The sequence below is a fragment of the Nicotiana tabacum genome, chromosome 13 (genome assembly GCF_000715075.1).
Source record: "Nicotiana tabacum cultivar K326 chromosome 13, ASM71507v2, whole genome shotgun sequence".
Classification (NCBI taxonomy): Eukaryota; Viridiplantae; Streptophyta; class Magnoliopsida; order Solanales; family Solanaceae; genus Nicotiana; species Nicotiana tabacum.
In genome coordinates, this window is record NC_134092.1 from 110,980,992 (window position 1) to 111,053,080 (window position 72,089).

General features: G+C 38.2%; 2 protein-coding genes across 4 annotated transcripts; both read left to right on the forward strand.

The window, feature by feature from the left end:
• The first annotated feature begins 19,924 nt into the window (after nucleotides 1–19,924).
• LOC107827897 (uncharacterized) lies at nucleotides 19,925–31,191 on the forward strand. 3 transcript variants are annotated; one of them, XM_075228321.1, is made up of 14 exons: nucleotides 20,675–20,707; nucleotides 21,244–21,341; nucleotides 22,407–22,485; nucleotides 22,605–22,661; nucleotides 23,111–23,166; nucleotides 24,350–24,578; nucleotides 24,894–24,980; nucleotides 25,087–25,161; nucleotides 25,247–25,330; nucleotides 29,068–29,132; nucleotides 29,257–29,446; nucleotides 29,568–29,656; nucleotides 30,083–30,197; nucleotides 30,871–31,191. In XM_075228321.1, the coding sequence occupies exons 2-14, from the start codon at nucleotides 21,334–21,336 to the stop codon at nucleotides 30,910–30,912; spliced, it is 1,176 nt and encodes a 391-aa protein (XP_075084422.1). In that variant the 5' UTR covers nucleotides 20,675–20,707; nucleotides 21,244–21,333; the 3' UTR covers nucleotides 30,913–31,191. The 3 variants fall into 3 exon arrangements, with proteins under 3 accessions (XP_075084420.1, XP_075084422.1, XP_075084421.1); XM_075228319.1 differs by lacking the exon at nucleotides 21,244–21,341 and having other exon boundaries at nucleotides 19,925–20,707; XM_075228320.1 differs by lacking the exons at nucleotides 20,675–20,707; nucleotides 21,244–21,341 and adding an exon at nucleotides 21,494–22,064.
• A 1,700-nt stretch (nucleotides 31,192–32,891) lies between these two features.
• Nucleotides 32,892–41,448, forward strand: LOC142167895 (uncharacterized). The gene is made up of 2 exons (XM_075228322.1): nucleotides 32,892–33,025; nucleotides 33,212–41,448. The coding sequence occupies exon 2, from the start codon at nucleotides 39,966–39,968 to the stop codon at nucleotides 40,548–40,550; it is 585 nt and encodes a 194-aa protein (XP_075084423.1). The 5' UTR covers nucleotides 32,892–33,025; nucleotides 33,212–39,965; the 3' UTR covers nucleotides 40,551–41,448.
• The last annotated feature ends 30,641 nt before the right edge of the window (nucleotides 41,449–72,089 follow it).

The window sequence follows — 72,089 nt, forward strand, 5'->3', positions numbered from 1 at the left end:
CCCAAGCCCTAACCCCCAATTTCACTCCAAAACCCCACTAATTAGGTGAGAAATCAACGAAAAACACCATAGCTAAGGATAATTAGGCTCAAGGAATTTAACTCAGTGAATAACCTTGAATTTCATTCAAAAATTACCTCAAAAGCTCCAAAGTCCGAGTTCAAAATTGTGGAAATGAGGAAAAATCTCGAAGTCCTCTATTTATACATTCTGCCCATTGAAACCGTACTTGCGGTCCCTTTTGTCGCTTCTATGATGCCGCACCTACGGACCAAGTTCCGCTTCTGCGGAAAGTCACTTAAAACCTCTGGACCGCTTCTACGACTCTCGACCACATCTGCGATCATTGCAGGTGCGGAGACTACCTCGCACCTGCGATTCCTATCCATGTCCTCCATGGCTGCATCTGCGTCTCCTCAGTCGCTCCTGCGGGCTCGCACCTGCGGTTCCCATTCCGCAGGTGCGGAAACACCACAACCAGTAGCTTCAGCTGCATTTTCCAAGTTCCAAACCTTCCGTTAACCACCTGGAATCACCCCGAGGCACTCGGGACCTCGACCAAACATACCAACACTTCCCAAAACATCATACGAACTTAGTCGAACCTTCGAATCACTCAAAACAACATCAAAACACCAAATTACCCTCGGATTCAAGCATAAGAACTTCTAAACTTTCAAATTCCGCAAACGACGTCAAAACCTATCAAACCACGTCAAATTTTACACACACATCACAAATGACACCACGAACCTACTCCAATTTTCGAATATCCATTCCCACCCCGATATCAAATTTTCACTGCCGACCAAAATTGCCAAATTTTTAACTTTTGCCAATTCAAGCCTAATTCTCCTACGGACCTCCAAATCATATTTCGGACGTGCTCCTAAGTCCACAATCACCTAACGGAGCTAACAGAATGATCAAAATTTAAATCCGACATCGTTTACATATAAGTCAATATCTGATTGACTTTTCCGACTTAAGCTTCTAATAAAAAGTCTAAGTATCTCAATTCACACCGATACCACTCCGGACCCGAACCAACTAACCCGGTATATTACAATATAGCTGAAGAACACAAAAAGAAATAGAAATGGGGCAAACAGGGCTATAACTCACGAAAAGATCGGTCGGGTCGTTACATCCTCCCCCTCGTAAACAAACGTTCGTCCTCGAACGAGTCTAGAAACATACCTGGAGCCTCAAATAGGTGTGGATATCTGCTCTGCATCTCCCGCTCGGTCTCCCAGGTGGCCTCCTCCACAGGCTGACCTCTCCACTGCACCTTCACTGAAGCTATATCCTTTGACCTCAACTTCCGAACTTGCCGCTCCAAAATGGCCACCGGCTCCACATCATAAGTCATATCACTATCCAACTGAACCGTGCTGTAGTCCAAAACATGGGACAGATCTCCAATATACTTCAGGAGCATAGAAACGTGAAACACTGGATGCACACTCGACAAGCTGGGTGGCAAGGCAAGCTTGTAAGCCACCTCCCCTATCCTCTGAAGCACCTCAAAAGGCCCAATGAACCGGGGGCTCAACTTTCCCCTCTTCCCGAACCTCATAACACCCTTCATGGTTGATACCTTCAGCAAAACCTTCTCTACGACCATGAAAGACACATCACGGACCTTCATGTCCGCATAGATCTTCTGCCTATACTGCGCCGTGTGAAGCCGCTCATGAATCAATTTTACCTTGTCTAATGCATCTTGGACCAAGTCTGTACCCAAGAGCCTAGCCTCACCATGCTCAAACCATCATACTGGAGATCTACACCTCCTTCCATATAAAACCTCGTACGGAGCCATCTGAATGCTCGACTGATAACTATTGTTATATACAAACTCCGCGAGCGACAACAACTGGTCCCATGAACCCCCAAAATCGATGACACAAGCACGTAACATGTCCTCCAATATCTGAATAGTGCGCTCGGATTGTCCGTTCGTCTGAGGGTGAAAAGTTATGCTCAACTCAACCTGAGTATCCAACTCTCGCTGCACAGCCCTCCAAAACTGCGATGTAAACTGAGTGCCCCTATCTGAAATGATGGAAACTGGGACACCATGCAGGCGAACAATCTCTCGGATATAAATCTCAGCCAACCGCTCTGAAGATTAAGTAGTACCAACTGGAACGAAGTGCGCGGACTTGGTCAGCCGATCCACAATAACCCAAATAGCATCGAACTTCCTCGAAATTCGTGGGAGCCTAACAACGAAGTCCATGGTGATCCGCTCCTACTTCCACTCTGGGATCTCTAACCTCTGAAGCAAACCACCTGGTCTCTGATGTTCATACTTAACCTGCTGACAGTTGAGACATCGAGCCACAAACCCAACTATATCTTTCTTCATCTGCCTCCACCAATAGTGTTGTCTCAAATCCGGGTACATCTTCGCAGCACCTGGATAGATGGAATACCGCGAGCTGTGGGCCTCCTCAAGAATCAACTCCCGAAGCACATCCACATTGAGTACACATATTCGGCCCTGCATCCTCAACACGCCATCATCACCAATAGTCACATCTCTAGCATCACCTCGTTGAACCCTGTCCTGAAGAACGAGCAGGTGGGGGTCATCATACTGACGCTCCCTGATACGGTGATAAAGAGAAGACATGGAGACCACACAAGCCAATACCCAACCCGGCTCCGAATGATCCAATCTGACAAGCTGGCTAACTAAGGCCTGAACATCCAATGCCAAAGGTCTCTCTGTTGTTGGAAGATATGCTAAACTCCCCAAACTCTCCGCCCGGCGACTCAAAGCATCAGCCACCACATTGGCCTTCCCCGGATTGTACAAAATAGTGATATCATAGTCCTTGAGAAGCTCCAACCATCTCTGCTGGCGCAAATTAAGATCCTTCTGCTTGAACAGGTGCTGCAAACTCCAGTGATCAGTATAGATCTCACAATGAACCCCGTACAAATAGTGTCGCCAAATCTTTAAGGCATGCACAATAGCTGCTAACTCAAGATCATGGACATGATAGTTCTTCTCATGAGTTTTCAACTGGCGCGAGGCATAGGCAATCACCCTACCCTCCTGCATCAGAACACATCCAATACTTATCCTCGAAGCATCACAATACACGGTGTAAGAACCTGAAGCTGATGGCAAAACTGGAACTGGAGCTGTGGTCAAAGTAGTCTTGAGCTTCTGGAAGCTCTCCTCACACTCATCCGACCACCAGAATGGAGCATCCTTTTGTGTCAATTTGGTCAAGGGCGATGCAATAGATGAAAATCCCTCCACAAAGCGATGGTAATACTCCGCCAAACCAAGAAAGCTCTTAATCTCCATGGCTGAGGACGGTCTAGGCTAACTCTGCACCGCTTTTATCTTTTTCGGATCCACCTGAATACCCTCACTGGACACCACGTGCCCCAAGAATGCAACTAAACCTAGCCAAAACTCACACTTGGAGAACTTTGCATAAAGTTTCTCCTCCCTCAATCTCTGTAATACAATCCTTAGATGATGAGCATGCTCCTCCTGGCTACGAGAGTATACCATGATGTCATCAACGAATATAATAATGAATGAGTCCAAATAGGGCTGGAATACACTGTTCATCAAATACATGAATGCTGCTGGGGTATTGGTCAGCCCAAAAGACATCACTAAGAACTCATAATGGCCATATCGGGTCCTGAAAGCTGTCTTAAGAATATCTGAATCCCGAATCTTCAGCTGATGATACCCATACCTCAAATCAATCTTGGAGAACACCCTCGCTCCCTGAAGCTTGTCAAATAGATCATCAATACGAGGAAAAGGATACTTGTTCTTGACCGTGACCTTGTTCAACTGCCTGTAATCAATGCACATCTTCATGGAATCATCCTTCTTCTTCACAAATAGCACCGGTGCACCCCAAGGTGGCACACTAGACCGAATAAACCCCTTATCAAGAAGTTCCTGAAGTTGTTCTTTCAATTCCTTCAACTCCGTCGGTGCCATACAATACGGTGGGATAAAAATGGGCTGAGTGCCCAGCACCAAATAAATACCGAAGTCAATATCCCTGTCAGGCGGCATGCCTGGCAGGTCTGCAGGAAACACATCTTGAAAATCACATATCACCAAAATAGAATCAATGGTAGGTTTCTCTGCACTAACATCCCTTACAAAAGCCAAATAGGATAGACAACCCTTCGCAACCATACGCTGAGCCTTCAAATATGAAATCACCCTACTAGGTACATAGTCTATAGAACCGCTCCACTCAACCTATGGCAACCCCGGCATCGCCAATGTCACGGTCTTAACGTGACAATCTAGAATAGCATGACATGGAGACAGCCAATCCATACCCAATATCACATCAAAATCAACCATACTGATCAGCAAAAGGTCCACTCGGGTCTCCAAACCCCCAATAGTCACCACACAGGACCAATATACGCGGTCCACAACAACAGTATCGCCAACAGGAGTAGATACATGAACAGATGAGACTAAGGACTCATGGGGCATATCCAGAAAATGAGCGAAATACGAGAAAACATATGAATAAGTGGACCCAGGGTCAAATAATACTGAGGCATCTCGGTGGCAATCTGAAACAATACCTGTAATCATAGCATCTGAAGCAATGGCATCTGGTCTGGCTGGGAGGGCATAGAAATGGGCCTGGCCGCCCCCTGATCGGCCTCCCCCTCTGGGACGACCTCTAGCTGACTGAGCTCCACCCCTAGCTAGCTGGGCGGGTGGTGGAGGAATTGGTGCTGAAGTCGAAGGCTGACTCCTCTGCTGAGACGAACCTCCCATTAGGCGGGGACAATACCTCTTGATATGACCCAAATCCCCACACTCAAAGCAACCTCTACCGGCCACCGGGGACTGAAGGGGACCCCGAGCACTGGAATAACCGCTAGAAGGTCCTGACACAAATAAACCCTGAGCTGATGGTGCATGAGACAATCTCTGAGCTGGTAGCGCACCGAATGATATCTGGCCCTGCTGATAACCGTAGGGCCCATAACCGGATGATGCACCTCGGTGCGCGGGGCAAGCCGTTTGAGCATGCCTGAAAGGACAACCTCTACCGTGGTGTAACTGACCCCCAGAAGGAGAACCACTAAATCCCCCCTGTCCACGAGGCCTTTTGGCCTCCCTATCGACCCGCTCCTAACTGCGAACCATCTCAATTTGCCGAGCAACATCAACAACCTCATCAAAAGTAGCACCAGACACTCTCTCTGGTCATAAGCAATCGTAGTCGATAAGTGAGGCCATCAATAAACCTACTGATCCTCTCCCTGTCTGTGGAAACCAACCAGATAGCATGACGGGCCAACTCCGAGAATCGCATCTCATACTGCATCACATACATATCTCCCTGATGAAGCTGCTCGAACTGCCCGCATAATTCCTCTCTACGGGACTGAGGCACGAACTTCTCTAGAAAGATAATGGAGAATTGTTGCCAAGTAAGGGGTGATGCGCCGACCGGCCTACGCCTCTCGTAAGCCTCCCACCAACTGAAGGCATCCCCAGAGAACTGGAAAGTAGTGAATGAGACCCCACTGGTCTCCAAAATTCCTGTTGTACGGAGTATCCTCTGACACCTATCCAAGAAACATTGTGCATCCTCACCCTCTACACCACTGAAAGATGGAGGCTGGAGTTTCCCAAACCTCTCCAATCTATGCTGCTCATCCTCAGGCATAGCAGGAACCACATAGTCCTGAGCAGCTGTAACCGGCTGGGCTGGTGGTGCCCCCGGTGTCTAGAATCCCCATACCACCTGCTCTGGTATGCGGGCAACGGGAGTCTGAGCACCTCCCCCGGCCTGAGAAGTGGCTGCTACGGCCGGAACAGAGACTGCCTGAGCAAGACTGGTAAACGCAGTCAGAATCTGAGCTGAGGCCTCCTGAAGGCATGGAATCACAATAGGCACAGGTAGTGCCTAAGCTGGTGCATCAACAACTGGAATCTGGTCCTGATATGGGGCAACTGGTGGATCTGCAGGTACTGCCCCAGCCGTTGTGCAGGCTGCACCTCTACCCCTACCATGGCCTCTATCGCGCCCTCGGCCTCTCGTGGCCCTGGCTGGTGGTACTGGTGGTTGTCCATCCTGCTCGGTAGTATGAGTCCTCACCATCTGTGAGAGAATGAAACAACAGATGTTTAGTCACTAGAATCAATAGATTCGCACGACAAGAATTCATGAATGTGGAGTTTTCTAAGTGTTCTGCAGCCTCCCAAAGATAAGTACAGATGTCTCTGTACCGATCCACAAGACTCTACTAAACTTGCTCATGACTCGTGAGACCTATGTAATCTAGAATCTAATACCAACTTGTCACAACCCAAAATCAACCGTCATGATGGCACCTATCGTGGAACTAGGCCAGCCTTAACTCAACAACCCACACCAACAACAATAAGTTTGAAAACGTTAATGGGAGAATTTTACATTAAAGAAAAACTGTTCGAAACATAAGAAAATCCCAAAGTGATACAATCCAAATCAAAACCAGGGTGTCACTGAGTACATGAGCGTCTAGATCAGAAATACAGTCTACTACAGTGCTAGAGATATAAACTGAAAATACGACAAAGATAAAGAAGGAGAGTCAAGGCCCGCGAATGCAGTGTAGCTACCTTAATAGTCTCCAAAACTCTAGGATCCTCAATCAGCAACCGCCGCTACGACCGGTATCGCCTGCATCTGCACACGAGGTGCAAGGAGAAACGTGAGTACACCAACTCAGTAAGTAACAAGTCCAAACTTTGGACTGAAAGGTAGTGACGAACTCAACCTCAACAGGTATAACATAAATAAATGTGCAGAAATGTAGGCATGCTTTCAAGTCAAATATGCAGCTCAAACAGTAAAGGAAAATATAGATCTGAACAGTGTAAGGTATACAACTCAGCTATCTCTACATGCCAATGCACAGACTGTATGAAATGCACCATATGCTCCACTCTCAAGTATTCGACCACTCGGTACTGTATATATGGCCATCCGGCCCAGGGAAATCCATCCCGGAACATATAGAACACTGACTATAAGTCACCAGTACCGAGGAAAAAGGGCAATCCAACCCTGTAGAGAAATCCATCTCCAGGTATCAAGTACTTCAGACAAATCCATGTCCAGGGAAATCCATCCCTCAATAATATCATCTGCGCTCACTCAGGAGGGGCTCCTACAGCCCAAGCGCTATCAGAATCATCAATATAACCACTGTGGCGTACAGCCCGATCCCATAAATGTCACTCATAACCAGGCACTCGGCCTCACTCAGTCATCAACCTCTCCAGTCTCACCACGGGCTCACAATGTTATGAAAACAACCCGAAACAATGATACGATAAATCAATAAATAACTGAGACCGAGATGTGATATAAAAATGCATGATCATGACTGAGTATGGAATAGTAACTGAAACTAGTGAGATGACAGCAAGAAACGACCGCTAAGGGTCCAAACAATATCGGCACAAAGCCTAAACATGTTATCTACCATGATTTACAGCTCAACTATTTTATCACATGATGATAACATGGATATCAACAGGATAGAGTCACTAAACGGTGCCATGGAATCACCCAGGTCACAATTCTCGCGGTGCATGCCCGCACGCCCGTCACTTGGCATATGCGTCACCTCAATACCAATCACATAGCACATAACTTGGGGTTTTGAACCTTCAAAACCAAGTTTGAAAATGTTACTTACCTCAAACCAAGCAAAGTCCTAGTCCGGAATGCCCTTGCCTCTCAATTCGGCCTCCGTACGTCCCGAATCTAACCACAAGTAATATAATACGATCAATATAGGCTAAAGGAATCAATTCCACAGGAAAAATACCAAATTATAGCCAAAATCAGAAATTGACTAAAACTCGGCCCCCGGGCCCACGTCTCGGAATCCAACAAAAATCACAAAACCCGAAAGCCTATTCACTCAAGAATCTAACCATACCAAATTTATCAAAATCCGACCTCATTTGGTCATTCAAATCTCCAAAAATCCACTCTCCAAAATCCCAAGCCCTAACCCCCAAATTCACTCCAAAACCCCACTAATTAGGTGAGAAATCAACGGAAAACACCATATCTAAGGATAATTAGGCTCAAGGAACTTACCTTAGTGAATAACCTTGAATTTCCTTCAAAAATCACCTCAAAAGCTCCAAAGTCCGAGTTCAAAATTGTGGAAATGAGGAAAAATCTCAAAGTCCTTTATTTATACATTCTGCCCAGTGAAACCGCACATGCGGTCCCTTTTGTCGCTTCTGCGATGCCGCATCTGCGGACCAAGCTCCGCTTCTACGGAAAGTCACTTAAAACCTCTGGACCGCTTCTGCGACTCTCGACCGCATCTGCGATCATTGCAGGTGCGGAGACTACCTTGCACCTGCGATTCCTATCCATGTCCTCCATGGCTGCATCTGCGTCTCCTCAGTCGCTCCTGCGGGCTCGCACCTGCGGTTCCCATTCCGCAGGTGCGGAAACACCAGAACCAGCAGCTTCAGCTGCATTTTCCAAGTTCCAAACCTTCCGTTAACCACCTGGAATCACCCTGAGGCCCTCGGGACCTCGACCAAACATACCAACACTTCCCAAAATATCATACGAACTTAGTCGAACCTTCGAATCACTCAAAACAATATCAAAACACCAAATTACCTCGGATTCAAGCCTAAGAACTTCTAAACTTTCAAATTCCGCAAACGACACCGAAACCTATCAAACCATGTCCGAATGACCTCAAATTTTACACACACATCACAAATGACACCAAGAACCTACTCCAATTTTTGAAAATCCATTTCGACCCGATATCAAAATTTTCAATGCCGACCAAAATCGCCAAATTTTCAACTTTCGCCAATTCAAGCCTAATTCTCCTACGGACCTCTAAATCATATTACGGACGCGCTCCTAAGTCCACAATAACCTAACGGAGCTAACAGAACCATCAAAATTTAAATTTGAGATCGTTTACACATAAGTCAATATCCGATTGACTTTTCTGACTTAAGCTTCTAATAAAGAGACTAAGTGTCTCAATTCACTCCGAAACCACTCCGGACCCGAACAAACTAACCCGATATATTACAATATTGTTGAAGAACACAAAAAGAAGTAGAAATGGGGAAAATAAAGCTATAACTCTCAAAACGACCGATCGGGTCGTTACAATACTTAATTAGTAGAGATGTACATAATAGGCAAGCCTATGGTTCTTTGTGCATACATGTGAATTCGTTGTGAGTGCAAGAGTTGTTCTTTGATGCTAAGTCCTTAAATTATATTAATTCTTTGATTTGAGTGTATGGACTATTTATTCTTATGAGAGAACTTGTTTCATGATAGATAGGTGATGTTATTAGCTTCTTTGACAGAGTAGGTGAGCGAGCTTAAATTTGGTAAGTTAGAGTCCGTCTCTGAGGTTAGGAGGTTAGAAGTTTGTTGTTTGTTTGTGACTTGTATATCTTGCACGATGATAAGGAAGTGTATATCTAATGATTTGAGTTGCTATAGAGCCTAATTGTTAGTATCAACCAAAGTGGTGGTGTTCCTAGGATTAATTTATTGAAAGTGATTTTAATGCTTACTCGAGGACGAGCAAGATTTTAAGTGTGGGGTTGTGATATTAGGCCAAAAATGCATATATTTAATTATTGTTGCCTCATATTCTAGTACTTTTAATCATTTTTTGAGTGTTAATTATATTACTTAGTGCTTAATATTATATTTTAACTGTGTAGAAATAAATCGGTGTGAATATGAAGAGATTTGGAGCAACGTTGAATAAAATGCGGAAGAAAAAAAAGAAAAAAAAGAGAATAAAAAAATTGGGGGGGGGGAGGGGGGAACCCTTTGAACCCCCCCCCTCCCCAACCCCCCCCCCCAAATTGCAAGACTACATGCAAAGTAAAGAATTAAACAAGGCAAAAAAAAACGTACCTAAAGAATTGGAGACGATAAAGCTCACTGGATTCGGCGCTGGTCTGGACGCCGGGGCGAAGACTTTTCCTATTTCGGGCGGGACAAGGTTATTTCGGCCCTACACGGTCCCTACTCGTATAAAAGGGGTCCTAAACCTAATTTGGAGGGTATCTAACATACTTTGAAGGGGAATTCACGTAGAGGAACACACACCATGCTTGGGGGAGGCTTCTAACTAGTTTTTCTTCTTTTCTATCCCTTTAATCTCATAGTTTATTAGTTTTAGAGTTTTGGGTGCTTCATGAACGTTGTAGTTTGAAGCTTGAATTGTTCTTATTATTTTATCATATTGGTTTATTTATTCAATCTTGCGCTTAATTATTTGATTGATTGATCACCAATTGAATACTCTCTACGAATCTAGGATTGAACTCGGGAGAGGGAATTCTAGATTGCATATAAGATTGAGTAGAGCAAGATCTTAACTCTGGAGGGGGGATTTGCGGTTAGGATAGGAATATACCTAATCGCCTTGCTTGGTTACTATACATGAATTATTAATGCGTTATTGTTAATTCTAATTCCATAGGAATATAGGCGTTAGATTAGCTTGAATAGGCGAGTAGTACTTCGGGAGAAGGCTACAAGAAATATTAACCCTGTCAACCAATAAATCAGATAAATTAATTAGATAATTTAAGTGAAAAACTCAATGGGATTGTTAGCTAACCCATAGCTCTAGAATATTTACTCACATTGAATTCGTCTTTAGGCTTGTCGTTGTTTTCTTTAATCTCTTAATTTGTTACTCTAGATTAGTTTTATAAAATATTCATACTTTAGAAAAGTAGTTGAATAGATTAATTATCTTAGTTTAATTTAGTGAATAGTTAATCAGAAGTCCATGTGGATACGATATCTGGACTTATAATCCTATATTACTTGTCGACCACGTATACTTGCGTATGCGTTTGGGAGCAACATCAGCCATGTCTTTTGACAGTGCATTTAGAATCCAAGATGTAACCATGTCGTTGACACAACTCCACTGCTCGTATTTAGCAGAGTTGAGATCTAGAGATTTGCAAGCTCCATTGATAAATCCAAGCTTTTTCTTGGCTGACAAAGATAGAAGAATAGATCTCTTCCATCATGGATAACCTCTTCCATCAAACACAGTGTTGACTAGAGTCATACCAGATAAATCTGAGTTATTAAGGTGATAGGGATAATTAATGTCATATCTGAGTGCCTTAGCAATGTTGTTGGTTTCTGCAGCTGTGGTTCCATCTGAATCAGCCATCTTTCGTCAGTGGAAGCTGAAGAATGAATTCGATGGTGGAAAATCACTGTTGGATCGAGCTTAAAGCTCTGATACCATGAAAGAAATTGAAGATGACAGACTGCAGAATTGGAAAATTTTTTCTGTATATTATTTAACTGTTTGTACATGTATATATACACTTGAGTTTTGAATAAAAGAATAAAGAAAAGAAAAATACTAATTACACTTGTCCTATTCTAATTTGTCTAACTATAACAGAAAATTCTTTTCTAACTGCTAATATTCTCTCACGTGCTATTCACATGAGGAAAGAAACTTCTAGCATTGAGATAAATCAATGGTGCAGATTTAATCCATCATAAGCTTGATGTGTGGCTGTGATTCATTGTAAATAATCAACTCCGCCTAATAAAATAGCCGACACATTCATCCTAGGTTATATCGAAGATAAACCTAGTATGGTCGGTCTTCATCTTTCCTTTCTCCTCTCTTCTGTTCACACACCATATCCTCATTGATGACCAACTTAAGTTGGGGTTTCGACTTTCTAGCATCTTTCTCCTTTCCAGGGAGATCTCTTTAGAAAAACGCATTGATTTCTATAAAGATTCTTTCTTTAAATATTTTTGGTATTAATGTGAGCATTTAAGTATTTATATTTAGGTAGTCTTAATACTTGCTTAATCTATTAAGAGTTTGCTTTGTGTACAGTTTGGCTACATTATCGCACATTTTGTTTTGCTTGTTCAACAGATGTAACCACGATTGAATTATACCTTTACGATGACTTTGTTGCTTTGTGAAGTTAACACTTTATCTAGACATGGCCATATATGCATCCTTATGATGGATAACTTTGACAAATGTAGATACATTTGTCTTTCTAATGGGTAATACTGACTTGTGAGGTAGGGAAGTTTTCTGAGCGATTATTTTCTTTGATATAAATACCACCAAAATGCTTAATAAGATGGATGAATATTCAATTTTGATATATATTAACCTTTATTTGGTTCCTTATTGGTAAATGGCGTACATTTATTTTGTCTTGTAAAATTAATATATCAAAATAAGTGAAAAATAACACATTCAAGATCAAACTTCAGCCCGTGCATCCACATCTAGTTACAAAAATAAGCACTTAGTGTCAAAAGTATAGCCAAGCATACGACAATGATTTGTTTGTAACTACCATGGGCGTTTATAATTATTATTTAATTAAAGTCGCCTGAGAAAAAAAGAACAATTTAGTGTAAAGGATTAATAACTTGCAATTTAGTTTTCATTAATCCCACTTAGTTTAAAATTCTGCCGGAAATCATATTTGTGGACCTCGAAGAGTGCCTAACACTTTCTCTTCGAGGTAATTTGAGCCCTTACCCGATCTTTGGTAGCGCAGACTAGTTAAATCAGAGTTATTTGCAAATAGGTGCCCTAACGCACCTTAAAATCGTTAGGTGGCGACTCTCCTCTCTTAATACCCATTTAAAAGAGTTGTCACATGTCGAAACCCGCTTTCACGAGAAAATGGGGGGCGACAACATGGCGACTCTTTTGAGGATACTTAGGTTCTTACCACAACGGATTTTATTTATATGTGGGATTTTTGTGTGATCGTACGGTTTACTTTCTTATTTCATTTGTTTACCTTTATATGCACCTTATAATTTTATTGTTTTGTTGTGGCTTTCTTTACATACCCCCTTATTTATTCCCTTGGTTGTTTATTTTCCATAAATGCCTTTAAGTAAATTTAGTTTTTTTTTTTTTTAATTCGTATAATATTTTTATTTCTACTTACTTTCGCACATATCTTTGTTTACTTGGTGATTATATTTTAATTACTCTTCATGTACACCCTCTTCCTCTTTCTCTTAATGGTTTCTATTTTAATTACTATATTTCTTTTTCATGCACATCCTCTTTTCCTCAGTTGTCTACATTTTATGCATGTCCTCTTCCTCCTTCCCTTATTTGTTTACTTTGAAGCGTGCTTTGTTTTTCATGTACATCCTCTCCCTCCTTCTCTTATTTGCTTATCTTTTAAAAATAAATGCTTTGTTTTGCTTTCTATGCATATCCTACCCCCTTTTCCCTTTGTTTATTTGCTATATGTCACCACTTTGATAACTGTCATCCCGTTCATATTTCCTCTACTTGGAAATTTTTACACTAACACACTTATAGCGGTTGCGTGTTTTCACGGCCGTGCACACTCAAAATTCCTTTTAAGGGAAAGTTCTGTGGGTAGGTCGGTCAACAGTGCGCCGACGATTACAGACTTACCACTCTCAAGTTGTCCGCTTGGGGGAACCTTTGGTCTAGACAACCTACTCATATTCAATAGAGCCCAATCATGAAGATTTTTAGAAAAATCATATTTTTTATAAACCTAGGTCGACTCAATATCCTTGGTATATTAAGTCTAATAATATGACTATGCCCAAGTCCAAAAGGGTCTACGACCCTAGAAGGATGCCATCATAATTTATTTGCATTTTTGAGGAATAATTGTGCCTAAATGTTGACCATTTGCTCTCAAGTTAGGGGAGAGGTATAAGCTAATCTTTTATAAATACATGCAATCATGAATCAACATGTCACGACCCAAAATCCCACCAAAGGCGTCGTGATGTCACTTAGTCTCTAAGACTAGGTAAGCCAATTACAATTATATTTCAAGCCATTTTTTTAATATTAATTAAATAGGTAATCAAAATCAATAACGGAAACAAATATGAGAACTTCCCAAGACTGAAAATACTGAGTCACGAACTCTAACTTAATACATGAAATGATCTCAAGGATCGAATACTCAATATTGTTTAAATAATAATTAATAGTACAATAAAATGGAAAGACTCCAAGGAACTGTGACGACCAAGCAGCTCTATCTTGAATCCTTGCAATCCCACTCTAACTCTGTCCGAGTCCGATATCTTCAATACCTGGCTCTGCACAAAAATGTACAAAAGTATAGTATGAGTACACCATGATCGATACCCAGTAAGTATCAAGACTAACCTCAGTGGAGTAGTAACGAGGTACAGTCGAGACACTCACTAGTCTAATAATCTATGCAATATAGTATGCAAAAATAATAGGAAACAAATAACAATGATGGCAACAATAATCAACTAGTGATATACACAGCAGGGCGACAAGAACACCATAAATATTGCGCAATAAATAATGAATACAAGTACAACCAATTAATCAAGTCCTTCCAATATAAATCTTTCGCCTATATGTTTTTCAAATAGAAATCTTCAGGATATAATACTTTCAAATAAATCTCTTTTAAATCTCTTTACTTCAAATAATCTTTCAAATAAAATTCTTTCAACTAAATCTCTTTTGAATAAAAGTCACCCTGTGATACAACATTTCAAAATCATAAAATACGGGTCTCAACCCACTTTCATATTTTTACGGTACCCCATGCTAATTTCTCTATCACAACCGCACGGACAACTCACGTACCAAATATCATCATCATTTAACCACGGCACATCGTGTCCACATTTCATATCACAACTGCACAGACAATTCACGTGCCAATATCATCATGCACATACAGTTCACGTACCAATATCATTATTATTTACTCACGGCACCTCGTGCCCACATTTTATTTCATAATCCGCCCGACAATAACCACATGCTCCCAATTTCAACATAGATCAGACTATTATCAATTTACCAACAACAAGACATATTGCACATGGTATAAAAATAGACACAAGAAAAATCACAACATCATATGAAAATTACAACGTAATAACCCCACATTATCACATATCATCCCTGACAATAACCACCCTTATCTCTCCTATAGCCACCCTTATCACTCCTATAATAGCCTCCCTTATCCCTCCGCCCTGACAATATCAATAGTCACCCTTATCGCTCTTATAGCCACCCTTATCTCTCCTGTAGCCACCCTTATCACTCTTATAATAGTCTCTCTTATCCCTCTGCCCTGACAATATCAATAGCCAACCTTATCGCTCCTATAGCCACTCTTATCGCTCCGCCCAGACAATATTCCAACACACATAACAATAGTGAAATGCCACCCTTATACCCACATAATATCAACAGTGAAATGTCACCCTTATATCCTCAAAATAATAACTCAAATAACACAACAATTTACACGAAATATTATCATGGCAACATAACAAAATTAATTCATATCATAATTTGCCCAATGGCCACAACCAATTCCAAAGATATAACAAAATCAATTAATTTTACAACAACTAGCCCAAGGCTCCACACAATGTGTATAAAATCTCGAAACAACAACATAGGTGAAAAATACTCAGTATAGGGCAACGCCTTCATTAATCCAAATTCTTGATAATTATATAACGCCTCGATTTAAACTTGTTTCGTTAATTATTTGGAGATGAAAAATTCATAATATAATTATTTCCAGAAAATATCAAATCACCAAACTCACGGAATTCACGTAATTATACAAGCAATAACCGCATCAAATTGTCATATAAAAATAAATTCAACAAACGCGAATTGAGGCATGACAAATAGATGATTTAATAAATGCCAACAATTATCTAATTTACTACAGAATATGTCTAGGACTTTAACCCAATTAATTTTGCACATATAATCCCGAGTACGTACTCGTCACCTTGCGTACACGGCTTTTCACATTTCACAAATGGCATATAAGACTCAATGCCTAAGGGGTAATTCCCCTACTCAAGGTTAGGCAAGATAGTTACCTTTTTGAAGTTAGGCCGATATTCCAAAATAGCATTCTTGCTTGATTTGACCTCCGGACATCTCAAATCTATCCAAATTAATTGTGTAACTTCATTAAAATTCATCGAAAATAATTCCGGATAATAAAATACCAACTTAAAATTTTATTCTAAAAAGTCAGCGCGGGGCCCACCCCTCGGAACCCGGCAGAAATTTTACAAAATCCGAATACCCATTCCGATACGAGTTTAACCATACCAAAATTATCAAATTTCGATAGATCTCCCTTCAAATCTTAAATTAAAATCTAGAGAATTTCTACCATTTTCAACCCAATTCACTAATTTAGTGATAAAAACAACAATAAATTTATGTAATTTAACCAAAATCAAGTTAGGAATTCTTACCCCAATATTTTCTTTGAAAAACTCTCAAAAAATCACCTCACCCGAGCATACTTGGTCCAAAAAATAGAAGAATTAGACGAATTTGGACTTTATTCTGCTGCCCAGGGGTTTGTTCTTCGCGTTCGCGACCCTCCCCTCACGTTTGCGATGAACAAATTCTCCAACAACCATTTTTAAACTCTTCTCATACATCCTCTAGTATAATGGTCATAATCTTTTGTACAAAATTCCAAATGATGAATGGTTTAACTTTCTGAAAACTAGATTCCAAGAAATATAACTTTCATTTGTTTTTCATCTCACAATTCCTTATAGATTGTGAGATATAAGATTCCAAAATCAGCCTTGTGCAATAAAGATTTCCAAACTCTTCCCAAATAGCCTATAGTTTATCCACTATAACTTTTTTTACACAACTCCAAATGATAAATGGTTTACCTTTCTGAAAACTAGACACAAAGGGCTACAACTTACATTTTTGAATTATTTCCAAATTCCTTATAGATTGCGAGATATGAGCCTCCAAAGTCAGATGACGGAGAATAAAAATTCCACACCAGAACCAACAACCAGCAACATCAAAACATCCAAACTTGGTCTGGAACCACCCCGAATCAAACCCGAGGCCCCCGGGACCCCGTCCAATCATACCAACCAGTCCCAATACATAACACAAACCTGCTTGAGGCCTCAAATCACATCAAACAATATCAAAACTATGAATCGCACCCCAATTCAAGCTTAATGAAACTAAAAATTTTTAACTTCTACATTCGACACCGAAACCTATCAAATCAAGTTGGATTGACCTCAAATTTTGCACACAAGTCATAAATGACATAACAGACCTATGAAAATTTTCAGAACTGGATTCCGACTCCGATATCAAAAAGTTAACTTCCCGGTCAAACTTCCAACTTAAACATCATATTTCGCCATTTCAAGCCTAATTCCACTACGGACTTCTATATAATTTTCCGTACATGCTCCTAAGTCCAAAATTTCCATACGGAACTATTAGAATCATTAGAATTCGAATCCGAGGTCGTTTATACATAAGTCAAATCTCCGGTCAACTCTTTTCATTAAGTTTCAAAAATGATAATTGTTCGTTTGATTAAATTTCGAATCTTCCGAAAATCAAACTCGATCATACCCACGGGTCATAATACATATTACGAAGCTGCTCGAGACCTTAAGTCACTAAACGGGGCGTTGATTCTTAAAATAACAAGTCAGGTCGTTACACAATCCAAGGCTTTTCCAAGGTTTAACAGGGTCTGATACATACCCGATCCACTAAAGAGTTTGTGGAGAGATCTGGGCACCCAGGGACAAGGAGAAGTACGCAAAGTGTTGGGACAATTGCCTTCGCTAATGGAAGTCAAGCCGTGCAAGGAACTCATTGAGGCGGTCACTGCCTTTTGGGACAAGGAAAGAATGGTATTCAGATTTGGAGATATTGAATTGACACCATTGCTAGAAGAAATCGGAGGTTATGTTGAAAATACAAGTCTGTTGTGAAGGGATAAAAAGTGGGAAAGGGGTGAAATGATCATTCCAAAAAATCCTTCACCTCAAGAGTTTTGTGAAAAGCTAGGTTTGCAAGGAGGCAAAATAATGACCCATGTAATGAAGTCCAAAATTTCACTTCAGTACTTGTATGATAGATTCGGGTATGCTCGAGAGATATATAATATAGAATCACACTGTCCCGATGCATGGAACCAAAAAAGGGTTTTTGCATTTGCCGTTTGTTTTCTAGGGTTGGTGGCTTTTCCTCGAGGAGCTAAAGAAGAAATTCACACCCGACTTATTATGATAGCTGATGTATTATTCAATGAGATAGACAGTAATCCTGGCACTATAGTGCCTATGATCTTGGTCGACATCTATCGGTCTTTGAGCCGTTGCAAAGACGGGCTAGACATTTTGAGGGATGCAACTTGCTACTTCAAATTTGGCTGATTGAAAACCTCCAAAAGGTTAATGGAAAGCAGGCACTTCGCAAGCATATTGGAAATGACTATATTCTATCGCATGACTTGAGAGTAACTTTAGGGGTCAAGAAGATAAAACGCCCAGCTGATGTTGAAGGTTGGGTTAGGCTGCTAGATCGTTTGACAGAAGATTCGGTCCAATGGATGTTTGACTGGTTCCCTTCCTCGTAATGGGTGGTTTATGCCAGTGAAACCCCATACTTAGTTTTGATGGGAGTCCGAGGCTTTCGACTCTACATGCCAATAAGGGTGTGCCAATGAGGCCTTCGACCCTACGTGCCAGAAAATATTTCCTATCCACTGTTTGGTGTAGTATACTAAAAATTAAAATGCATTGCATAATTTTTAAGAAAATTAATTGTTTATAAAAATGCACTCCATATTCTTTAGCTTTAAGGGACTTTAAGGTAATTTTATCTTTAACCATACTAATGCATGAATTAATAGTCTTGGTATTGCTAATACCATGGTTTGCTATGTATTAGTTATATATGGGATAATACCAAATACATTGTATAACTAATACTTGCATTACTAATACGTAATTGAAAATGTGTACCAAACAAATGGAGTAGTAATACCAAAAGTTAATGCATGCATTATTTTCTCTGATGCATCCTACCAAACGACCCCTTAAAGTTTACAAGCTCGAGCACTTTTAGTCCACCTTAATTGAATCAAACGAATTCTACTAAAAATAATGGAACACCACGTTAAACATAAGAAAGAACTACATTGCTATCGGTCATTAATTATTTAACGGAACGAGCTAGTCTTAAACTAAGGAACTTCGTTGTCCTTGCTTATAAAGTATTCACGTTCTTCATTTTCTACAATTATATTAAAAAAATTTAGCTCTGAAAATTTGAATAATACATGTTTATAGATTTAATTAAACATCCATAGTTTATGCACTTCGCGATTGAATGGAGAATATGGAGTAGCGGAGGAGCTCTCAAAGTCATTGCTACCACCTTTGCCGCAACCATCTCGTCCTACTTTAGTTCACCATAGCGAAATCATCCCCTTCTTTTTTTGGCAATAGAATAATCTTGAAATTGTTGATCAATTAGATATATTTAAGATTCGATGTAACCCTTTAGATAAAAATTTTGCTAGTTTCTAATGGTGTTTGAAAGGTATGACTACCATGATATGATTGCTGAATTCGTAGAAAATAGAAACATAAGATATTGATTAAAAGAACACGAGATATAAAAAAAGAAAGGCTAGACTAGATGAGACTTAATTGGGATGATAATGAACAACCAAGTTTAAATTGCAACACCATTTAAAAGTCACATTTCATTGAAGATTGGCATCAAAAGATGACTGGGGAGAGAGAGTGACAAGTTAAACTAAACCAGTTTGTATTTAATTGGAGTAAAGCTATAGAAGACCGTCAATTCTTGATGGAAGCTATGTGGTTATGTTAGAGTGGACCATAAGTGCTCACATTTGCATACATAAGGGACTGTTATTGCTTAGTGTTATATAATATAAGGAGGATAGAAATAAAGCGACCAAAATTTAAGGGACAATTTGAGTTAAAAACACACATTAAAAACTAGAAAATATCTTCCTTTACAAAGTACACAAGTTTTAATAGGCATCTCAGCTGCAAACCTGTCGCAAAAACCCTAATCTCAGAAAGTTCGCTAAGGTTTCTGTCAAAACCTAACCAGCACTTCTTCACCGGCGGAACACCGAACCTTCGGCCGTCCGGCAGAGAACGTCACCTCAAATGGACTTCGATGAGTACGATTATCTGGAGAAGACTGTAGAAGAGCCCAACGGTGGTCCTTCTACAAAGAGCAAAGACAACAACAACAGCAGCGCCGAGAAGGAGAAGAGCGAGAAAGCCTATCGCCGAAGGGAGAGAGACGGGAGCGAGGAATACGCCGCCGAGGACGACAATAGAGATCGACGTAGTAGCAAAAGGTCTCGCGGCGACGGCGAAAAGGATAAGGAGAGAGATAAAGATAGAGATAGGGAAAGGGAAAGGTCGTCGAGGCATCGGAGCAGGGAGCGAGAATCGGAGAGAGACAGAGAGAGAAGCTCAAAGGACCGAGACCGAGAACGTGACAGAGAGAAGAGGGAGAAGGAGAAGGAGAAAGAGAGGGAGAAGGAACGAGAGAGGGAGAGGAAGAGTAGAGATCGGGATAGGGAGAGAGATAAGGAACGGGAGAAGGAGAAGGAGAAGGAGAAGGAGAAGGAGAAGGATAGAGAGAGGGAGAGGTCAAGGAGGAGCCGGAGTCGCTCCAGGATTGAACGAGAGCGAGAGAAGGAGCTGTCAAGAGACGTCGAGCGTGAACGTGACTTTGAATCACGAGACAGCAGGTGACAACACTCTTTGCATTTATCTTATGTTAAATGCATATCAATTTTTTCAGTTTATTATAAAAGGATTATTGTTTGTTGATAGTAATTATCAGTTCAAGTTGTAGTGTTTGGAGAATACTTTCTGATGTATATCAATGTGGCTATCAGCTACAACTATATAGCCGTTAATGTAGTGAAACAGCATTTGCATCTTATCTTCTTAATTTCTCAATTTGACTTTGTAGAATTGCTAGGTGCCACTATTTATCTTTTGTACTAGTTATTGATGTCTTTTGGTTCCTTTCAACGTCACTAGACACGTCCTTGATAAAAAAAATTATGCTAGGCTTGTCTGTTGACTGCTGTTGTGACCTAAAAAACTGAAAAATCAGGTTATGGCTCAGCTTAAGTATGTGTTTGAACACTCTCTGCTGAGTGTTTTTGAGTTCTAGTGGATTCAAACGGAAGAGACTTTTTGAAATAGTCTAAGTGCGTTAAAGAGTGTGAGTTTATCCATATAGGATGTAATATTCTGACTTGGGTTGAAATCGTAGATGGATTATTTGCACATCTTAATGGGCTAACAATGCGGAAACCCTTCAAGGCTTGATTGAAGAAGTGGCTTATTCCCACATATATTGAGTATGATAAGGTCTGTTAAGTTCCTTTTTGGCCTTTGAGATTATCACTCACTCTTGAATCCTTCCAATGTTTTTGCATTGATGGATTTAAGGTTACTTTTTCTTACATCTGTGAGATGTTGACAAATGATGTATTGGATTTCTAGGTTGGCAACGCATATGGTGCGAGGCTGTATCAGTTTTCAACCTTTTCTTCTGTATCGAGACGAAAGTGCATTAACTCTTTATGTGATTGTTTTTGTGAAAGCAGGGAAAAGTCTCAAAATTTTGGTGCTGGACAGCGAATAATGTCACAACTCACAACACCCACTGCATTCATATTCTTAACTTGAAGTTTATACTTGGAGATGCTTCAAAAGTTCAAATTATCTTCTAGAATATGCTCCATTGTACTTGTTTTCTTTTTAAATGGGAACGATGTGTGTCACTGGAGGTTGGAATTCTAGTTGCTTCCTGTTTAGATATAAAAATGAAACTCGTTTTGGGTCCTGGAGCATTTATAGGGAGAAACAATGTTATATTCAGATAAACAAGTAGACAAATGAAGTTAGCATTTTTCAACTAGCCTATCCAAAAACTTACAGAAGCTTTCTGACTTTTATCCGCGTTTTTCTTGAAAGGGCTTGCCTTGATGATCTTTCCTGCTGCAGGAGCTACTCTATCTAATCGATAAAGATGAAACATTTTGCACAGCGAGGGAGATTTTAGAGGATGATGATTCATCATGTCCTAATGTAATTTGTAGCATGTTCATGTATTTATGCAAGTTTGGTTAAACTTGGTTTATAGTAGTTGATTGTGTTCAAATGTAGCAGGTGCAATGATGTAAATGAAAATCCTCTCCCTTCTACATGTAACTTAAAATTTATAAACAGAGCCTCGTACTTTTCTTTACTATCCTTGAAATTAATGCGATATAAAGGTTGGTTTGCTTCAATATGTTCTGTGGATTGTGAAATAGGGAAAGCGAGGGTCTGCACTAACTCTCTAGCCAGTCAACGAGGTCATATTTAGATACTTCTTTGTTATGATCTGTGCCATACATATTCTCATTTTGGTCTGAGTCATTTATACAGGAGATTCAAGGAGAAGAAAGAAAAAATTGAACCAGAAGCTGATCCAGAAAGGGACCAGAGAACTGTTTTTGCTTACCAGGTAGGTTTCGATGTCTTTGTTTCTGCCTTGTTCATCTCCATACCTGAGCATTTCACACTAGGTGATTTAGCTGATCAATAGGCTCATTCACTGATTTATTTGGTCTGCACTTCTTATAGATGCCCCTGAAGGCAACTGAAAGGGATGTGTATGAGTTCTTCTCACAAGCAGGAAAGGTTAGTTCATTTGGTCTGCCTTTTGCTTCATGGTACATAAACTCTGCTGCTGGACAACTTGTGGTTTTATTATCAATGTGTGCTGGTTTACATTTCATTTTCTTGTGGTCCTCTAGAATTGATATGATACTTCATGTTTAGGAGCAAAAAAATGATTTGTGTTGTTCGCTTGATCCTACTTCCGTATACTATTAGTGCATGCTGTATGCTTCTCCTTGCTGTTGCAGTAACTGCTTCTCTCTCTGCCTTCTGTATCAGGTAGCTTAATTAATTTCTCATGTCTCAAGATTCTATACTTGATTGGATGCACAATGTAGTCTGATCAGGTTATAACTGATGGTTTTATGCATGACCTATTGCAGGTTTTGTGGTGTTTATAGTATGAGTACCAAAAGGGCCTCTAAATTCAATTTATCTATTTCTTTTGACATCCATTTCTACATTTCTAGGTGAGGGATGTGCGGTTAATCATGGACCGGAATTCAAGGCGATCTAAAGGAGTTGGGTATGTCTTTAATCAAATTCTATACCCTGCAAATTTTGCGTTTTATTTCTTTTCTTTTTTCTTTCTTAAGTAAATGTGCAATTGTGCATCTTGCTTTGTATAGTACTCCTAAAGTCTCAAGGATTGCGATAGTGCCGCTTTCATTTTGAATGTTAACCATTTGATGTAGCATTGGGGCATGATACGCCTCCTAATTCAAACTAAAGTGTTGTTTATCTACCGTGGTGGTTAATAAAGTTGCTGCGTTGCAGCCAGACTGTATTCTTGATTTGTTCCTTTGACTTCTGTGTGGTCTCTGTTACTCTCAGATGGTAGAAAAGCTGTGTTTCTCATATAGTTTTTTGCTTTTTTTTTTTAAAAAGATTTTCCTTTTGGTTTGTTCTATGAATTTCTGATGGCTAACACATTGCCAGTCCGAAGTCTGGTAAGGGAGGAAGGTTGTTGATTTGGAATAAAATAGGTCCAAGCATAGTGAAATGGAAAATGGGGATTTATGCCGATTCAAGTTGGGGATTGAGCCGTTGTTGTTAACATGCATTTCTGACTTCCCTTAAAATCATTATAGTGGCGGTGTAAAGGTTATTTGAATTGTATTTGTAAAAGGAAAAGGGTTATCTAGAGTGTCAAGTACTGTGAATTATAGTTAGAGTTGAATCTCAAGATTGCATCATTTGAAGTTTAGTTATGAGATATGGTCTGTAAATAATATACCAATTGTAAACGTAGTTTTAGATTAAAAATAATAATACACCAACTATAAACGTTGTAAGATGCCAATCAGTACAAATTGTCCTTAGAGCATTTAAAGTTTTTTTTTTGAATATCAAATCTTAAACCATATGCTTGCAAATGCATATAATTGAGTGCTACTGATATGTGCCTGTGGGACCCACCCGTATGTGTTTTTACCTCTGCTGAATCTGAGAGGTTTTGTTGAGCTCTCTTTACCTTTTTTCTTGTTGGGAGTTCCAGACATGGTTTTAATCTTATTGACATTGGTTATATATTGTTGTTCTAGGGCCTAGTACTGCCATTTCTAGGGCTGTCATGTCCTTTCCCTGGATGTCTTCTGTCACCAACCAGTAGATTTCTTTATGCACCTCAGTTTTGCCACGATGTGGTCTAAATACCTGATCTATGCTGTTATTTCAGTTGTGTTAATAACTTATTGATATCTGTGCAGGTACATTGAGTTTTATGATGCTATGTCTGTGCCAATGGCTATTGCTTTATCCGGTCGCTTGCTTTTTGGCCAACCAGTCATGGTAAAACCTTCTGAAGCTGAAAAAAACCTTGTTCAGTCAACTGCGTCTGGTGGTGGATCAGGGTTGGCAGGGCCAAATGCTGCCTCAGAGAGAAAACTTTATGTAGGAAATCTTCATTTCAACATGACAGAGTTACAGCTTAGACAGGTAACAAGATTGACGTCTTTATCTGCGTACAGTAACAAAAGCACCCGGATAGACACTTGTTATATGCAATGCATAATGGTGGAGGCTTAAATGCACATATTCTATGATGTTGATCCACCTTAACTTGTAGAATACCTGTCAGACAACTTAGGGCTCTTTGCTTCTTATAAATGATGTATCCGGTACAGATACCTATGTATGCGTTATTTTGTTTTTTAGATGGATATGATTGACTTCCGATGTCCTGAGACCGATCTCTGACTAAGCTTTTATTTTCTGTTTCTAATTGCATTCCATTATATCTGGTGTGTTCAGATTTTTGAAGCTTTTGGGCCAGTAGAGCTTGTACAATTACCTACAGATCCTGAAACAGGGCATTGTAAGGGGTTTGGATTTGTCCAAGTAAGTATTTTGCAGAACTGCAATGTTTCTCTTAAATATATATTCTTTTATCGTTATTTTATTTCTTTTAATAACGCCTTTATGTTTCAATTTGGGTTCATCTTAGTTTGCTCAACTCGAACATGCAAAGGCAGCTCAAAGCTTGAATGGCAAGCTTGAAATTGCGGGTCGCACCATCAAGGTATGTCTCTGTAGACCTTACTTCTCTAAATACTGTTGGATGGCTGTATTACTGAGCCTTTACTAACCTTTTTGGTTCAATGCAGGTTTCATCCGTTACTGAACATGTCGGAGTACAAGATGCTGGAGCTAAAACTGCAGATTTTGATGATGATGAAGGGGGTGGCTTGGTGAGTTTGCTCTTAAATCATTATATTGGAGGACTTTGCATGCCATCTTTTCCCTTAAGTAGGTTAGATACTTCGGAAATTATGAGTATGATAGCGGTGGTAAAAGGCCAATCCATGTGTTCTCATTTGACAGGCTGTCTGTTAGACATAACCAGAGAAAAGTGATGTTCTAGTTTACTGCATTATCATTATTAGCTTCTAGAGCCCGTTTGGATTGGCTGGGAAAAAGTGACTTTTAAGCACAAGTGCTTAAAAGCACTTTTTATGTACTTGAACTTGTTTTACAAATAAGCAGTTACGTGTTTGGATAGAAGTGCTCAAGCTAAAAAAAAGCTATTGAAATGTTTGGTAAACAAGTGCTGGTAAGCACTTTTTTCTGTTAAAATGACTGAGATGTCCTAAAGCTGTCAACACTAAAAATAAGCTTATTGATGCATTTTTAATTTTAAATTAACTCAAATGCAGATTAATTTGTGTATCAATTCAGTTTAAGTTATAATACTGATTAGATAAGATTATTTTAATTAATATAAAGTACTTATTGGGTAAAGCATTAATTAATAATTGTAATTAAAAAATATACTTAAACTATATAAACAATTCATATAAAATTACCCACAAAGTAAATAAATTAAAGTGAAGTACTTTTAAAAATCGAAGACCACGTAAAAGTTACTTTCTTGCTTTCATTTTTAGTTATGCAAATGAATAAAAAATGAAATTTGAACTAGTTAGAAAGCTTTTGAAGTTGAGAAACAAGTATTGCTAATCAGTTTAGAATACTCCTGAGGCTATGATACCGGTTAGGAAGAAATGGGAAGAAAAAGAAACGGGTTAGAGGTTTTAGTAAGAGAGGGTACTTTGGTAATAATAAAAGTATGTAAGGGATAATAGGGTAAATTACTTGGTCAAACTCAAGTAGCTTTTAAGCCCAAAAAAAAAAGTTGGGATAGACAACTTATTGCTTTTGGCTTGTTTTTAGTTTTTTGGCTTAACTTGACTTTTTGTATTTGCCAAACACCAAAATAAGCTAAAAAGTGCTTTTAAGCTGGTTTGACCAGCTTTTAAGCCAATCCAAACACCCTCTCTCTCTCTCTCTCTCTCTCTCTCTCTCTCTCTCTCTCTCTCTCTCTCTCTCTCTCTCTCTCCCTCCCTCTCTCTTGGCCGATCCATGTGTTCTCATTTGACAGGAGCTTTCTGTTAGACATAACCGGAGAAAAGTGATGTGCTAGTTTACTGCATTATCATTATAGCTTCTAGTCTCTCTCTCTCCCCCTGTTTTTTTTTTCGGGGGGGTGGGGGGGGGTGGGAGGAGCTGGCAATTGTACAAGTCAAAACCCTGGCAGGTTTTAACAGGACCAGCCACTCCTATGTTATTGAAATATTTGAGTTCTTGGATTGTTTTCAGTGGAAATTTAAAAGAAAACCGAATCAAACCAAAGAAAACTGACATAATATCGAACTCTTTTGACTCGGTTTGGTTTTCAATTAAAAAACTGACAACATTTGGTTTGGTTAAGTATTCAAGGAAAGAGCATAACCAAACCGAGTATTATAAATGTTATTTATTAAATTTTTATGGTGATAAATATTTTTTTTATAAATCTACTTTATATATTCTTAACCAAAAAAGTTATATAGGCATACTCATGGTGCTTTGTAGAGTTTTCATATCCTTCTATATATTATGTAGTACTCCTTCCGTTCCAGTTTATGTGAACCTATTTTCTTTTTGGTCCGTTCCAAAAAGAATGAGCCTTTTCTAAATTTGGAAACAATTTAGCTTAAACTTCCAAGTCTACCCTTAATGAGAAGCTTTTATAACCACACAAATACTCCGGATCCCTTTTTTGACTTGTTTAGCACCACAAATTCTAAAAATCTTCATTTTTTTCTTAAACTCCGTGCCCAATCAAACAGGTTCACGTAAATTGGAACTGAGGGATTAGTTATTTAAGAATGATTTATTTTCTGTTTTAATCATTACGATTAGATAAATTTGGAAACATTTATGGATGCAATGTTGTTGTTTGATCTACGAAAGTGAATAATTGTCGTGTCTCATGGTGGAATTTCTCACGTCTAGATGCTTTAATACAACAACAACCCATTATAATCCCACTAGTGGGGTCTGGGGAGGGTAGTTTGTACGCAGACCTTACCCCTACCCTGGGGTAGAGAGGTTGTTTCTGATAGACCCTCGGCTCCCTCCCTCCAAGAACTCCCTACCTTGCTCTTGGGGTGACTCGAACTCACAACCTCTTGGTTGGAAGTGGAGGGTGCTCACCACTAGAGCAACTCACTCTTGTCATATCTAGATGCTTTAATACATAATAGGTTAATCCATTTGTTCAATTCTTGCTAAGCATATACTGACCTGTTAGAAATTGTGTCTTTAGCTCTAGTAGCAATGAAATGAATTTGTATTTCATGTGAAAATAAACAGAAAAACCCAACAAAACCGAAAAACGACTATTTGTTTTGGTTTAGTTCTATAGTTAACAAACTGACTTACTAGTTGGTTTGGTTTCCTTTTAGATGAAAACCAAACCAAATTGAAACTGAACCATGAACACACCCTACTGAGCATAACACTAAAGATCAATGATAAAAAAAAAGATTATAACATGGAGCCATTATCAAGGCTAGGACGTTGTGCTTTGACTTCCTTTATTCATCTGGTTTATGTTGTTTTCAATGAGTGATATCATATTCTCCGAGGAAAATTCTTTTTATGTGTTGGAATATTGTAAAGCAGAATTCTGTGTGAGTGTTATTTCTTGTTTTTTTTACGTATTCTAGGAAACAATATAGTAGCTGTTCCTGAAAATTGTTAGTTCTTAAAGAAACTATTCTTGCTGAACTATTTACAAGACGCTCTTTTCATTTTGGGATGCTGGAAAATGTTTGACTTTGGCATTGGCATTGGCATTGGCATTGCATTCTAGAGAGTTCATTTTTTTACTATTTGAATTTTAAACGTTGATGTGATGTTTGCAATACCAAACTGACTTTTGATCGTCATTTTTATATTCTTACGCTACCTCTAGTGTAATATGCACGACTCAAATTAATATCTTATACCGTCTAGTCAAATACTATCATATAAAAGTACAATAGAGGAAGTGCTATATAATCTCTTCAACGGTATGCATGATATAGTTTTTGTGACCAGAAGTTTGTGTTGAACATGTGCAAAAGCTGAACGAGTTTATGATATGGGATCATTCTTCATTCTTTCTAATACTGCTGTGTAAAAAAAAATTAGGTTACCTAAGTGCACACTCTGCTAATACTCCCTTTCAGCTAGTTGATGCATAGTTTTCCCATTTTTGACTAAACCACCCTCAAAGCAGCGCAGTAGCAGCGATCTGATTTGATGCATCCTAGGAAGTAGAAGTATTAGAAAGCTGAACTTGTATTTCTTTAGGCTAATCCATTCTGAAGCTTCTCAGGAAGCAATAGGCTCATTTTGTTCATAATATGATAACTAATGGGAAGTCTTCCTTTCCTCTTTCTTTCTCTTTAAATTGACAAAAATTTATATTTTATTTTTTCTTTTTCTTTTTGGTAACTCTGAATGTGAATGCAAATTAGAAATCTGATGAATTCATTCTCTCTGATAATATATAGACAGAGAAGGCAAAGAACTGTCAGAAGAAAACTTTAGGCTGCTAATTGTTGCCAGCTCTATTATTAAATGCATACTCATATGAATCATTTTGTCCATATTCCAGGCCTTAAATGCTCAGTCAAGGGCCATGCTTATGGCAAAGTTGGACCGCAGCGGTGTTGCTTCAAGGTTTGTCCAGATTTCTCCTGCTCTTTGGGGAGTTCGTCTTTTCCCCCCTTTTTTTCCCGTGTGGGTGGGTGGGTAGTAGCCATGTTTCATGTCCCAAACTTGATGCTCAAATTTTCCTCTACAGTGTTGCGGGTACACTTGGAGTTCCTGCACTTAATGGAGCAGCTCCAGCTCAGATGAGCATGCCCATAGGTGGGGCAACAGCTTTTCCGAATATGCTCCCAACGCAAGTCATTGCTGCCATGGCTCCTGAACCCATTGGAATTCCCAGCGAGTGTTTGCTATTAAAAAATATGTTTGATCCTGCAACCGAGGTTTGTGTCCCCGTGGAATTTCATATTTAACATTACGTTTTTGACCATCAAGGCTAGGGAGGTGCATATCTTAATTCTCTATTTTTTTCAATAATATTAATCTTTCAAGTATGTGCTGCAGACGGATCCAGAATTTGATTTGGATATTAAAGATGATGTAAAGGAGGAGTGTTCCAAGTATGGCAGGGTCAAGCACATCCATGTGGACAAGTATGTGGTTAATTTATGTGGGGTCAAATTTTGAGCTCTTTTGACTTATAAGATGCATTGATTCCTTTGCCTGGTATATCCTTTAATTTGGTTTGTGAGACCTTCTGGGTAGGTTTTTCCTTTTGCTCTTCTTGGCAGCACAGGGATGCTGTCCCAGTTGCTTTTGGTTTTAAAAAGAAAAAGGGAAAGACCAAAGTCGCTTTTGGCAGTCAAGCTAAACTATGCCATGTTATGGTCCCTCTGATAAGGCTTCAAATTTGATTGTCAAATGACCTGTTGATTTACAAGTGGCTGGTGCTTCATTCCTGTTATAGACAAATCTCTCTCAAATACTATCCTCTAATAAGCAGCTATTCCAATTGGCTGCTTACTTTTAAATTAATGCTATTTTCTTCAGCTGTTGATTCTTGAAGTATCTTTTGGCAGGAATAGCTCTGGTTACGTATACTTGCGGTTTGATAGCGCCGAAGGTGCATCTCGTGCTCAACAAGCTATGCACAAGAGATGGTTTGCTGGCAGATCGATTTCAGCCATCTTCTTGGTAAATGTCTAGTTCTCCAAGCATTTTCGTGTCCTTATCTCTTTCTTCCAATGCATAAGCGGTTCATGAAATTTGTTTTTTTTGGGGGGGGGGGTGGGGTGGGTGGGTTGGGGTTGCTGAACGTTTGTTTCTACCCTACGAGTCTATTTCTCAAGGTGTTGACTTGTTCCTATTCTGTTTTCTTCTTGTTGTGTAGGTTAATATTTCTCTTTTATTTGTGGCTTTTTGATGTCTAGGAAGATATTTTCTATTTAATATGACTTTTTGTAAAGATATTCCATGAGTAGTAGTGGTAGGTAGCTGTGAAGTGGAATTTGAGTTCAGACAAATAAAAGATTCCCCAATAAGAACTCGTTTCACAGTGATAACACATTCTCCTACCCAACTCATCAAACTTTGGGCAGCTTGCGAACTTCCGTAATAATTTTGACAGCAATAAGCACTTTGTTCTCACTTCCCTGAAGCATGAATATGCTTATCAGAACTTGTTAATTCCCTAGAGCATTCATTTCTTTTTTCACTCACCCTTTTCTCCCTATATAAGATGGGGTAAAATCGACTAAAGTGTTTTTTGGTTATAACTGTTATATGAAGTTTTGACAGTTTTTGCCTAGCTCTTGTTTTACATGAAACACAGTTTGATTTTCTGAATGTATTTTTCCTGTTCTTGCAGCAACCTTATGAATATGATGCGAAGTTCAAAGGTACAGGCTGAAAGGTTTCAGACGGGGGGCTATCTATGATGTCTGAAGACTGCTGATTTGTTTATTAGTAATTGCAAAAACTGCAGCCTGATTTTGTATTTAAGTTCAGATCTTAGTGATACCAAAAACTCCTAAAAGGTACTGTATAAGCTAGACAGATGAGGGTTATATATGTTATTGAGGGAAGGTTCTGTAATTTTAACCGAGTATTATCATTTGTCAACCATGATACTTTGGGCCCCATCTTGTTTTCAATTAATAGAGGTCTGAATCAATGTTTCAGAGCTCAACTCATTGTGTGCATTTGTTTTCTTTATAAACTTATTTGGTCTTAATAGGTTTGATTCATTCATATATTTTACATACCTTAATGTATGTTAATTTATAAAATCATTAGAATCTTTACTTAAAGATTCATCTTAGAAGGCAAGAAGGCCTGATTGTCGCCTAATCTTGCACCGATTTTATGAGTTCCAATTGTACTACTTTTTTCTATTTCAAATCATGATGGTTATGAGCATGTGGTGTCCTCACCTGTCTAGGAAATACAAAAAGAAAAGAAAAAGTATTGATATGGCTTTTTACTAATAAAGATTCACGTATGCTGCTTGGTAGTTGAACTGAAGTGTCATAATTACAAGTTAGTTATGAAACTTGCGTCTTATTCCCTAAACCCTATTTGTAATTTGATCTGTTGAAATGATCTGATGTAAAAGTATAGCTAAGGAATGACGAGGTTGGAAAACTTAATACTCCTTTATATCTACATTTTTAAGTCCATTCAAAATTAAGGATTTATTTTCGTCAAGGAAAAAGATGTATCTTTTTCTTTTTCTTGAACAACTTATTTTTGACTTTGTTCCAAAAGAAAGAGAAAAAATCCCCATATGCTGCCGCAACAAAAAATAAACAATTTAAGTCTGGACGTTTTCCTTCAAACCAATTCAAAATTAAATTTAAACACCTAGTTTAATATATAAAGTGTTTAACCTATAACAATATGCAATTCATGGCCACATACACTTAGAGATAAAAGTAGACAAACGATTTAAGGAGACGAATGCATTATGCAATTGGATGGGATTAGAGTTGCAATCCACTTGTAAAAATAGGTAAGTTTGTTCCCTCTACATATGCTGGAGCAAGAGAATGCACGCCTTGGCTTGCATTGTTTACTTTTCAACAACCATCATTATGCCCCGTCTCAAATAAGTTGGAGTCGCTTATATCAATTCTCACTGCACATATTTGTGTAACAATGATTTATTATGAATTGATTAATTTTACGATGGCTGTCATCACTTATGACAATGCTTCTCGTTTATCTGGACTTGGAACCAATAGTGCTAGCTCATACTGGCGATTAAAAGACTACACAATTCTATCTTGCACCACTTAGGTGTAAATCTTCAAAGATATAATTTAATGATTCAAAACTATAATTCAAACAGTGACGTCACAATTTTAAATCTCAGTGACCCAATTGAATCTCTTCGAATTCCTTATTAATTAAGTATATAACAACACGAATCCATCCTCGATTTTCTTAACCATGTTAAGGGAATAAAGAATACAAGGGGTAGTCCCTGGTCAAACATCAACAACATTAACAATATAATCGGTGGAATCCCACAAGTGAAGTCTTAAAAGGGTAATGCATACGCAGAGGGAGATAGAGAGATAGAGAGATTGTTTCCGAAAAACCATCGGCTCGAGGAAAAAACATCACACAAATTTAATTATTGATAACGTAAAAACAACTTTGATAATCTCCATATAATTAATTAATATTTCAAAGGTCCTCTTTTTTGGGTTTTGTTTCTTCAAATTTCATATTTAGTCAAATAAAATGGGAAGAGGGAGTAACTTGATATTTTAATTCTGAACCTGCATTACTATTTGTAGCGCGCTTTTCAACAAGTTTGTCAGCGCAGTAATATAGGGAAAGACGCGCACCCAACATATTTGGAGCACTACTGTACTGTACGGTACAAAATGCCAAAAAAACACATATTAGCGACAGTGGGCAGCTACTATTGTATAGGGAAATATGATCAGAGATATTAGGGCCCGGGGTTTATACAATTCTGGAACCTTCCTTCCTTCCTATTAGTTGTAATTCGGGTGAGTTAAATCAGTAGAAATCCTTCCATTTCTCTGTTTCAATCACATTTTGGTGCTCCTTCACTTTTTTCTCGCTAAGAAAAAATCATTACTTGTTGCTGTCAGTATCTCCTCTTTTGCTCTCATTTTTCCTCTTTTTTTTTTGGTTGTAAAACTAAATTTTATTGCTATGTGTTTTGTATTCAGGTAAAGCGATGACTTGAAGGTAGCTCTTCAATCGCCATTTATTGAGGGAACACTTCCGCATTTTCAGAAACCGTTGCTTTTAGTATCTTCTCTTTTGCTGTCGTATTTCTTATTTCCTTAATTCTTTTTTCACATCACGTCGTAAAACTAAATTGTAGTACTTATGTGTTTTTTACAACCTAAATTTTAGTATGTGTTTTGTGAGGATTCCGTTAAATTGCACTGATAATAGTGATGTTCGGATTCAACCGAAGGATCTCGCATTTCCTTCTGTATGTATAGTTTTGGCTGTGTTGAAAAGGTCCTCTTTCATAGATTTCTCTATACGTAGAAACTATGTTACGCGAATTCTTCAAAAATGTTTTTGGGTGCGTGTTGGATCATCCAAATTTAGTGTATTTTTGGAGGATCCGACACGTGTGCGGCAATATTTTTGGAGAGTCCGAGTAAATAGGGCAGAAACCAAATTTGTCATTTCATGACTTGTTAAGTTCTTTTGTTGCCAGACTTGCCACATGCCAATGAAATGAGAGAAGAACCATGAGGTTTAATGTTCAAATCCCAAGGAAGGCTAAAAACGCTAGGTTATTTCATCCATATGGTGAGTCCTAGTGGACAGAGTTAGCTGGTACATTAGCTGGTGGAAGGTATGACGTACCGGGTGAAATAGTCGAGGTGTGCACAAACTAGCCCATACACCACCGTCATAGAAAAAAAATACTAGTTCAATTGTTGCCATTTCATTAAAAGTATCCAGCTGAAATACAGAGGAAATTCGAAATTCATGTTTTTCCTTTGAGTTATATTTGTGATTGGCACTTCAGAGTATCAATTTTCATTTAGTGCAAATGTTCTTTGTGAATTTGTAATGACAGTTGAAGTAGGTGCCTAGAACACACCTAGATGGAAGAAATTGAGTTCAGAAGAGCTTGTATTCGTACTTAATTGTTGCAAATCCTGTGTGATTCTTTTTTAATACATTAAAGAAAATAGGTGACTGCTGCATACTTAAGGTGGATGAAGTTGAGGTCCGAAGAACGTAGTTTTTGAGCTTAATGATTGCAAATCATACAAGATTTGTATTGGGTGGGTTAAAGAAAGTAAGTGACTGGAGCGCCGTAAATGGAAGAAGTTGAGTTTAGAAGAACATGGCTTTTGAACTTAGTGATGGGTTAAAGAAAGAGCGGTATGTTCATATTCCTCTTATCTCTCACTGCGCTCTTTTATCTAAATTGAACAACTTGTAATTGTAATATGGCTATTAATTTGGCTTATTTTCAAGTGGGGGTTAAGTTTTCATGACGCTTGGTGCGACATATTATCTACTATAACAAAATTCGTGGACCAAGTTAATTTTCATGAAATTTGTCATGACATAATATCCACTATTAGGCCAAGGATTTCTTGCTATTCAAGAGTTTTTCACTCTTGTCTTTCTTTCTCCTCCTTTAGTGATTGAGAGTATTTTGTAAGAGAGTTGAGTGTTGGGTAACACTTGTGTGATCCCCTTTCTTTGGAGTGATTTTGTGAGGTTATTCTCTTGGAGTATTTGGGACTAATTAGAATATTTAATCTAATTTTGTACTATCTTTTGTACTCTTGTTGGTATAATAAAATTGCTCTTCTCCGCTTGTGGACGTAGGTCACCTTGACCGAACCACGTTAAATTTGTGTCTTCTTTTTCTTCTTTAATTGCCGTTATTATCAACTTGCATTGTCTTTGTTATTGTCATTATAACATTGTTTGGCTAAATTTCGCACTATCCGATTTTCCGATTCTAACAAATTGGTATCAGAGCCAGATCTAACCGGGCTAGTTTATATAGCCAAAATGACTCTAACAAAGTCTTATGTTGAAAAATTTGACCTAAGTGCAAACTTCGGAATGTGGCAATTAAAGATGGAAGCTATTCTAATTCAGGATGGCTTACATTTGTCACAGCAAGGAAAGGAGAAAAAGCTTGATAAAGTGACGGACGGGGAGTTTGCCGTCATAGACAAAAAGACAAAAACAGGTATAATTTTAAATCTCTCAAATGAGATTTTGCATGAAGTTGCAGCAGAAAGCTCAGCCAAAGACGTATGGAAAAAGGTGAAAACCCTATATATGAAAAGAATTGTAGAAAACAGGCTTTACCTAAAACAAAAGTTCTACACTTTTCGTATGGCTGAAGGTACCTCTGTACTTACACATCTTGATACTTTTGATTCTCTTCTTATGGATTTAAGTAACATAGATGCTGAAATCAAAGATGAGGATCAAGTTGTGTTATTACTTGTTTGCTTACCCCAGTCGTTTAAACATATAAGAGATACTATACTTTATGGAAAGGAAAATATCTTATAAAGATATCAAATCTATTTTGAAATCAAAAGAACAAATAGATGGAGATATTATTGGGGAAACTAGTGGGAACCAAGGGGAAGGCTTATTCATAAGAGGTAGATCCAATAAAAAAGATTCAAGTAGTGAGAAATCTAAATCAAAGTCAAAATCCAGATACAGAAATGTCATATGCAAATATTGTCATAAGAAATGTCACATTATTTCTGAATGCTTTAAATTAAAAACAAAGAAAATCATACAGAAAAGAAAAATGAGCACAAAAATAGTAACACTGCCGAAACAAGTGTAGATGCTGATGAGACTGAGGGAACTATATTTTTAGCAATTAATAAGAGTTTCAAATCTAACAATGAGTGGATTTTAGATTCGGGTTGCTCTTATCATATGTGTCCCAATCGGGATTTATTTACCACATATGAATCTTTTGGAGCTGGAGTTGTCTTGATGGGCAACAATGCTGCCTGCAAAGTTATTGAAAAAGGTACAGTCCGAATCAAAATGCACAATGGTGTGGTGAGAGCTCTCACCGATGTTAGACATGTTCCCGACTTGAAGAAAAATCTCATCTTTTTGGGCACTCTAGAATCTCTTGGGTGCAAGTACATAGGTGAAGGTGGAATTCTAAAAGTTTTTCATGGTGCTCTTGTGATCATGAAAGCACGCAGATCTGGTACGCTATATATTCTTTTGGGATCTACTATTACAGGTGCCGCCGCAGTTTCAATATCAGATAAATCAAATTCTGACATCACCAAATTGTGGCATATGTGATTGGGACATATGAGTGAAAAGGGTCTTTCCATCCTCAATAAAAGAAATCTCTTATGTGGCCAAAGTACGAACATTATGTGTTCGGGAAGCAAAAAAAGAGTCAGCTTCAAATCTCCAGCGATTCATAGAACAAAAGGTACATTGGATTTCATTCATTCAGATCTTTGGGGTCCTTCACGTATCCCATCAAAAGGTGGTGCCGGGTATATGTTAACTTTCATTGATGATTATTCAAGGAAAGTTCGGGTTTATTTTCTGAAAAATAAAAGTGTCGTTTTCTTAAATTTCAAACAATGAAAAGTTTTGATTGAGAAGCAAACAGGAAAACAAATTAAGCGGCTTAGAACAGATAATGACTTGGAATTTTGTAATGATGAATTCAACGAATTTTGCAAGAATAAAGGAATTACTCGACATCGTACTGTGAGAATGACGCCTCAGCAAAATGGTGTGGTAGAAAGGATGAATAAAACTCTTTTGAAAAGGGCTCGTTGCATGATTTCAAATGCTGGGTTGGCAAATGCCTTTTGGGCAGAAACTATCTCTACAGCTTGTTATATTGTTAACCGAGCTCCTTGTCCACCTTTGAACTTTAAGACTCTAGAGGAAATGTTGTGAGGTACTCCTGCTAATTATTCTGATTTAAAGATAATTGGTTGCCCTGCATACATGTATGTAAATGATGAAAAATTAGAGCCAAGGGCTAAAAAGTACATTTTCCTTGGGTATGCATATCGGGTGAAAGGATACCGACTATGGTATCCTGATCCCACGACACCAAAATTTATAATTAATAGAGATGTAACCTTTGATGAATCCCCTATGTTACATTCTAGAAAAGAGTCTTCTAGTTCTTGTAATACAGATAAAGGAAAGAGTACACAGAAACAGGTGGATATTGAGATTGGCATTCCTTTTGAGCCAAGCTCATCAACTTTGGAGCAAAATACAATTAAAACTTCTAAAATTGAGCCAGAAGCTGAAATTCCTGAAATTGAAACTCCTGAAGTTGAACCAGAAGAAGAGGAGTATTCTATAGCCAAACTTAGACCAAGAAGAGAAAGTAAACAACCATTAAAGTTTGGAGATTATGTTACATTTGCTTTTTCAGTTGCACAGAAAACTGAATAAATTGGAGAACCATCAAAATATTCAGAAGTAGTTTCTGGTGCTGACTCAGCCAAGTGGCTGATTGCAATGAATGAAGAAATTGAGTCTCTCCACAAGAATAGTACTTGGTCTCTTGTGAAGCCGCCATCAGGAAAAAGAATTGTTGGTTGCAAATGGGTCTTCAAGAAAAAAGATGGCATTTCAGGAGTTGAAGATGCGAGGTATAAGGCACGATTAGTTGCAAAGGGCTATAGTCAGGTACAAGGAGTTGATTTTAATGATATTTTCTCACCTGTTGTTAAACATAGCTCTATTCGAGTCTTGCTTGCCTTAGTTGCCATGTATGATTTGGAATTAGAACAACTTGATGTTAAGACAACTTTCTTACATGGCGAACTTGAGGAACAAATATACATGCATCAATCCGAAGGATTTAAAATTGAAGGAAAAGATCATGTTTGCTTGTTGAAGAAATCCTTGTACGGATTAAAGCAGTCTCCAAAATAATGGTATAAAAGGTTTGATTCCTTTATGTTGGGTCATGGTTATTCGAGGAGCATGTATGATAGTTTTGTTTACTTCCGAAAATTAAATGATGGTTCATTTGTGTACTTATTACTTTATGTTGATGACATACTCATTGTCGCTAAGGATTTAACAGAAATTCACAATTTGAAAAGTCAGCTGAAAAGTAAATTTGAAATGAAAGATTTGGGAGCGCCTAAGAAAATCCTTGGCATGGAGATCAAAAGAGATCGAAAAGCCAACAGGCTATTCCTGACCCAGAAGAAGTACTTGGAGAAAGTCTTGGAGAGGTTTGGTATGAAAGATGCTAAATTAGTTAGTACTCCTCTTGGTGCTCATTTTAAGTTATCCGCTGCTCAGTCCCCGCAGTCAGAGAAAGAAGAGAGGTACATGGCACATGTTTCTTATTCCAGTGCAGTTGACAGTATTATGTATGCAATGGTTTGTACACGTCCAGACATTTCACAAGCAGTGAGCGTGGTAAGTCGGTATATGGCTTGCCCTGGTAAAGCACATTGGCAGGCTGTGAAATAGATTCTTACATACTTGCGAGGTACTTCAAACATATGTTTGGAGTTTAGGAGAAATACTAACACTTTGGTTGGTTTTGTAGACTCAGATTATACAGGTGATCTTGACAAAAGAAGATCACTGACATGCTATGTATTTTGCATTGGTGGTTGCGCTATTAGTTGGAAAGCTACATTACAACATATAGTAGCTTTATCTACTACCGAAGCAGAATATATGGCAGTGACCGAGGCAATCAAAGAAGTCTTATGGTTGAAGGGTCTATTTGCGGAACCCAGTTCACGCCAAGGTGGTATACCATTTTCTGTAATAGTCAAAGTGTCATTCACTTCACTAAAGATCAGATGTATCATGAGAGGATGAAGCACATTGATATAAAGTATCATTTCATCCGAGAAACCATTGCTGAAGGAGAAGTCTCTGTTCAGAAGATTAGCACTAGAGACAATCCTGCTGACATGTTCACAAAACCTCTTCCAGTGTCCAAGTTCAGGCTTGAACTTGATTGGCATTTATGAAGAATGATTTTGCCCATTGGGGTTTTTGCGGAGAATGTAGAATAAATTTACTATATATATAAGCCAAAATTAGGCCAAGGTGGAGATTTGTAATATGGCCATTAATTTGGCTTATTTTCAAGTGGGGGTCAAGTTTTCATGACATTTGCCATGACATAATATTCACTATAACAAAATTTATTGACCAAGTTTTCATGACATTTGCCATGACATAATATCCACTATTAGGCCAAAGATTTCTTGCTATAAATAGAGGAGCTTCTCCTCATTTGTAAATATACTCATTCAAGAGCTTTTCACTCTTGTCTTTCTTTCTCCTCCTTTAGAAATTGAGGGTATTTTGTAAGAGAGATGAGTGTTGGGAAACAATTGTGTGATCCCCTTTCTTTGGAGTAATTTTGTGAGGTTATTCTCTTGGGGCATTTGGGACTAATTAGAGTATTTACTTTAATTATGTACTCTCTTTTGTACTCTTGTTGGTATAGTAAAATTGCTGCTCTCAGCTTGTGGACGTAGGTCACCTTAACCGAAGGTTAAATTTGTGTCTTCTTTATCTTCTTTAATTGCCATTATTATCAACTTGCATTGTTTTTGTTATTGTCATTATAATGTTGTTTGGTAAATTACGCACTACCCGATTTCCCGATCCTACAGTAATAGTGAAGATGTCGACTGAGTTGCTTATTGAAATATCTTTGTGGCTTCAAACAAGCAGCATACATGTTCAGCAAGTTTTAGCCTGCTAGCAATTCTGTACTTTTGAGTTCTAGACTTAACAACAATGAGAAATGCATTTTTCTTGCTGAAAAGCTACTTCAGCCTTCTAATGATTTTGTACTTTTAAGTTCTACATTTACTGGTTTATATTAACTCCAGAACACCAGAGAGACTTGCTGCATTATTAGCTGTTTCAAATCACACTGAGAGTCCAACGCTTATCTGGGGCATCAAGATGAATTGCGAGAAGAATATGGAGTCCGATGTTGATTTTCACATACAAGATGAGGCAGAAAGGCGGCGTAAAGAGGTTGAACTGATGATCAAGATGATTTGCAGTGAGTTTATGGATGATTTTCAGATACAAGATGAGGCAGAAAGGCGGCGTAAAGAGGTTGAACTGATGATCAAGACGAACTGCTGTGAGTTTATGGATGATTTTCAGACACAAGATGAGGCAGAAAAGCGGCGTAACGAGGTTGAACTGATGATCAAGACGAACTGCGGTGGGTTTATGGATGATTTTCAGATACAAGATGAGGCAGAAAGGCGGCGTAAAGAGGTCGAACTGATGATCAAGGCGAACTGCGGTGAGTTTATGGATGATTTTCAGATACAAGATGAGGCAAAAAGGCTGCTTAAAGAGATTGAACTGATGATGAAGAATGTTGAGAACTCTGAATTCTATACTGTAATGCGCTCCGATATCGAACAGAATGAAACATTTCAAAAACATTTATTTCGCCTTTTAGGCTCCTACTCACATGTTCAGGTGGACGGTGGTAATCTATGCTATGGGAAGCATCGAATACAGTTTTAATTCACAGTTTCAGCTTGCCGTAGTTCTCCTACTCAAACGAGATTTTCCCAATTGGATTGGCAATATACAAATATACGATCCTGATATGTCTCCAGCTGATATCATCGTTTTCAAGCAACTAGGTTTTGAGGTACTGACCATCGATGAAAATTGTAAGAGACAAGTTCAGAGACCAACAATGTTCTACATGCCTAATCCTTATTATCATCTTATTGGCAACCTGCTGGGAGCCAACTGGTCTTCATCTTGTATTAACCAGATTTTTCTGCTGACAAACTCATTTCGTGGTACGTTGACCAATATGCCACAATATAATTGTGTTCTTCTTGAAACAAGGCTACGCTTAGAGAGAATTCTCGACTTCACAACAGAGATTGACATAAAAACTAGCGACGATCAGATGTATACTGACTTGTTCTTAGAATTTGCTTGGCATTTCTTTGACGTGGATCCCAGCATTGACAAGGAAACATTACTGCCTGGTACTGGATTTCTTTCTATCTTGATTCATGTCGGAGAAATTATTGGTTGGTCTTGTGATACGTGCACTGAACTAATTTATCTTTTGTTGATTATTCAGCGACTGAAATTACAGAACGTAAAGGAAATGACAATCTGGGATATTCTGGGTTGGATGTGCAAAGGTACTTAGATGTGAGACTAGATACTGAACTTTCCATTTATTATCAAATACAGTTCTCTATTGTTGTTCCGTTGATTCTGGGAAACAAAGGTACTCTCCAATTTGCATATCATTGAAGTCATTAGCCCTTTTCTTTCTGTCTGCGTATATGATTGTTTCATTTCTTTCTCCTCGTGATAAGATGTGTACATAATATGCGATTGGTTTAACTGATAGTTGGAGAATCTAGATTTTGTTGGTTCGATTATGCAAAGTACTTTGAAAGTATTTGCTTGCAGGAAACCATAGGAGGGTAAGGTGTACTTCATCCCTAAATTAAAGATGTAACTTTCGTGTTGCCGGAATCTTGAAGAAGACTCTTTGGAAGATATGCCAAACGATATGACTAGTGAGGGAATGACTAGTAAGAGAAATGCACAAATTTTTGGTCCACTTCGTGGGCCTCGTCGTTTAAGATGCAACTCGTTTCCTCCTGCTCCAGGTTGGATTAAGCTAAACATATATGGCATTGGTTCTGTTAGGATCGGGAACCCGAGTAGTGCGAAATTTAGCCAAACAACGGTATAATGACAATAACAAAGATAATGGAATAAAAAATATAAAGAAGACACAAATTTAATGTGGTTCGGTCAAGGTGACCTACGTCCACAAGCGGAGATGAGCAATTTCACTATACCAACAAGAGTACAAAAGAGAGTACAAAATTAGAGTAAATACTCTAATTAATCCCAAATATCCCAAGAGAATAACCTCACAAGATCACTCCAAAGACAGGGTTCACACAAGTGTTTCCCAACACCAACTCTCTTACAAAATACTCTATAATGAAATAAAGGAGGAGAAAGAAAGACAAGAGTGAAAAGCTCTTGAATTGGTGTGTTTTCAAATGAGGAGAAACTCCTCTATTTATAACAAGAAATCTTTGGCCTAATAATGGATATTATGTCATGGCAAATGTCTTGATCCACAAATTTGTTATAATGGATATTATATCATGGCAAATGTCATGAACCACAAATTTGTTATAATGGATATTATGTCATAAAAATTTGGCCATATTACAAATCTCCACCTTGGCCTAATTTCGGCTTATATATAGTAAATTTGCTCCACCTTCTCTGCAAAAACCCCAATAAGCAAAATCATTCTTCATAAATGCCAATCAAGTTTAGGCAAAGCTTGAACTTGGACACAAGAAGAGGTTTTGTGAACATGTCAGCAGGATTGTCTCTAGTGTTGATCTTCTGAACAGAGACTTTTCTTTCAACAATGGTTTCTCGGATAAAATGATACTTTATATCAATGTGCTTCGTCCTCTCATGATACATTTGATCTTTACTCAAGTGAATGGCACTTTGACTATTACAGAAAATGGTAATACTACTTTGGTATAAACTGAGTTTCACAAATAAATCCTTCAACCATAAAGCTTCTTTGATCGCCTCGGTCACTGCCATATATTCTGCTTCGGTAGTAGATAAAGCTACTACATATTGTAATGTAGCTTTCCAACTAATAGCGCAACCACCGATGCAAAATACATAGCCTGTCAGTGATCTTCTTTTGTCAAGATCACCTGCATAATCTGAGTCTACAAAACCAACCAAGGTGTTAGTATTTCTCCCAAACTCCAAACATGTGTTTGAAGTACCTCGCAAGTATCTGAGAATCTATTTCACATCATGCCAATGTGCTTTACCAGGGCAAGCCATATACCGGCTTACCACGCTCACTGCTTGTGAAATGTCTGGACGTGTACAAACAATTGCATACATAATACTGCCGACTGCACTGGAATAAGGAACCTGTGCCATGTACCTCTCTTCTTCCTCTAACTGCGGGGACTGAGCAGCTGATAACTTAAAATGAGCAGCAAGAGGGGTACTAACTAGTTTAGCATCTTTCATGCTAAATCTCTCCAAGACTTTCTCCAAGTACTTCTTCTGGGTCAGAAATAGCTTGTTGGTTTTTCGATCTCTTTTGATTTCCATGCCAAGGATTTTCTTAGCTGCTCCCAAATCTTTCATCTCAAATTCACTTTTCAGCTGACTTTTCAAATTGTGAATTTCTGTTAAATCCTTAGCAGCAATGAGCATGTCATCAACATATAATAATAGGTACACAAATGAACCATCATTTAACTTCCGGAAGTAAACACAACTATCATACATGCTCCTCGAATAACTATGACCCAACATAAAGGAATCAAACCTTTTATACCATTGTCTTGGAGACTGCTTTAATCCGTACAAGGATTTCTTCAACAAGCAAACATGATTTTTTTTCCCTTTAATTTCAAATCCTTCGGGTTGATGCATGTATATTTGTTCCTCAAGTTCGCCATGTAAGAAAGCTGTCTTAACATCAAGTTGTTCTAATTCCAAATCATACATGGCAACGAAGGCAAGCAAGACACGAATAGAGCTATGTTTAACAACAGGTGAGAAAATATCATTAAAATCAACTCCTTGTACCTGACTATAGCCCTTTGCAACTAATCGTGCCTTATACCTCGCATCTTCAACTCCAGAAATGCCATCCTTTTTCTTGAAGACCCATTTGTAACCAACAATTCTTTTTCCTGATGGCGGCTTCACAAGAGACCAAGTACTATTCTTGTGGAGAGACTCAATTTCTTCATTTATTGCAATTAGCCACTTGGCTGAGTCAGCACCAGAAACTGCTTCTGAATATTTTGATGGTTCTCCAATTTCTTCAGTTTCCCGTGCAACTGAAAAAACAAACGCAACATAATCTCCAAACCTTAATGGTTGTTTACCTTCTCTTCTTGGTCTATGTTTGGCTATAGAATATTTCTCTTCTTTAGGTTCAACTTCAGGAGTCTCAGTTTCAGGAATTTCAGCTTCTGTCTCAACTTCAGGAGTTTCAACTGTATTTTGCTCCAAAGTTGATGAGCTTGGCTCAGAATGAATGCCAACCTCAATCTCCACCTAGTTCTGTGTACACTTTCCTTTATCTGTATCACAAGAACTAGAAGACTCTTTTATAGAATGTAACATAGAGGATTCATCAAAGGTTACATCTCTGCTAATTATAAATTTTGGTACCATGGGATTAGGATACCATAGTTGGTATCCTTTCACCCCAGATGCATACCCAAGGAAAATGCACTTTTTAGCCATTGGCTCTAATTTTTCATCATTTACATGTATGTATGCAGGGCAACCAAATATCTTTAAATCAGAATAATTAGCAGGAGTATCTGACCACACTTCCTCTGGAGTCTTAAAGTTCAGAGATGCAGAAAGAGCTCGGTTGACAATATAACAAGCTGTAGAGATAGCTTCTGCCCAAAAGGCGTTTGTCAACCGAGCATTTGAAATCATGCAACGAGCCCTTTCCAAAAGAGTTCTATTCATCCTTTTTGCCACACCATTTTGCTGAGGTGTCATTCTCACAGTACGATGTCGAGCAATTCCTTCATTCTTGCAAAATTGGTTGAATTCATCATTATAAAATTCCAAGCCATTATCTGTTCTAAGCCGCTTAACTTGTTTTCCTGTTTGCTTCTCAATCAAAAATTTTCATTGTTTGAAATTTAAGAAAACATCACTTTTATTTTTCAGAAAATAATCCCAAACTTTCCTTGAATAATTATCAATAAAAGTTAACATATACCTGGCACCACCTTTTGATGGGGTACGTGAAGGAACCCAAAGATATGAATGAATATAATTCAAAGTACCTTTTGTTCTATGAATCGCTGGAGATTTGAAGCTGACACTTTTCTGCTTCCCGAACACACAATGTTCACAGAACTCCATATTTCCGGTACTTTGGCCTACATAAGAGACCTCTTTTACTTAGGATGGAAAGACCTTTTCACTCATATGACCCAATCACATATGCCACAATTTGGTGATGTCAGAATCTGATTTATCTGATATTGAAACTGTAGCAACACTTGTAACAGTAGATCCCAAAAGAGTATACAACGTACCAGATCTGCGTGCTTTCATGATCACAAGAGCACCATGAGAAATTTTCAGAACTCCACCTTCACCTATGTACTTGCACCCAAGAGATTCTAGAGTGCCCAAAGAGATGAGATTTTTCTTCAAGTCAGGAACATGTCTAACATCGGTGAGAGTTCTCACCATACCATCGTGCATTTTGATTCGGATCGTACCTTTTCCAATAACTTTGCAGGTAGCATTGTTGCCCATCAAGACAACTCCACCTCCAATAGATTCTATGTGGTAAATAAATTCTGACTGGGACACATATGATAAGAACAACCCAAATCTAAAATCCACTCATTGTTATATTTGAAACTATTATTAGTTGCTAAAAAAATAGTTCCCTCAGTCTCATCAGCAGCTACACTTGCTTCGGCAGTGTCAGTATTTTTGTGCTCATTTTTCTTTTCTGTATGTTTTTCTTTGTTTTTCAATTTAAAGCATTCAGAAATAATATGACCTTTCTTATGACAATATTTGCACATGACATTTCTGTATCTGGATTTTGACCTTGATTTAGGTTTCTCACTACTTGAATCTTTCTTATTGGATCTACCTCTTATGAATAAGCCCTCCCCTTGGTTCCCACTAGTTTCCCCAGTAATATCTCTATCTATTTGTTCTTTTGATTTCAAAATAGATTTGATATCTTTATAAGAGATATTATCCTTTCCATAAAGCATAGTATCTCTTATATGTTTAAACGACTGGGGTAAGAAAACAAGCAATAACACAGCTTGATCCTCATCTTTGATTTCAGCATCTATGTTACTTAAATCCATAAAAAGAGAATCAAAAGTATCAAGATGAGTAAGTATAGAGGTACCTTCAGCCATACGAAAAGTGTAGAGTTTTTGCTTTAGGTAAAGCCTGTTTTCTATTTTTCTTTTCATATATAAGGTTTTAAGCTTTTCCCATATGCCTTTGGCTGAGCTTTCTGCTGCAACTTCATGCAAAACCTCATTTGAAAGATTTAAAATAATACATGCTTTTGCCTTTTTGTCTATGACGGCAAACTCCCCGTCCTTCATTTTATCCGGCATCTTCTCCTTTCCTTGCAATGCCAAATCTAAGCCATCCTGAATTAGGATAGCTTCCATCTTTAATTGTCATATTCCGAAGTTTGCACTTCGGTCAAATTTCTCAACATAAGACTTTGTTAGAGTCAATTTGACTATTTAAACTAACCCGGTTAGATCTGGCTCTGATACCAATTTGTTAGGATCGAAAATTCGGGTAGTGCAAAATTTAGCTAAATAACGGTATAATGACAATAACAAAGACAATGAAAGTTGATAATAACGGCAATTAAAAAATATAAATAAGACATAAATTTAACGTGGTTAGGTCAAGGTGACCTACGTCTACAAGCGGAGATGAGCAATTTCACTATACCAACAAGAGTACAAAAAGAGTACAAAATTAGAGTAAATACTCTAATTAATCCCAAATACTCCAAGAGAATAACCTCACAAGATCACTCCAAAGACAGGGTTCACACAAGTATTTCCCGACACTAACTCTCTTATAAAATACTCTATAATGAAATAAAGGAGGAGAAAGAAAGACAAGAGTGAAAAGCTCTTGAATTGGTGTGTTTTCAAATGAGGAGAAACTCCTCTATTTATAGCAAGATATCTTTGGCCTAATAATGGATATTATGTCATGGCAAATGTCATGATCCACAAATTTATTATAATGGATATTATGTCATGGCAAATATCATGAACCACAAATTTGTTATAATGGATATTATGTCATGGCAAATGCCATGAAAATTTGGCCATATTACAGGTACAAAGGGTGATCAGCCAGGACGATATAGTGGCGTCTTCGAAGATGAAACTGAAACGTTTTTAGGTAGGTATAAGGGTGCCATTGATGTTGAAGACGGTGTGATTGCTGGACTGGAGGCCTTGAGGCATGGGTTAGTCAGATGCATGGAAGGAAAACCGAATGCACAGAAGTTGCTTGTGGAGTTCGATAATGTTATACTTGTTCAATATGTTAATCGTCGCCCTAAGCCAAATAAAATAACTATGTACAGGTTGAAGGAAATTTTTAACTTGCTAGAACGTCTTCCTTGTACAGTTGCCCCTATCTATGAAGAAGCGAACGAAACAGCTAAAGACTGGGCTCTGAGCAGGGGCGGATCTACATAGAGCCGAGGGGGTACACCGCCACCCGCAGACCTCGGTCGGAACTCTGTGTATATATCTATATGTGTAGAAGAAATATTATACTTCTAATAAAATGGCACCCTAATGAACAAAACAGCCACTGGGTGCCAATGGTAAGGCCCGAGAATAACTCCCTAAAAATGCGAGTTCGAGACTTATGCAACACATAATTTTTGAAACTTTTATTAGTACTATATTAGACAATTAATTTGAGGTGTACGAACAGTTCACTTATTTTCTTTTTTATTTATTCTTTATTTTACTTTATTAATACTTTTTGACTTATTTAATATTGTTTGACTTTTATATTTTGCTTTCTTTTGAATACCGTATATCCCCAAAAATATTTCCCACCCAAAACTCTTCCTTGCTACGGTGCTGCTGCCTCAAACTTGGGACTCTTGGATTTTTACTTTTTCAGTCCGTCACTCACCGGCGGCCGACCACCACCATTTGGCGTCCACTTTTCCATCGCACCTCACCTTGTTGCTGCATTACTGCTTTGTAAATTGACCGTAAATCTCTCTTATTCTCTTACTTTTAAAAAAAATATATATATTGGATTTCTCTGAAAATAAATATTTTGGTGATATAGTATAGACTTACAAGTTACTACACCCCTTTGACCCTTTCATTTTCTCCCTTGTCTTCCTTTTATTCAATTCAGATTTAATTTTTTTTCAGTTCCGATTATACTTTATTGTGTTAGATTTTGTATGATTATACTTTATTGTATTTAGCTTTTTTTTATTCCGATTATATTTTATTGTGCATATTGTTCTCTTGAATCTCTGATTGTATTAGTTTTTGTATGATTTTTGAAAAGGTAAGTAATGATATTATCATTCACCGTTTTCAAAATATGAAAACTCGTCAAGAATAATTGTAAATGAATGATGTATATGTATGTTTTTGTTTATTCGAGGATGAAAGAATTATGTATGTCTTAGTTATTAGTTGTAGTGACCATCTGATTATATTAGTATTTTGTTAATTGAAAGATATTTTCTGGTGTCAAAGATGAAAGAAGTGGTTGTCTTTTTGTACTTTTCATGTAGAAGAAATTTTATGATCTTGGTATTACTGCTGAAAATTTTATGATGTGCGCTAAGTTGTAATAATTATTTTTCGTTCGATATATTTATCTATATAAATCGAAAAGAAGAATAGCTCGAACCGAAGCACAAAGTTGATCAAACCGACTAAATATTTATCCCATTTGGACCATTTTTTTTACCTCAACTCCCTAAATAGGAAGAGGGATAGTTTACAAATAGGGGTAATCAATTCGCTCATGACTGTGATAGCCCTCTCGATACTTTATTGGAGCTTTGTAAGTAGTGGTCAGTATAAATAATAATGTCTACGTATAAAATAATATGGCACCCGAAACCTTCAAATCCTAGATCTGCCTCTGGCTCTGAGAGATGAATGTCCCAATAGTGAATAGATAGCTTTGTCTTTCAAGGGGTAAGGTGAACCTTTCTAGTTGGAGGAACTAAGGTTTCAAATGTAATTTGCATTTTATGGCAAATGATGTATTTATCAAGTTTGGAGAGACTTGAAAAATGAAAGTTAAATTTTCTGGAGAATTTACCTGTTAAACCTTTATTTTATTGTGGTTTTGAATGTTTTGGACAATATACCTACCTGTTTAACTGTATTTTCTACAGAATTGCTTCTGTATTTTGGGTGTCGGAAGTTTGTATATTTGGCATGATCCTTGATCTTGGAAGATTAGAAGAAAGTGTGGGGCTCATATTGAAGAAAAACAAAAAAATATGAAGAAAAATGGGATGGGAGGTGCCTAACTTTGTTGAAGAAAATGGGAGGTGCCTAACTTTGTTGAAAAATTATAGGACTAAATCAACAACAAGCCATCTTCTTTGTAGTAGTTGGATGGCATCTCTTACTATGAATAAAGGTCTCAATTCTACATTTTAATTACACCAACATAAGAGAGAAGTAATAGAAGTTAGAGAGAGTAATCCACAGATTGTAGTCTGTGAGATAAATAGTGAGTGTGAGTAATATTGTAGTGAGGTATTTTAAATAGTGTTATTTCTTTCAAGATTGTAGTAGTCTCTTGACACTACTAAGTTGTAATATTATAGTGGTTATATTGCTCAACTCGAGTATTGTATTTTACCCATTAAAAGAGGTGGTGTCGTTGTTACTCTCTTGTGTTATTATTATTTATCGTGGATATTATTTCTGAGCGAGATTATTATTTTTTCCAACAACGTGGTATTAGAGCCATGGAAAATAATGGTACGCTGTCTTTTCAGTACCCCCATCTCACAAAAGATAATTATGAGAAATTGTGTCTACGTATGAAAGCCATACTTGGCTCTCAGGATGTGTGAAAAATCATAGATAGAGGGTATGCAAAACCCAATAATGCAGAAGCTCTGCCTCAAAATGAAAAATATGTCTTGGCAAAGACAAGGAAGAAGGATCAACAAGCCCTCGCGCTCATGGTATTTGGACAATGGAGCAAGCAATCATATGTGTGGATGCAAAGAGAAGTTTATGGAAATCAATAAAACGGTGAGAGGTAATGTGTCCTTTGGAGATACCTCAAAGATTCAAATTGAAGGGATATGTACGATTCTGATCTCCTGTAAAGATGGTAGTCATAAGTTAATTCAAGATGTTTATTATGTCCCAAAATTAAAAAGTAATATTTTGAGTTTGGGCCAACTTCTTGAAAAGGAATATGACATCTACATGAAAAATATGCATCTTTGGCTTAGAGAGTCAGGTGAAATTCTAATTGCTAAAGTGCATATGGCAAAGAATAGATTATTTTCTATGAATCTTAAAATAATTGTTGCAAAGTGTTTGAAAGCTAATGTGCAAGATGAATCATGGTGTTGGCACATGCGATTTGGGCACTTGAATTTTGAAGCGCTCAAATCAATGGGAGAAAAGAACATGGTGCATGGGATACCATCAATCAACCATCCCAATCAGTTGTGTGAAGTTTGTCTTCTTAGAAAACATGCAAGGAGGAGTTTTCAAAAGGAGTCCATGTCAAGATCAACCAAACCGCTTTAGCTTGTTCACACTGATGCATGTGGACCAATCAATCCATCTTCCTTTGGTAAAAGTAAATACTTTCTACTCTTCATTGATGACTTTAGTAGAAAGACTTGGGTTTATTTCTTGAACCAAAAATCTGAAACTTTTGCTGCTTTTAAAAATTTCAAAGTACTTGTAGAAAAAAAAAGTGGCTATGAAATAAAAGCTTTAAGGTCCGATAGAGGAGGCGAATTCACTTCAAAAGAATTTAATGACTTTTGTGAATCTCATGGAATTCGTCGCCCTCTAACGGTACCTTATTCACCCCAACAACATGGAGTTGCAGAGAGAAAGAATTGAACGATTCTTAATATGGCTAGATGTATGTTAAAAGCTAAAAATATGCCCAAGGAATTTTGGGCAGAAGCTGTATCTTGTGCAGTTTATTTGAACAACAGGTCTCCAACAAAGAATGTTAGAGATCAAACCCCTCTAGAAGCATGGAGTGGAAGAAAGCTAAGTGTCAAGCACTTGAGAATCTTTGGGAGCATAGCCTATGCTCATGTGCCACATCAAGGGAGAGCGAAGCTTGACGATCGAAGTGTCAAGCATGTGTTTATTGGCTATGATACGAGTTTAAAAGGCTACAAGCTATACAACCCAAGTAGCGGCAAGATGGTGGTAAGTCGCGATATTGAATTTGATGAAGAATTGGCATGGAACTGGGAAGCTGAGGAAGAAACTTCATATGATTTTCTTCCATACTTTGGTGATGAAGAAGAACCAGAGACCGTGGAACCTGTGCAGGATACAACTCCACCTCCTTCTCCAACAAATATTGGATCTCCATCTTCTCAAGAAAGTTCAAATGAATAACCGCAAAGGACAAGGAGTATTCAAGAGCTCTATGAGGACACAAAAGAAGTTACTGATTTTGATTTTTTATATTGTCTCTTTGCTGATAGTGAACCAATAAACTTTGATGAAGTTGTTGAAGACAAAAGGTGGAGACAAGCCATGCAGGAGGAGATCGAGTCAATAGAGAAGAATAACACTTGGGAGTTAACAACACTTTCCAAGGGTCATCGAGCAATTGGAGTTAAATAGGTATACAAGACAAAGAAGAATACTGATGGAGATATGAAGAAATACAAAGCACGACTTGTGGCTAAAGGCAACAAGAAAAGGCAAGGCATTGACTATGAAGAATTCTATGCACATGTTGCCCCCAGGGAGACGATTCGTTTGCTTATCTCTTTGGCGGCGCAAATGAAGTGGAATATCCATCAACTAGATGTCAAGTCAGCCTTTTTGAATGACTATCTTGAAGAAGAAGTCTATATTGAACAACCACTGGGCTTTGTGGTAAAAAACCATGAAGATAAAGTGTTGCGGTTGAAGAAAGCTTTATATGGATTAAAGCAAGCCCCACGAGCATGGAATAGTTGCATCGACAAGTATTTTCAAGACAATGGGTTTACTCGTTGTCTCCATGAATATGCTCTTTACCTTAAAGTTCATACTAATGGAGATATCTTACTTGTTTGTCTTTATGTTGATGATCTTATTTTCACGGGTAATAACCCAAGTTTGTTTGAGGCTTTTAAGAAAGATATGTCTCGTGAGTAGATGACAGATGTAGGGCTCATGTCATACTACTTGGGCCTAGAAGTGAAGCAGATGGTGGATGAAATTTTCATCTCTCAAGAAAGCTATACGAAAAAGATCTTGAAGAAGTTCAACATGCTCGATTGCAACCCCGTGAACACACCGATGCAGAGTGGGACAAAATTGTCCAAGTTTGATGAAGGAGAAAATGTGGATCCCATATTTTTTAAAAGTCTTGTGGGAATTTTGAGGTACTTGACTTGTACCAGGCCAGATATACTCTTTGCAGTTGGAGTAGTAAGTCGCTTCATGGAAGCTCCTACCTCCACTCACTTGAAGGTCACTAGAAGAATTCTTCGTTACCTAAAAGGTACGATCGACTTTAGGTTATTTTATTCTTCTTCTAATGATTTCAACCTTATGGAATTTTGTGATAGTGATTATGCGGGAGATATTGATGATAGAAAAAACACAACTGGCTTTGTATTTTTTTTGGGTAATTTTGTTATTTCTTGGAGTTCAAAGAAACAGTCCATAGTTACTCTCTCGACTTATGAAGCCAAATATATAGCAGCAACATCATGTACCTGTCATGCTATTTGGCTAAGAAGATTATTGAAGGAGCTCAATTTTTCACAAATTGAAACTACAGAGATTTGTATTGATAATAAATTTGCACAAGCACTCGCCAAGAATCCAGTGTATCATGATCGAAGCAAGCATATAGATACAAGATATCACTTCATCAGAAAGTGCATTGCCAAGAAGGAAGTCAAGCTCAAATATGTGAAGTCTCATGATCAGGCTGCAGATATCTTTACAAAGCCTCTTAAGTTTGAGAGTTTTCAGAGATTGAGATAATGTCTTGGAATAAAAAAGAAAAAACAAAATTAAGGGAGAGATTTGTGGGGCTCATATTGAATAAAAACAAAAAAGAAATGAAGAAAAATGGGATGGGAGGTGCCTAACTTTGTTGAAAAATTATAGGACTAAATCAACAACAAGCCATATTTTTTGTAGTAGTTGGATGTCATATCTTACTAAATAGAGGCATCCATTCTTCATTTCAATTACACCAACATAAGAGAGAATCAATAGAAGTTAGAGAGAGTAATCCACATATTGCAGTCTGTGAGATAAATAGTAAGTGTGAGTAATATTGTAGTGATGTATTTTAAATAAAGAGTGTTATTTCTTTCAAGATTGTAGTAGTCTCTTGACACTACTAAGTTATAATATTATAGTGGTTATATTGCTCCGATCAGGTATTGTATTTTACCCATTAAAAGAGTTAGTGTCGTTGTTACTCTCTTGTGTTATTATTATTTATCGTGGATATTATTCCTGGGCGGGATTATTATTTTTCCCAACAGAAAGTATTTTATGGGCTATATTCTTTTTCTATGAATTATAATTTACAATATGTTTGAAAATTAGTTAATCTCACATTTTATATGGGATAACTAATCCCATCATTTTAATGTAAAAATTTTCCTCGGATTATTTAATACCCAAACAAAATATAGGATAAAGTTAATCCCAAACTTTATTTCGGGATTATTATCTTTATCCCATGTATCAAAGGAGCCCTAAAAAGTTTCACTGTCCATAATGTGATGATTAACTTTTCGAATATAGCGTATAGGTAACATTACTATTAATGTTGTGTGATTCTACTTTATATAGTAGGTAACACTATAACATTTAATGTCCAACCATGTGAAAAATGAAGGGAGCATACTTATAGTAGACCCACGTTTTTTTTTTTCCTGTTGGACTCTTAATTTCTACCCTATTTAGCATGTTTCTTAGTTAGCGTTTGGCCATATATTTCCAAATTTATTCTGAAAAATCTGATTTGGGTGAAGTTTGGTTTGAAGATGAAAATGTGTTTGGACATCTATTTTGGGTGAAGTTTGGTTTGGAAAAACATAAAACATAACTTATAGCCACAAGTTCTAAAAACTATCAGAAATACCCAACAATACCATTATCAATAACATTCATTATATTATCACAAACCATAGTCCTGAACATAAATAAATTTAATACAAAATTATCATTTTTATAATGAACTACATGATACACTATCAGATGACCGAGAAGACGAAGCAACATCGTTACAAAATAATAAATGGTGGGCTCTTTTATAAAATACAAAAGTTTGGGGCAATTTTTAAAAAATACAATAGTGATATTTTGGCCCAAAACCAGCTATTGGGATTAGGGATCTGGGATTTGGCCAAAATGTAGGCAAAATCTATGGCCAAACATGTGTTTGCCAAATAAAACCCAAGTTTATTTTGGCAAAATCTATGACCAAACGGGTCCTTAAGGTGTTGGCTTGTTCCTATTCTGTTCTGAATAAGTAATACAGTTAGATTTTCTGAATATATTCTTGTTGTTGTGCAGCAACCTTGTGAGTATGAGCTATTATCTAGGATGTCTAAAGACTGTCGACTGTAGTTGCCAAACTACAGCTGATTTTGTACTTAAGTTCGGATCTTAGTAATATCAGAGACTTATAAAAGATACTGTATAAGACAGACAAATGAGGTTAATAGGTGTTATTCAAGAATTTTCTGTAATTTTGATAAGTGTATGCTCATCTTAATCAACCATGACGCTTACTTAATAAAGATTTGAATCATTCAGATTTCCACTCGTTATGTACATTATTTTAAAAACTTATTTGCTCTTAATAGGTTCATATCTTATACGTAGTGTTAATGTTTGTTAACTTATACGAACACTAAAACGTTTGCTAAATCTGACTTAAAAGATTCATGTGAATATAATTTTTCTCTTTCGTATAACATCACACAATGACCACCAAATGTGAATATAGTTTCTCTTTCGTATGCATTAACATCACACAATGACCACCACTAATTTTCACCGGACCACCATAACTACGGATAATGTCCCACATGAAAAGTAAAAATATGATTTATGCAAGGTCTTTTGGAAAAATTGTGCGAATTTGGCTCAAAGCAGATAATATCATATCATGTTATAAGTACTTTTGAACCGTTTTAACCTAACAACTAGTATTATAATCAGATTTGGCGAGATGATTATGGAGATGGCGGAGTGTAGCGTGGGGCCCGCATTAGTGCCTTCGCTCGTTTGCAGGCCGTTTTACGATCTTTACCCGCAACTTTGAAGACACATAAACAACATTTGAGCTTCAATAACCATAAATACTCGGGATCATGTAGGTAGTACACAGTTAATCTCCAAATTAGCCCATAAATAATAATGGATCATGTGAAAATGTGAAATTTAGTTTAAGGGGTAAATTGTTGGATGTGTGTGAACAAAATCTCACATAAAAAATAAAAAAAGAAATTAAACTACTTATAAGGAGCTGTATTTTTTACCGTTTAAACCCAATAATAACTACCACGAACCACCTCCAGAGCTGGCTAGTGCCATCAGTGACTTTCACTAAAAGCTCGCAATGCACAATTATCATCCCCTGACCACATTCACCACGAATCAGTGTCACCACTACTCTTTACTGCACAACTATCCCGGTCAATTATTGCCACTAATCACCATCGCCAATTATTATTGCACAACCATTATACTTGGGGTTAATTTCCTGAAGGTCATCCAACTTATCATTTATTTAACAAAAGTCACTTATCTATTTTTCATTACTTAAAAGTCACTCAACTTTATCTTTTTAACTTAAAAGTCATTCTAGTTCAAAACCTATAAAATATCCAATAAAAAATATGACATAGGATTACATTTAATTAAAAAATCTAACAATAATGCCACATAAGCTTAAATAGACCATATCTAAGTTAGACTCATTTCTTCCTCAGCCCGATTTCAGTCGTTTTTTTGAATATTAGTTTTAATTTATTTTATATGAAAAACCGACTGATTTCGGTCGGTTTCTTAAAAAATAAATTTCGTGGGATTCTAATATTTTCCCGCTTTTTTGCGCAAAAACAAAACCGACCGAAGTCGGTCAGTCTCGTAAAAAAAAATTAAAATAAAATATTTTAAAAAATCGATCGACTTCAATCTCACATAACATATAAATATACCACTAACAAACAAGAACAACAAGCTAATAAGAACCTATTTTCACAAGCTAAAAAGAACATATAAATGTGAAAATAGGTTCTTATTAGCTTGTTGTTCTTGTCTGTTAGTGGTACATTTATATGTTATGTGGGATTGAAGTCGGTCGGTTTTTCATATAAAATAAATTAAAACTAATATTCAAAAAACCGACTGAAATCGGGCCGAGGAAGAAATGGGTCTAACTTAGATATGGTCTATTTAAACTTATGTGACATTATTGTTAGATTTTTTAATTAAATATAATGTCATGTCATATTTTTTATTAGATTTTTTTATAGTTTTTGAACTAGAATGACTTTTAAATTACAAAGGTAAAGTTGAGTGACTTTTAAGTGATGAAAAATAGATAAGTGACTTTTGTAAAATAAATAATAAGTTTGATGACCATGTGTGAAATTAACCCCTATATTTGGGCATGATTTCACAACCATTATCAATTATCGCTGCACAAACACTTACATCTTGTTTGGATGGATCCTACCCATCGTCTTATACCGTATTGTATTGTATTGTATCAATTAGTTGTTAGTGTGCCCCTTTTTCACCAACCATGACTACCACTAGCCATCACCTTACAAGTTACAGCGTTATCGTCAACCACCACCATAATTGGCTTTTAGAGCGTGTTTTATTGAATAGCTTGTTATAATGTAAATTATATGTTTTTTGCAATATGTTATGGATATGATATTTAATTATTAAGTTTTTGAGTTTCATGTTTATTAGTTTCAACAAAAGATAAATTATGCACCTTCAGATGATGGGAAATTAAATACTCTCAATTGTTGTTAAGAAAAAAAAAGCATTTCAAAAGAACATATCAAACGAAAACCTGGGAAGGCAATAGCTTACTCATTTCTCTGAATAATTCTCATCAATTCTAGAGTTGGAATGTTTGCTAAGATCACCTGTTTTAAGAATATTGATATAGACGCTCTTATTGTCTCTATATTTATTTTCAACACTAACTTTCTTCTCGCGTTTTTCTGCAAATCTAACTTTTTCAATTGTTTACACCAAAAAAAAAAAAAAACTTTTCCAATTGTACAATTTATAAATTCAAAACATGAAAATGATGGTTATAACTTATGAGTATGCTATATATATTTTTGATTTCTCATTTAATATTCGATATACACATTTGACCCGACTAATCCAGATTCGCATCGTGTAAGTTCCATTAAACGGGGAAGCGCTCCCTGACAGAATTTATTTTTTTTCATTTCCAATGACCAATGCTCAAATACAAGATCTCAAGTTAAGAATTAAGAGTTCGTATCCTTTCAATCACAACCCTTATTGGTGAGTATATGATATGTGGTTACATGGTTACTGAACCTCTCACTTAAAAACCCTTTCCTTAAAAAAAAAAAAAAAAAAAAAAATCAAAAAAATCAAAAAAAGAAAATAAAAGGAGAATTAATAGGGATTTTACTTCTTAAAGGATAATGTACAGGGTTGGGTAATTTGAATTGAAAAAGAGTAGTAATTGAATTATACGATTACTGAGGACTTATTCGAGGAACAATATGCTACTATTTGTTAAGGAAGTACAAGATTGGAACACAAAAGTACTCCTTTGAATACCTGCATTTTTTCAATCCATGACAAACAAAGGTTTACTTTCATCAAGAAAAAAAATTCAAACAAATAGTCACAGTAACAACGTATATTATTTTTTAGGGTTAATTTCACATATGATTATTGACTTATCTATAATAACAAATATGCATACATAATTTTTTCTTCCGTAAATAGGAGTTGCACAAGCTGCTCATGGTTGATATTAGGGGTGTGTCAACAAAAAAGAAAAGATATTAGGAGTATGACAAAGTTTGGACAAAATCGAAATCCAAACCAAATTTCGAACTTTTTGATTTTTTTTTCGAAATTTGAATTATAATTGGAATTTGGATTTAATTTTTAAAAGTTCAGATTTTGTATTTGAGGTTCCGAAATATTTTTTACCTTATATTTGATCTTACATATAATAGATATTAGTCCAATAGTAATTTAAATCAATCACTTGCAAGCTAAAATAAATTTTCATTGAGTTGTCGCATGCTAGTAAACTGTTGATATTTGATTTTACTATATTAAGGTAACTTGACATGAATATTTTATTTGAAATTTTATTTTTGTAAGAAGAAGAAGCTTAACTTATAGGTTTTAAATCGACTATTCGAAATAATCAAACTCACTAATCTAAAATCAAAATTTAAAAGTGGATACTATCCAAATTTATTTGGTTTTGATTTGGATTGTAATTTTTTTAATTCGATAATAAAAAATTCATATCGAAGTTTTTATATCCAATCCAAACTATGCAAATGGCCACCCCGAGTTGATGGTTGTTTGCTGGTGTTTACATTGAAATTAAGAGTAATTAAACTTTTAACAACATTTACGTGCTCTTATTGCTCTTACGGTATGCTTTAAGCACACACTTTTATTTTCAGTCTATCCCAAAAAAAAATAATACATTTTCCTATTTTTATTCAAATTTAACCTTTCTCCTTTTATCCTTAATGACATGATTTGTATGAATTCACATTAAAATAAAAGTTCATTCTTTTATAATAAACTAAATACTCCACTAGAAAATGAAAAGATATGTGAAATTCTTACAAATATTTATTCAATTAGTGGTAGTAAGAGTAATTTGACATTTTACATATTATTAATAATCTTAAAAGTCTCAAATTTAAAACACTATTGTCAGCCATTACTTTCGTTTTTATTTAGCGCGCTTTCTACACCTCCTAAGCTATCTCGCCGCCGGCGGAATCGAGGTGTAAGTGTACTGCTTCTAACCCTCCCCCTCCCCCTCCTCTTTTCTTCATACTTTTGGTGTTTAAGTTAGTCGAGGCGGACAACTTCTGCAATTCAAATACTTTGGCACTAGATGTTGCACTGTATTTTTCTTAGTATTTTTATTTCTTGTTTTAGTCGTAAAACTAAATTATACGTATGTGTTCGTGAACGTTGTTGTTGTTCGGATTCAACTGAAGGATCTCGCATTTCCTACTGCATATATAATTTTGGCTGTGTTGAAAAGGTCCTCTTTCATAGATTTGTCTATATGTAGAAACCAAATTTGTCATTTCATGACTTGTTAAGTTCTTTTGTTGCCACGTGCCAATGAAGTGAGAGGAGAATCATGAGGTTTTATGCAGGGAGTTATTTTCCATTCAATATAAATTCTGTGTATAGATATGCTATGAAAAGTAATGGCAGGTAGTTATGAAGTGAATTGGAATCTTCAGACCAGAAAAAGAAACAAGAAAAAAGATTCTCCAATATACTACCGGATCTTTACACAAATAGTCGGTCATATTTATTGTTTACTTTTTTTAGTCATATACATAGATTATACACAATTATACATATATAATACATAAATTATGCATATATTATACCTCTACCGGTTAATTTTAGTTTAAGCGATTGGGTGGAAGGCTATTTGGGTGAATTCTTCATATATTTATCAGCACTTGTTAACTCCACAATCCATAGTAGATCATTTTTTTTTCCACTCATCCTTAACCCCTATATAAGATGGGGTAAAATGGAACCAAAGTTAAGTGTTTCTTGCTTTTAAGTCCGTTATATGAAGTTTTGGACAGTCTTTTGCCTAGCTCTTGTTTATTTTCAAGTTGAGCTATTGTCTAAATAAGAAATACAGTAGATCTTCTAAATATATTCTTCCTGTTGTTGTGCAGCAACCTTATGAATATGATGCCAAGCTCAAAGCTACATGCTAGGGGTGGCAAAGGGGCGGGTCGTGTTAGGTCAGATATGGACAAGTGAAAAACGAGTAGCGCAAAAAACAAAACAAAAAATATCCGATCCGACCCATGTTTAATACCGATAAAAATGGGTTAAACAGATGAATATTCATATTATCCATGGTTTCTTGAATATGATCACTTTTGAAAGGATTTCTAGTCTACCAAATTTGAAGAATCCTTAATTTGAATCTTTGTAAATGTAAAAGTTAAACCTATCAGTTATCTATTTTTTAAGTGGATAATATAGATCTTATCTGTATTTAAAAAGTTTATTATTCAATCCATTTTTTAATGGATAATATTGATGGATATATTTTTTTTAAATCTATTTTGCCACCACTAGTATATGGTCGAAACCAAGTTTTGCCCTTCATATGTTTAATCGAGATTGGAACATGATGGTTCAAGGTTTATCATTGTAATATCGAGCCATAGTACGAAGAATATGCTGTCGAGCTCGAGACCCAGAGACCGATCAAGATCGAGCTCGAAGACCCAGAGACCGATCAAGATCGAGATCATCCAAGATCAAGATCGGCCAGGATCAAGATTGAGCCAAGAAACAAAAAGCCGTTATAGCCGCAACTAGGGGGAGAATCTCGGCGGAGATCACGGCACGTATCAAGAAGAGGCCAATTAATTAGCCCATCATGAGAGTCCTTACTATATTTAGAATTGTATCAAGAGTAGGACTCCTCTACTATATAAATGGGGTCTAATCATTTGTAAAGGGGGCTGAGACTGCAAAATAGCAATATAATATTCTTTTCTCAAGGTTCTCAATACTCTGTTACTTCGTTTATATTTCCTTTATTGTTTCATTTGGTTCGAGGGCCCAAGCTACATATCTTATTTGGTTTGCTTTTATTTTTCTTTACAATTAATTTCAATATTAGTTTGCATATTTTCTCAGTTTATGCCAAGTAAAGTCACGTGTCCTTAAAACTACATATAAATTCAATTGTTATCTGCTTTTAGGGTAAACAATTTGGCGCCCACCGTGGGGCTAAAGACAATAGTGATTGCATGGTGTTAATTTTCATAACACACACTGCTTTACACTTGTTCTTGTAAGCATTTTTTATTCCAGGATCAGCATGTCAAACTCTCAAGCAGTACCCACACACATCGACAACGACCTTGGTTTTCATGGCGAAAACGACAACGTAGTCTCCCCAGGAAACGAAGTACTTCCAATTGACCCTGAGGGAGTACCAGTTGCAGACCCCATCGACGTCAGTTCCCATGTTGCCCTGAACGCAAATCTGGGCGTCGACCCCGAAAACAGCGTCCGCAGAAGCGTTTGATCAGCCAGTCAGAACTCACAGGGCGGCGAAGAAGGCGGAATCAGCCTTCGAATAATATTCGAAATGTTGCAGGCTCAACAAGTTGCAATACCACAACTTAAAAATCAGAACCACGTGCCGAGTAGAGTCGAACCCGAGCCATCATAGGAAATTGTTCACAGGGCCGAACCAGCACTGAGGAGGTCAAATGGGAATGAATTAGGAACCAACCCCGCTATCTTGAAAATGTTTTTAGGAGCTGACAAAACGAATCGAATCGGGGGAGAATAAGATTGAAGCGAATGACAAAAAAGTGAAAACATATAACTCCCGAGTTGATCAAATTCCGGGAGCACCGCCGATTATGAAGGGTTTGGATTCAAAGAAGTTCGTACAAAAGCCTTTCCCCCCCGAGCATAGCTCCTAAGCCCATTCCGAAAAAATTTCGCATGCCAGAAATTCCCAAGTATAATGGAATTACCGACCCCAACAAGCATGTCACTTCTTACACATGCGTAATAAAGGGGAACGACCTAGAGGACGATGAGATTGAGTCCGTACTGCTAAAAAAATTCGGAGAAACCTTATCAAAGGGGGCGATGATATGGTACCATAATTTACCACCTAACTCCATTGATTCTTTTGCCATGCTCGCAAATTCCTTCGTCAAAGCGCACGTCAGAGCGATAAAGGTCGGGACTAAAAAGTCGGACCTCTTCAAAGTAAAACAGAAAGACAACGAGATGCTTAGAGAGTTCGTATCTCGGTTCCAAATGGAGCGCATGGATCTGCCCCCAGTCGCCGACGATTGGGCCGTTCAGGCTTTCACTCAAGGCCTAAACATTCGAAGTTCGGTAGCCTCACAACAGTTGAAGCAGAAATTGATCGAATATCCAGTTGTAACTTGAGCCGACGTGCATAATCGGTACCAGTCAAAGATTAGGGTCAAGGATGACCAGTTGGGGACTCCTTCCGGGTCTGTTTATCCAAATAGGACCATCGACAGAATTAAAAGGGATATTGATCGGGAACCACGGTCAAACAGAGATCGATATCAGCCATACGATAGAGATCGGAGAAACAACGGGCCTGGATGCAACCTTGGTCGAACTGATAGAAGAAATGATTGAGGACAGAGCTCTCGAGGGCTCATGAGTAAAAGAGGTTTCGACAGAAATGTCGAACCCAAAGAAGCACCACGACTATCGGAATACAATTTCAACATTGATGCATCAACTATTGTATCGGCCATTGGGTGCATCAAAGACACCAGGTGGCCCCGACCTCTACAGACCGATTCGACCCAGAGAAATCCTAATCAAATGTGCAAATATCATGGCACCCACGGTCATAGAACAGAAGATTGCAGACAGCTGAGGGGGGAGGTAGCTCGTTTGTTCAACGAAGGGCATCTTCGAGAATTCTTAAGCAATCGGGCTAAAAACCATTTCAAGAACAGAGATTCAAACAGACACAATGAGCAAGAAGAGCCGCAACACGTGATCCATATGATTGTTGGAGGGGTCGATATTCCTCAGGGGTCCATATTCAAACGCACCAAGGTGTCGATCACGAGGGAAAAACGAACTCGAGACTACGTACCAGAGTGGACCTTATCTTTCAGTGATGAGGATGCAGAGGGAATATTACAACCCCACAACGACGCACTGGTAATATCTGTCCTTATGAATAAAATTTAAGTTAAACGTGTTTTGATTGATCCAGGTAGCTCGGCCAACATTATTCGGTCGAGGGTCATAGAACATCTCGACCTACAAGATCAAATCATGCCCGCAACCCGAGTACTTAACGGCTTCAACATGGAAAGCGAAACCACCAAGGGTGAAATTACTTTGCCAATGAACGTGGTCGGGACCATCCAAGAAACAAATTTCTATGTGATCGATGGTGACATGAGGTACAAGGCCCTGCTCGGAAGGCCTTTGATCCACAACATGAGGGTAGTGACCTCGACCCTTCACCAAGTTCTGAAGTTCTTGACGTCGGAGGGAGTCAAAACAATGTACGGGAAGCAACCCACCACCAAGGAAATATTTGCAGTCGATGAAGTGATACCAGTATCGGCACTCTCATCAACGAAAAGATCGAAGGGAAAATATGAGGCCAAATAGCAACCACAGATACCGGGCTCGACCCAATTGTAGGAGCAAGGGATCGACGAAGATGATGACTACTGGATCCCTCGATCCTTCATTGTTCCCGATGACTCCGATGCCACCAAGTCAATGGTCGAAGAGCTAGAAGAAATCACACTAGCCAAGCATCAACCCAAACGAAAGGTATACCTGGGCACGGGGCTAACCCTCGAGCTCAGGGAAAAACTTATTCATTTCCTTAAAGCTAACACAGATTGCTTTGCTTGGTCCCATCTCGATATGACAAGGATTCCACCAGAAGTTACCACTCACAAACTAAGTCTGGACCCTAAATTCTGCCCGGCAAAGCAAACAAAAAGGCCCCAGTCTAAGGTCAAACATGCCTTCATCAAGGATGAGGTAACCAAACTTCTCAAAATAGGATCCATTCGGGAAGTAAAGTACCCTGAATGGTTAGCAAATGTAGTGGTAGTCCCTAAGAAGGGAAACAAACTTAGAATGTGTATAGATTATAAAGACCTGAATAAAGCATTCCCCAAGGATTCTTTTTCTTTGCCAAATATCGATCGTATGATCGATGCCATGGCCGGCCACGAGATTCTCAGTTTTCTCGATGCCTACTCCGGGTACAACCAGATACAGATGAACCTGGAGGATCAGGAAAAAACCTCGTTTATCACTAAGTACGGTACCTACTGTTATAATGTAATGCCATTCAGTCTAAAAAATGCTGGTGCAACTTATCAACGCCTAGTAAACCAAATGTTCAAAGAACAAATAGAAAAATCAATGGAAGTTTATATTGATGACATGCTAATTAAGTCCCTGCGAGCAGAGGGCCATTTAAAGTATTTGTAGGAAACTTTCGATATATTAAGGAAGTACAATATGAAACTCAACCCCGAAAAGTGTGCATTTAGAGTTGGCTCAAACAAGTTTCTTGGTTTTATGGTGTCCAACCGGGGAATCGAGATCAACCCCGATAAAATTAAAGATATCGATGATATCACGATAGTGGATAATATAAAGGTCGTGCAGAGGTTGACGTGGCGGATAGCCGCCCTAGGACGATTCATTTCGAGATCTTCAGATAAGAGCCACCGATTCTTCTCACTGCTTAAGAAGAAGAGAAATTTTGCATGGACTCCGGAATGCCAACAAGCCTTAGAGGAACTAAAGCGGTATTTATCGAGCCCGCTGCTGCTTCACACCCCGAAAGTGGACGAATAGATTTACCTGTACTTGGAAGTCTCGAAGATAGCGGTAAGTGGAGTCCTGGTCCGAGAAGAACAAGGTACGCAATTCCTTGTCTATCATGTTAGTCGAACCTTGGGTGAGGCCGAAACTAGATATCCACAATTAGAAAAATTATCTCTTGCTTTAATAAGCTCCTCTAGGAAACTAAAACCGTATTTCCAATGTCATCCAATATGTATTATAACAACTTTTCCTCTTTGAAATATTTTGCATAAACCTGAGCTTTCTGGTCGATTGGCCAAATGGGCCGTAGAAATTAGCTGGTACAATATTGAATATCGACCCCGAACCGCCATCAAGTCTCAAATCTTGGCAGACTTCATGGCTTACTTTACGCCGGCCCTTACCCCAGGTTAAAAAAGAACGACTGATAAAATCGGGTACATCTTCGGGAGTGTGGACCCTCTTTACGGACGGTGCTTCAAACACGAAGGGGTCCGTACTAGGCATCGTGCTAAAATCATCCATAGGTAATATAGTAAGACAGTCTATCAGAACTACAAAATTGACTAACAATGAGGTCGAGTATGAGGCCATGATTGCAGGTCTCGAACTAACTAAAAGCTTGGGAGCATAGGTCATAGAAGCTAAGTGTGATTCCCTCATTGTGGTAAACCAAGTTAATGGGACTTTTGAAGTACGAGAAGACCAAATGCAGAGGTACTTGGATAAACTACAAGTGACTCTACATCGATTTAAGGAATGGACCTTGCAACATGTACCTCGAGAGCATAACAGCGAGGCCGACGCTCTTGCAAACTTAGGTTCGCCGATTGAGGACGACGAGCTCAACTCGGGGACTGTTGTACAACTCATGAGATCGGTAATCGAAGAAGGGAACGCCGAGATAAACTCCACGAGTTTAACCTGGGATTGGAGAAACAAGTACATAGAGTACTTAAAGAACAGGAAACTCCCATCGGATCCAAAGGAATCGAGAACTCTGCGCACAAAGACAGCACAGTTCACTTTGTTCGAAGACGGAACGCTATTTAGAAGGACGCTTGATGGACCATTGGCAATATGTTTAGGACCAGGAGATACCGACTACATCCTACGAGAAGTTCACGAGGGCACTTGTGGAAATCATTCCGGTGCCGAATCACTGGTCCACAAAGTAATCAGAACAGGGTACTATTGGACCGATATGGAGAAGGATGCAAGGGAGTTCGTTCGAAAATGTGACAAATGCCAAAGGCATGCACCCATGATTCATCAACCCGGGGAACTACTCCACTTGGTCCTCTCCCCATGGCCTTTCATGAAATGGGGAATGGACATCGCTGGCCCTCTCCTGTCGGCCCCAGGTAAAGTTCAGTTTATTTTATTTCTGACTGATTATTTCTCTAAGTGGGTTGAAGCACAGGCTTTTGAGAAAGTCAGAGAGAAAGAAGTCATAGACTTCATTTGGGACCACATCATATGTCGATTCGGGATGCCCTCCGAGATTGTATGTGATAATGAAAAATAATTCATCGGCAGCAAAGTAAATAAATTTCTCGAGGATCACAAGATCAAAAGGATCCTATCAACACCTTATCATCCCAGTGGGAACGGATAAGCCGAATCGACTAACAAAACCATCATCTAAAATCTTAAGAAGAGATTGACCAATGCCAAAGGAAAATGGAGAGAAATACTACCCGAGGTTCTATGGGCATACCGCACAACATCGAAATCCAGTACCATAGCAACACCGTTCTCGTTAGTTTACGGCGCTGAAGCTCTGATCCCGGTTGAGGTCGGAGAACCTAGCATCAGGTTTCGATATGCAGTAGATGAGTCAAATCACGAAGCCATGCATAGGAGCTTAGAATTGTTGGACGAAAGACGTGAAGCCGCTCTCGTCCGATTGGCCGACCAAAAACTGCGGATCGGAAGATACTACAATCGAAGAACCAATCTTTGACATTTTAACATCGGGGACTTGGTGCTAAGAAAAGTCACCCCCAACACCCGAAATCAGAATGAAGGAAAACTGGGTCCGAACTGGGAAGAACCGTACCAGGTTCTGGAAATCGTCAGAAAAGGATCCTACAAGCTCAGCACGATAAATGGAGAACAACTGCCGAACAATTGGAACATATCGCACCTCAAACAATACTACTGCTAAGGTACGGCCCTTTCTGTTTTCATTTATATTTTAAAACTAACCCTTACAGGTGTTCGACCAGGAACAATGAGGGATTCTTCGACATGAAGCCTTTAGGTCTGAAAACACGTGTTGCACTCTTTTTCTCTTAGACCGATTTTGTCCCAAATGGGTTTTTCGGTGAGGTTTTTAATGAGGCAACTATTGATTGTGCTAACTTAGAACAATTCAACAGTATCCGAGGTTTCTTTACAATTAACCTCGAACACTGGGGGGCATTGCCCTCTAATGTCAACTTTGATATGAGAAAGTTACTTCACGGCAGCAGGGTCTCGATAGGAAAATTTGTAAGGGCCAAACGGTCAAATGAACCATGCCCGCATAGTTTGCTCGAGCCCTAGCACAAAACATGTACGCATATATAATCATTTATAAAGAGAAGTATTTTCCTTTACAATTCCATACTCTCGACCTATTATGTAAACATACTTAAGGGCCGACTATAACCAGAGTTCGGATAATTATCCCCACGCTCGGGGACTGCCGTCCAAAAAATAAACAAGATCAAATTATATTAACTCCGAAGATCATATGACCTCTTAGGCAACCCTCAATTTTATAGGCCACGGCCACCCCACTCGGGGACTGACACCTCGGGCAAGCTCGAAGTAAAACGGAAAAATAAGCCCAAGAGGCAAATTTCGAACTAAAGAGGCTACGGCAGAATTAACATGGATCAGAGACGTCTGAATTTCGTAACAAAACAGGCCTTCGAAATCTTTCATAAACCGGTTAAAAAGGCTACCCCGGGCAAAATCATAAAAGGCTTCGATAAATACCGAAGCCTCAAAAACTTTAATGAGTACAAAATTGTTCGAACTCTCGAACAGTTCCTTATTTCATTCCAAGGCATTACAAGTTTCGCAAATACAAATGATAAGAAACTCTTTCAAACCGAAAAGGGGACAAAGCCTTAAACAATCTTTTTTACAAAAGCCAAAGGGTTGTCTTTTGTCTCGAGTTCGAGAGACCGTCCTCACTCAGATAAAAAATCTAAGGGTTACCTTACTTCGAGTTCGAGCAAGCACTCACTCGACCATAAAGTCTAAGGGTTATACTTATTCAGTTCCAATCAAATTGTTTAAACCTCATATCTTGGAATACAACTTCATAATTTTATAATGCGGAAAGGAAGAAAGTTTTATTATATATGTCAAAATTCATTTACAAGGGCAGCATGGACCGATCAAGTTTTCCTACAAAATACCGAAACAGTCTTAAAAGAAACACAAAAAATACTAAAGGACTTAGTCCTCTCCGGGAGCAGTATCTTCGCCCTCGAGGACTCCTTCTCCTTCATATCCGCTCATACTCCCGGTATCATCGTCATCAGAAAAGGCCAACACTTTGGCTTCGGCTTCAAGCTCCTTAGCATTCTCGATCTCGGTTGTAAGATCGAAGCCACGAGCATGGATCTTCTCGAGATTCTTCCTAGGAGACTGGCATTTAGCATGCTCGACAACCCAGTTTTCTCGAGCCTGAGCAGCCTCGATAACCTCCTTTGCTCGAACCTGAGCAGCTTCAGCATCGGACCGGTGGACGGCCACCATTGCATCAGCATTAGCCATGTCTATTTCAACCTTTGATTTGGCCTCTGCAAGTTCTGTGGCCAGTCTCTCTCGATCAGAAGTTATTGAACCAAACCGAGATTGGAACTCCTCGATTTACTTGGCTTGCACCAAGGCTTTCTCTTTCAAGATTCGGAGTTGGGTCTCAGTCGAGGCCAGTTGAGCTCGGACAACCTCCTTTTCTGAGGCAAGGCGGTCCATGTTCTTTTTCCACTCCTTGGCCTCCGCTTTCACTGCATCCACTTCAACACGAAGCTGCCTGATCACATCGAGTTTTTGCTGGACCTATGGGACCAAACTGTTAGCCATCACGTCTGATTCAGTGTCGTTAACTTCAAAAATTCTTTTTACGTGCTCGAACAAATCGGCTTATTCTTTCCGAGATGCTTCTAGCTCGGTCCAAAGTCCTTCTGCTTCTCCTTCTCTCTGCTCACTGAGAAGCTTGAAGGCATCTCTCTCCTCAGTAAGTCCTCGGATTTCGGCTTCGTACCGGCTCAACTCCCCTCGGTATCGGAGAAACACCTCGTGGTGAAGCACTGAGGCCTACAAAAATATATAGAAGGAATTATACAAGGAAAGAAAAATACAAGTATGAAAATTGACAAAGAGAAAATGAACTTACCCGATTCAGGAACTGTTGAGCTTCGTTGAAAAGACAAGAAACTCCCGCCTTGCCCGAGCTCTTCTTCGGAGCCTCCAAGTCACTCAGACAGGTGACATATTCTACCCCGACAAAATAATCACAAAAAAGATCTTCCTCTTCATGGGCTCCCTCCCCGTGACAAGTCTCCACGGCTTGAGCGTCACGTATCATCGACTGGGAAAATGAAAGAAATGAGGGGGAATCCCCGATCTCTATTACCCCAAGTAGGATTTTTGGGGCACCGCCTCCCTCTCAACGAGCTTCAAGCCCGATTTCTGTATCGGCATCCACCGCCTCTTCAATGGTCTCTTCACCTCGAGGTAAAGTATCTTCGGTTCCCCTCGGTTCGGGAACTTGGGCCGGAGTCTCCTCTTCGACCTCGTCGAACCTAGACGGAGCAGTATCGACTCCCACCGGTTCCGAAGTCTTCTGAATATCGGTGCTAGCTCGTGCGCTGGCCACCAGCCCAGAATCACCTTCTTCTTCTTCTTCTTCTTCATCCCTTAGTCTTTGGACCGAGTCCATAGTCAGTGGGATTGTGTTCCCCTTTGGTTTACGTGATGTTCTTTTCTTGGGGTTTTGACCCTCGGAGTCCAAGGCCCTTTTTCTTTTAATCACCTTCGCCGGTTTTGAGATATACGGTAAGACTTCTTCATCACCGGACGGGGGTCTCATAGCCGCATCCTTTCCGAGACCTACAAAAGGAGAAAGTAAGTAAATTCATGCTTGAGAAAATGCTCGAACGATAGGCAAATCGGTAATTCAAGAAGAAGTCCTACCATGAGTACGAGCCTCCCACCGGCCCTTTGACAAATTGCGCCACGCGTGCTCGGCATATGTTGACGTAGAAACCAGACTCCTCACCCAATTCTCGAGGTGGGGAACCGCACCCGGTATCCAAGCAACGGCTGCACCAAGAAAAATGCTGATGAGAAAGGATGAAGAAGTAAAAACAACAAACGGAAATTAAAAACGGGATCATACTTACGTTTCATATTGCATTTCTCAGGAAATGGCATGCTCTCAGCCGGGGTTAAGTCTGAGGTCTTCACTCGAACGAACTGGTCCATCCAGACCCGATCCCTGTCTTCATCTATACTCGAGATGAATGCCTTGGTAGCCCGATGCTGAAGTTTTATCAACCCATCTCGATAGATTCGAGGGTTGTATAATCTTACGAGGTGGTCGAGGGTGAAAGGGAGCCCATCGATTTTACTCACGAAAAAATAGAGCAATATCACGATCTTCCAGAAAGAAGGGTGAATTTGGTCTAGGGTCACCTGGTATTTCTTGCAGAAATCGACGATGATCGGATCGAGGGGACCCAGCGTGAAAGGATAAGTGTAAACACTCAGATACCCTTCCACGTAAGTAGTGATCGCTTCCTCTAATGCCGGTATCACAACCTCTTTGTTTTCCCAATTGCAATCTTTCTTCACCAGATCAAGAAGACTTTTGGGTATCGAGCATATATATCTCGATACCGGCTCGCATCGACCAGCAATCGATGAGGTTTTCTCGACCTTAAAATCGAAATCAATAACACACACACCCGGGAATAAGTTCCTCAAGGCGTGGCTCCACCATTGGTTTCTCGCCGGCCGGCCGAGATGAGGAAGTAGCCTCTTTCTGCATAACGATTTTAGATGTTTTTACCATTTAGTTTTTGTGAACAAAAGAGAATGGAGATTGAAGTATTTGGTGTTTTAAGAAGAACAAGAAACGAAATTTGAAAACCTGGAAATAAGGAGCTTTGGAGAAGGCGAAAAACTATGAAGATAAGAGTGGAAAAGTTTCGAAAATAAAAGTTTGGAATGATGAAGAAAGGAGCTATTTATTGGTTTCACAATGACGGTTCAACACTAGTAATGGCCGACCATCAACTGACGCTCATTTAATGCCCTGATAAACGGATTGATAAGACGTTTGTCGCATACGTCACAATCGAGCTCGTCGCTGACATCATCATCCACCAAGTCGAAGTTCAAAAATTCATATCGTTTCTCATCATCTTCTTTCCGAAAAACGAGGGGACTATATATATACGGTCAAAATCGAGTTTTGCCCTTCGTATGTTTAATCGATATTGGAACATGATGGTTCAAGGTTCATCATTGTAATATCTAGCCATAGTACGAAGACTATGCTGTCGAGCTCGAGACCCAGAGACCGATCAAGATCGAGATCAGCCAAGATCAAGATCGAGCCAAGAAACAAAAAAGCCGTTACAACCGCAATTAGGGGGGGAATCTCGGCAGAAATCACGACACGTATTAAGAAGATGCCGATTAATTAGCCAATCATGGGAGTCCTTACTATATTTAGACATGTATCAAGAGCAGGACTCCCCTACTATATAAAGGGGGTCTGATCATTTGTAAAGGGGGCTGAGACAGCAAAAAAGCAATTTAATATTCTTTTCTCAAGGTTCTCAATACTCTGTTACTTCGCTTATATTTCCTTTGTTGTTTCATTTGGTTCGAGGGTCCAAGTTACATATCTCATTTGGTTTGCTTTTATTTTTCTTTATAATCAATTTCAATATCAGTTTGCATATTTTCTCAGTTTATGCCAAGTAAAATCACGTGTCCTTAAAACTACATATAAATTCAATTGTTATCTGCTTTTAGGGTAAACAGTGATATTATAGACTTATAAAAGATATTGTATAAGAAAGACAGATGAGGTTAATAGGTGTTATTGAAGAATGTTATGTAATTTTGATAGAGTATGCTCGTCTTAATCAACCAAGACGCTCACTTAATAGAGATTTGAATCATTCAGATTTCCACTCGTTATATGCATTTTCTTAAAATCTTAGTTGCTCTTAATAGGTTCGTATCTTATACGTAGTGTTAATGTTTGTTATCTTATACAAACACTATAACGTTCGCTAAACCTGACTTAAAAGATTCACGTGAATATAATTTCCCACTAATTTTCACTGTACCACTACAACTACCGTAATTGCCGGGTGTGAACAAAGCCTCACATGAAAAGTAATAAAATGATTTACTTATAAGGAGTTGGATACTCTTAATAATATGAGGTCTTTTGGGAAAATCGTGCGGGCTTAGTGTAAAGCAGACAATATCACATCATATTAAGAGTATTTCTAGGCCGCTTTAAGCCGATAACTAATATAAGAGCCATATTTGGTGGGACGATTATGGAGATGACGGAGTG

Coding starts and splice junctions, on each gene's coding strand:
- LOC142167895 (XM_075228322.1), top strand. CDS start 39,966: ATGAATTGCGAGAAGAATATGGAGTCCGATGTTGATTTTCACATACAA.
- LOC107827897 (XM_075228319.1), top strand. CDS start 20,112: ATGGACTTCGATGAGTACGATTATCTGGAGAAGACTGTAGAAGAGCCC. Junction 25,162..25,246: donor TTGCGGGTCGCACCATCAAG/GTATGTCTCTGT, acceptor GGTTCAATGCAG/GTTTCATCCGTTACTGAACA. Junction 29,133..29,256: donor CGCAGCGGTGTTGCTTCAAG/GTTTGTCCAGAT, acceptor TTTCCTCTACAG/TGTTGCGGGTACACTTGGAG.